This window comes from Dermacentor variabilis, chromosome 3, assembly GCF_050947875.1.
Source record: "Dermacentor variabilis isolate Ectoservices chromosome 3, ASM5094787v1, whole genome shotgun sequence".
NCBI lineage: Eukaryota > Metazoa > Arthropoda > Arachnida > Ixodida > Ixodidae > Dermacentor > Dermacentor variabilis.
Window position 1 is genome coordinate 45,903,168 of NC_134570.1, and position 72,089 is coordinate 45,975,256.

At 48.0% G+C, this 72,089-nt stretch overlaps 1 protein-coding gene across 1 annotated transcript; it reads left to right on the forward strand.

Moving 5' to 3' along the window:
• The first annotated feature begins 1,984 nt into the window (after nucleotides 1–1,984).
• Nucleotides 1,985–57,827, forward strand: LOC142575517 (sodium/mannose cotransporter SLC5A10-like). Its single transcript, XM_075684931.1, has 14 exons — nucleotides 1,985–2,825; nucleotides 33,467–33,538; nucleotides 34,273–34,377; nucleotides 35,745–35,804; nucleotides 36,407–36,511; nucleotides 37,177–37,282; nucleotides 37,518–37,598; nucleotides 42,492–42,715; nucleotides 46,644–46,779; nucleotides 48,328–48,435; nucleotides 48,870–49,189; nucleotides 50,097–50,318; nucleotides 52,754–52,970; nucleotides 54,197–57,827. Exons 1-14 carry the CDS (start codon nucleotides 2,715–2,717, stop codon nucleotides 54,421–54,423), a joined length of 2,094 nt encoding a protein of 697 aa, XP_075541046.1. The 5' UTR covers nucleotides 1,985–2,714; the 3' UTR covers nucleotides 54,424–57,827.
• Nucleotides 57,828–72,089: the final 14,262 nt, after the last annotated feature.

Sequence of the window (72,089 nt, forward strand, 5' to 3'; positions counted from 1 at the left end):
GGACCACACGAAATTTACAAGAATTAACTCTTAAAGAATGTCCCTGTAAGTAAGAACGAAAGAAATCATAATGAGGCATTGTATAGAGGCCTTGGCAAGGTTTCTCCCGAGTGTTTCGCTCTTAAACTTGGAAAATAGAGTGAATACGCTATAACTTACACTTGCTTTTAGTTGCACAGACTTAAGAAAGTAGGTGTAGTCGTCACGGGGTCGGCGTTATATTTGTGGTTGGCAATAAGTTAGATCAGATATACGCTGGCGCGTAGAGGGAATGGGCAGTTGAATGGTATAAGAAGTCAAGGTAGTTCAACGTCATCGTTAACGGCACCTTGCTTCGGAGACTAACACTAATCTAATAATGATCGTCCTGGACTACTGAGCTCTTGTCAGGGAAGGCGTAAAAAGTGCCCATGAAAGTTGAAGTGACGGTTGCTTTTCGCGCGATGACGACGTGTTTTACCGTGGCCTTGGTCTCTGGAGCAAGCGGCCGTTTAATAAAACGTTGGACAATCTTACGTGTAGCAGCTTGTATGTAATGCCAGAGGACGAAGAAGGTGGGTTCGCTGTCTTACTGCATGAGCTATATACTACGGTACAAGACCTGTAGGATGTTATGCAAATCATAGTAACAAGTTTGTATACCGCCATACACGAGTAGTTTATAAAGTTCCGTTTAGCGTTGCATCGCTATTATGTACGGCAGAATTGTCATTGAACGAAACAGTGATTAACTAAGGGGAAAAAAACGATTGTTGTCTGGTGGAACACCGTCTAACCTTTCGACGCGCCGCAGCTGCTGCAGGTGGACACTTCATGTTATGGTCTAGACGCGGAATAACTGTATCACGTGCTTAAATCGGCCTTCGATCATCTTCAGTAAAAGTGAACTGTCATGCCTAAATTTTTATCATACGAGAGTGTCAACGTATATCCATGATTGACAGGTTGGCCCGGCCTTCTCTTGAGCATATGCGCAGGTAGTTCTTGTTTATTCCTTCTAGTCCGCTATTGTCGCACCTTTCGGTATACTATTGGCGTTTGTGTTGTTCTCGTTCTTTTTTGTGCCCGTGTGTTTGTGCTCCTCCTGCCTTTCTTTACCACGGATACCGATTACCGTACCAACTTGCTTGGCTTTCCATCGTTCTCGTGTCTTTTTCGGAGCTATGCAGGGTAGCCAACGCACAGAACTTTGCAAAAGGCCCAGTGTTGTGGGGCGGCTCAGTGGCCTTGACCTTCTGCTACGGAGCAAGAGGTCGGAAGTTCGACTCCCTGCCGCTTGCGGCCGCATTGCCGACTGCGACCTTGGGCAGGCTACGAAGATACCCGTGTAAAAAAAAAAAAGAAAAAAAAACTTAGGGTGCATGTTATAGAATCCCGAAGTCTTCGACATTTTGTTCCGGAGCCATTTATTACGGTGCCTCTCGTAGCCCCCACACTTCTATGCTACGTAAAACCCAGCAATCGGGTCTGTTGTGACGCATCTTTACCAGAAAAACACCGCGAGCACGCGGCAACAGCTAAAGGACGCAGAACCGCCCTGAACTCCCGCGTAATTTAGCCCGCACTGTTCCTTCATCGAGAGTAGCCAGCAGCTAAACCATACGGGACCCATCCCGCAGTAATGACAGCTATGCCAGCGGAATGACTGAACAATGTGGATCGGACTCCGAGGCGCTCCGCCGCAAGGTAGCATCGAGCCTGTTGCAATTCGATCAGGAGAGAGCTGCACGGCTACCGCGGCAACCGAGAAGCCGCTCCCCAGTAAAAACCTCGACGGAAACGGCGGCAAGAGCGCGGCAAAAGCGGAACTGTTTTCTCTTCTGACGCACGCGGCGTCCGTATATCGCGCTGCGCGATCCGCACGCACGCGCGCCGGGAGCAGGAGGAAGGAGAGCACGCGAGGGGGAAGGCGCGTTGTTGGGCGCACCTGAGGCGCAACGGTGCAGCAAGCGACGTCGCTGCTCGTGTAAGGTACGCGCGGGGCAGCTAGTGGAGACGCCGGAGGCACATCGCATCACCACTTTGCTCTCTCTCTCCCTGTCCTTCCACCACGCGCGCGAGCGAGCGCTCCAGCTTCGTTATAAACGCGTCGCCGCCGCTCCGGACAGCCTAGAAACGTGAGGACGTTCGACGGAGATAGGCGCACCCGGCGGCATCGCGGGCGCCTTCGTTTGTTGTTTTTTCTTGTTTTGTCGCTTCACTCAAGCCTTTCGCGTGAACGACGCCGCGCTCCCGTTAAGTGACTGATCCGCGTACAGGGCAGCAGCCACGCTACAGTTCCCCCGCTGTTACGCACCGTCGCCTACCTCCCGACTAAAGTTGCCAAGTGGAAGTGAGCGAACCAGAACTGCGCGACAAAGCGTCGGCTGCGTTTATTGCTTCGTGCGGTCCGTCCCGTGCTGGCCGTTGTTTTCCGAAGACCCCCGTGCCTTCCGTGAATGCTCGAACGGAAGAGGCTGCCGTCCTTTCCTCCCTCGACGACGACGACCGAGAAAGATCGTTGCCCCTCGACGAACACAACATTGGCGCGCGAGACGGCGCGATCGATGCGGACAGAACGCCTCGTCGTTGTTTAGTGCGTGAGTGAGTGAGTGCGGTGTGATAGGGTGTTCTCGTTCTCTCGTTTTAAGAGCGGCGTCCTATTTTTTGGCGGGCGGTTAAATCTCGCTCTTTGGTTGTGCGTAAAAAAAAAAAAAGCGGGAAAAAAAGTCATCATGGAAGAAACAGCGGGTGACAAGACGTCCTTCCAAAGCGTCAACTTGGAATCGTGGGACATTGTGGTGATCGTCGCGTACTTCGTGGGAGTGATGGTCGTTGGCATCTGGGTGAGTGTGTGATCGTCTCCCTGCATCCTCGTGATTGACGCGCTAATTAAAAGCCGCGCGGAGTGCGAGTGCACGAATAATAATAATAATAAATAATCGCAGCGACCTTCGAACGCCGTCGGGCGAGTTCGCAGAGGTGCTTTGCGCACGCTAGGAAGGATGAAAACAAATATGCCGCGATGCCTCCGTGGAACGGGCGCTACACTTGTACAGCCGCCGTCATACCTAGCCCGAACAATGCATATACGCATCGATGGCGACTTAAATTTAACGAACCCGGGAAGTATGGCGTACACGTCGAATGTGTGTGAAAGAAAGGCGCGTTAAGCTATAGTATAAGTTCAAGGCCCATCGCCAGAGTTCTCCGGCACCATCCGTAGCAAACGCATGCGCACACGAACACACAAGAGGGTGTTTGCGTGAGGTGCGTTTCGATTAAGTATGACGGCGGCTGTATACGAAAAAAACGGACACTCGGATACCCGTAAACTCCTGTGTCATCCCGTTATTCATTTAGCGCGTGTGCTCGTTCTTTGCTCCCGCTCGACTGTTTTGCGCCGCTTTCATCTGTCCTGATATCACCGCACTACCTCGGTCAAAAAGTTTGACTAAATGTTTCGCTGATTCAATAAAAAAAAAAGGGGGGGGGTGAAGCGCGATATCTGTAGCGTGATGTTCTTCCGATTCACGAGTACAACAGTTTATGAAAATAATTTCCGGTCGTCAATGGGCGGGGTGCGGGTATACTTTCGCGTTTCTTGACGCGCCGCGAAGTTGCCGCGTTTCTTTTTTTTTTCCTCTTCCCTTTGGATTCGGCCAGAGTCGCATTGTACAGTTTGCGTGCGACGAAACGCTGTCAGACTTGTTAGTTTACGCGAACTATCCGGGAGTTCGCTATATCGGAAGAATTGACGAGGGAACGTAACGGTGGATTTCGCGACCTATGCACGTTATTGTTGCACTTGAATTTAACCGGTCGCGCTGAAGAGTTTACACGTAAAGAAACGGCGCCGCATTTGTTACTCTTGCGTGACCTGAGGCTTGACTGTGTCGAGAGCAGCGGCGGGTGAACGTAACGCTGGGTCGAGCAGGTGCACGACACGTATACGACCTCGTGTCTGGGTGTTCCAGTTGGTGTTATATGCTTTGAGAGCAGAGGATATTTAAAACCGGAAATAGGTTCTTTTTTTCTTTCTAGTTTCCTTACCCGCATGACTGAGAGTGCGGTGAAGACACGGGTTGCACACGTGGCAGGGGATAACTGGCCTTTAAACAGACAAAGTTTATGATTGTGCATAACTTCTGGAGGCGTGAAATCTGTTCACTCGCAGGTGTGCGTACTCTTAAACTGCGTTTTCGGCTTCCAAATATCTTAAGAATTATTTTTTCTTTTAAGGGGGGGCGTTCATTCTCGCCATGGAGCTGGTTCATTTTTTAAGCACTTCTTACCTTCATTTTACTGGCAGTGTTGTTTCTACAGTTTCCTATCAGCGTTGTTGCAGTTATGACGTGCCGGCAGCGCGATGAATATGGTGACTATCGTAAGTGTATGGCAAAAAAAAAAAAAAAAAAAACGTTTGAGCACGTGATGGCTGCTCGAACTGCTCTGCCCTTCCCCTGTATCGACACATTGGTCATTTGCCCCAAGCTTAGGAGTAACCCATGTCCCAATTTCTTATCTTCGTACTCCAGCCGATTGTCTTCTTTCTCGTCAACAGTGGATGCCTTCCCTTTGCCCGCATTCCGTTCTTCGATAGGCAGCCGCATATCTGCCTCACTCGTTACGTGTTACGTCCAGCCCATTTATTTTTCTTAAGCTTATCTTGAAGGTTACCTACTTGAATTTGACCTCTGAACGAAGCCGCTATCTCGTTGTCACTTATCGTGCGCGATAGTTACGATTGCGAAAAACGATATGACGCAGTTGGAAGAAGGGTCGTACGTAGAGGAGCTGGAACAATAACGTTTTCGAAGCGAAATGAATAATGTTCTGAAAAAATTTGGCTTTGCATTCGGAATTTAATATAAAAAATATGTTTTTCTCTACTTAGCGGGACCAGGATACAATGAATTAAAACAAAGAAAGATATCATAGATGCTTTCGTCGGAGGTAAATCAGGGGGAACTCAACTGGCCAGCTCCCGAACGAACACGATTAATCGTGGACGGTTAACGAAATTCGCATATATTGGGGGCGAAGTGCGGAAACACCTGTGTACTTAGATTTAGGTGCACGTTAAAGAACCCCAGGTGGTCGAAATTTCCGGAGTCCTCCCCTACGGCGTGCCTCATAATCAGAAAGTGGTTTTGGCACGTAAAACCCCATAATTCAATCAATTTTTTTTCTCAATTCGTATAGTTGTAATCGCTCGGGTGTTGATTGCACCAGACAGAAAAAAAAATCCGGTGCCTCGTTATCAGGCCGTAGTGATTGCATTTGTGTCCGGTGGGCGGCCAAATCGATTACGCGAAAATTTCAAAATTTTTAATCGAATTGCTCTGCACGAATGTGAAAAAAAAAGGACTAGAACTATCTTGATTCGTGTTTGAGATCACGAACGTTCTCCACAGCACGAGCCGAAAGAGCAGCTAGGCGTTCGCGTAGGTCGCCGGCACGCACGCAGGGCTGCCAAATCGTTCCCTCCGCCCGCCGCGAGCGACTGTCGAACTGGGCGAGGATGAAGGGAATCGTGCCTAATGACGCGCACTGACCGCGAAGCCGCGCCGTAGCCGAAGCGGTGCAATCTTTACAGCCTGCGCACTAAGTGCTCTCGCAGAGCGAGGTCGTACACGTGTCGCGAGCATTGCCCATCGGTTTCGCTTGGTTCGAATCGAGACAGGAAAAAGAAGAGCGCAGGAGGAAGAAGGCGGGCTGTGCCTTCGCCACCAATATTGCCGAGCAAAGGGTTGTGTGCGACGTGTCTCGGTGGACTCTTGCAGGCCTATGGGAGGCACTGCTACCATGCGCCCGTTCCGAGTACAGGAATTACGCGGTTGCCGATTGTAGATCGGTTCACATCGTCGCGAGCAATCGTGTAGCGTTTACAAGTGTATGGGATTCGCACTAGGTGATTGTAAACAGGGATTGTAGACACGTCAAGCTGTTGAAGGATAGCTTTTTAGCTACAGTCCCTCCATCTGTAAGTGTACAGGATGTCAAATAGACAATTTAATGTCATAGTCTAACGCTGGTTCTCAGGCTTCCAGCGCTTCCGCACCTCCTCCTTCCTTTCTTTTTTTTTAACTGCGTAAGACAGCGAGAACTTCACCATGGTGCCGCTTGTTTTGTGTTTTTCGTTTTATTTTATACAGGCAAAACAGGGGGGTGGGTGGAAATCACGATTGTCGTAATGGGTATCGGTTTATCACGATCATAAACACCCGCCGCGGTGGCATTCTGCTGCCGAGCACGAGGTCGCGGGTTCAATTACCATGCCAACCGCACTCCGATGGTGACGGAATGCAAGGACGCCCGCGTACCGTGCTTTGGAAGGACGTTAAATAACCTCGTGTGCCCCAAAAGAAGTTAATTCGGAGCACTCGTCTACGGCGTCCCACATCAGTAACTGGGCAGCTTCGGGACGTTCAACCCCCGAGTTTATTTCGGCTAGAGTAGATATAATTCAATTAGATTGGATAACATGGCGCTAAAGCGAATGTTGGGGCAATGCCTCCTTTAGTAAAGGAGGCATTGGTTGGGGGTAGCTTACCGTTAAACGTTTGTCATGCGCCGCGCGCTCTTGCGTTTCTTGGTTTTCATTTCATTTCAGTCATTTATTTTCTGAAAGTGCCCAAGAACAGCTTTACGCCTTAATATTGGTGCACTTGTGTTACGCAGAGAACATAAAACCGGTTTTAGGATGCGCGAGATGTCATTGTGTGTGAGAAAGAAGGGAAGTGCATTTTTTTTTTAATGATCGCTAACGAAGTTTCCGTCCTGCGCGAAGCGATCCAAGAGGGAAGCTCATACCGTTTGTGTTGAATAATACATTTTAGTTTATCCGTCCATAGAACACACGCGTACAACGTGTAGAAGCACGTTGAGGAAAGTATATCGCCAAGAAGTCCGGTGCAACCTTGTGTGTTCTTTGTAAGCTTATCTTGTGTTTCATCGCGTAGCTCTGTTGACTAGAATGATAATGTACTGCACCTGAGAGGCTGCAATAGGTAAAATGCGGTGTGAACCTCGCGAGACCAAATGAGTGCCTTAATTACTGAAAAAAAAGCGGCGAGCTTGGTTTGAGCCGGGTTGTTCTACTCTAGGCAACTATACTCGTAGTGAGAATGAGGGGGAGAGGGAAATAAAGTTGAAATTAAGGAAAGGACGGTGAAGGCGTTTAGGAAGGAAACGTTTTTTATGCGCGTGAATGATGAAGAACGCTGGAATCACTTTTTTACAGTCCGAAATGAAGCTCACTGTCAGAAAAGCCACAGTGGCCTTCATGGCGTGGGTGGCAGAAGACTCTGTGTCGGATTTACGTGTCCGTGTCGTCGTGTCAGGATCACGGGAAAACCTTTTATCGATATAACTTCGAGAACTAAATAGTCTTTATAACCGACAGTGTCGGAGAAAAAAGCGAAAGTGGCACCAAGTGGTTGAGCCGTTCTTGATGGAGAGTGTTAACTACAAGCGCTGAAAAGCAATGGCGCACTATGGTCTTTATTTGTTCTTCTTGGGGACTCCGATGCGCTGAAGACATGTGCTTTCCCACCACAAGAGAATACGTGCGAAAGTATAAACAGGATCTGTAAAGTACCCTTTCCAGGTGTTTACTTCCATTCCTTTGTCGTTCGTTCGCCCATCGACACTTTTGCTTCTATGGATATTTGACAGTCGTACGTATCTACTCGGCTACGGATGCACTTAGCTCTTGTTATCTATCAATGCCAGTGGTATTTGCATATGATCTCCATTATTGAGGTCTTGTCAGACTAGTAAAGCAACGCCGAAGCCTAATTACAACGTCGCCACTCGGTGAAGCCGTAGGGTTGTGTGACAGACACCTGTTATCTTTAGCGATATGACGGGCTTGCCATCGTGGAAGTGGAAGTATAATATCACGTGAACTATGCACACTTGCTTCCCCACTATACAAAACGTTTCTTTCGCTAACACTTTGTGCCCTGAATCTGAGAGGCGACACGCCGGCATCAGGGATTGGCAGGCATATCCCATGTTTTTCTGAGCATTGTGCCCAATGCCCGCAGTTTGACAGAATTGAGAACCGCGATTTGCTTTCTTAAGAAAGCGACGAACAGAAACAAACCCTACCGGGACGCTTATCTCACCACAATTGAAGCAAGTCTTTTTCACGGCAGACCGGGCGTCCACAGCTGCCAGTGTCACAGTCGTATCCGTGGGGCCGAGCCAGAACGCCGGTTTGATCATCATATTAGATGAGTTTTTTGAGAACTGCAGACTACTTACCTATTGTCATTACTTCGAAAACGTTAAAACGCTTCGAGCATCATGCAGCATACAGTATACTCCGTCGAAGTGCCATTAAGATATGTTGCTCTTAGACAAACTATGAATTAGTTTGTATATTTCCGCACTGAGGGCGACATGGTCCGCTGGACTGGTTCGGCTAACGAGCGTTCTACGACCCTGCGCAACAGCATGCCGTGCATAAAGAACGGGTTCCCTGCAACGACTCGATAACGGGGCCACGGCGATCAAAGTTTGCATGCGTCGGTGGTCGCCCTTTTCTCGGCGCCGCGATGTTCCCACGGGAAAGCATTTGAATTCAAGGCCACTGCATCACGACTTGGATGAAACACTAACGTACGCATTACTGCTTGGTTCAGTATGACAAAGACACGCGTAGACTGCTTCTCTTCTCCTCGCGTAAGAGCAGAGGCTCGTCATTCACCGCTCTTTCGTTAGTCTTGCCTACGAGTTACTACTTGTGCTTTGTTTTCCGATATTGAAGTTATACAAACCTTCTTTCAGCCATTCTGGAAAAAGATTCCAATGCGGCTGTCAACAACTGAGACGTTGCAAACTCCTGGAAGTTCGCCGCCTGGCAAAAAAGCCGCTATAACAGGGAGCTTTCGTCCACGTTCGTTTCTTTATATTAAAAAGTGCCTTCTGTAAGCAGTCTGTTAATCTGTATGATTTCAGTTCCGAACTGTTCAGCTCCTAAGCCTTTGGCCAGGCAAATGAGCATACCTTAAAAGATGTCTGTCTCCGTCGGATCCCTGCTTACGGCCAGACGATAATTCTAGCATTGGAATTCTGACGAGAGGAACAGAAGACAGACTGCATGACCACGGAGCCAGCACTGCACTCTGTCGACCGTTCTCGTAGGGCGACGCGCCATGCTGCAACCGCCAGACGCACTCGTCCCTTTCGTCTCCATTCTCTTCGTCCATTGCTGCCGCAATGACGTAAGTGATTGCGACGTTGCGACCACTCCGTCATATCTTGGGGCAGCGTGCGTTATTTTTTCTTTCTTACGCCTGCGACAGCCTTTCAAGGTAGCTTCCACCGCCTCGCGTCTCACTGCCTGTCGCACCTTGTTATCAGTGTGTGCATAAGCGCTATCGGGATCCTGCTCGTCATTCGGGCAGTAGCGCTCTTTTGTTTTTAACGAACTCTCCTTTATGACAGGGAGAACCTGCGCTTCCCAGCGCTCAAGTATTACGGGAAGTTCAAAAGATAATGTCGTACCTTGCTCTTCAGACCCAAGCCTCCTGCGCAAGCCCATCGGGACACTATCTGTCGATCTTTTCGTCGACCGCTTAGGCGTGGGTTGGCACGAAAAATATGTTTGACTCTACCATTGCAATGGGTGGACTTCTTGTGGTTACTCGAACTACAGCTTAATTGAGGCGTCTAACTACCGCACCAGGCAGGCCTCTGGGGAGCACATTATCCGCTGCCAAATTCTGCGACAGCATCTTGCTGTTCGCTGGAGGCTGTCGGAGTTTGCATTTATGTGCATGTGTACTAGAAGGTTACTGAGAGCTGGATACTAATTCCGGCTGTCTCGGCTCGCGATTTCGAGTATGGATTGTGAAGGTTGTTTACTACAATATATTACCTTAGGGTAATATAGATTAATAGGTGTATAAATGATACTAATTGCTATATTACCTTAACCTTTGATGATTTGGAGTGTCCAATCAGTTCAGGTCTGCTATTAGACATGCCCGTAAAAGAAAGCTTGCTTTAACAAGGAGTGCAAAAGAATGGGCAGTTCCTAGTAACCGCACCAATTATGGGAGCAAGCTTTATACAGTTTCCTATTATACGCACTATGTCCAGTATATCTACGCTGTCACATACACGCAGAGTGTTCAATGCTATCGTTACACCCCGACCAGCGCGGAGCGGCTGGTTTCACAACGGGAAAAACAGGACGCGTTCCCTAACTATGGCTATCTGAGATGATCGCCGCGTGAATAACGTTGCGCAGTACGGGTGCGCGAGGGCGCATGCGCGCACACCACTTTCCCTTACGCGTAACGCGCAAGAATTTAAAGTGCGGGAATGTCCTGGCATTCGATTAACCGCTACACACAGATTCTAAGATGCACGCTGGATCCGCATTTTTTTTTTTGCGCCTCAAATGAGCGTTTTCAGCACTAGTTCGAAACGAACTGGTTGTTCAAGTGTGTTAAACTCGCTAAATTAAAGTGAGTTTTACACAAGAAATTTCAAAATTTCTTTAAATTTCATTCTTTGGCAGCGCCGCTCCATGTGATCTTCTCGAGAAGAACTCGTGAAATGAATATTTCCTTTTGGCGGGGGCTCATTAGTCTTTAAGGAAGCGACGTTCTTACTCTGAAATGAAAAAAAAAAAAAGAAATAAAACCCGAAACCAATAAGTCGGCCTCATTGAGTTCTGAAGGAAGTCCTTTCATTTTTTGCATCGCGTTTCCCAAATAACGTCGAAAACGTGCTTCCCGCGTGTCACAGAAAACGTAAATATTGATGTGAGCCAATAGTTGAACTAACACAGCCACTTCGCTGACGGAATAACCTACGCAGCCAATCGTAACTAAAGCACCGTTCTCGATTAAAGGCACTGCGAAACTGCATCTTAATCTCTCCATATAGGATTGATTTATTAATAAAAGGAAAATAAGACATCCAGCCAAACGTAGCTAAGTGCTTTATTTACCACACGGAAATTAGACTGCACACTTCCTTATGATTTCTTTTCATGCCAATGGAGGGCTCGCACATGAAATTTCAGACCTCATGTTCGTCTTCGGGTGCGCTTGTGTAGATGGATAAGCCTGAAACAAGCAGATTAAGCGTAGCCTTTCGCCATACTGGTAGTACTCCCAACATCGCTGCTACGACTCCGAAGTGAGACATTATGCCAAGGTCTTCGCAGAATAACTTACCTTGCGTTTATATTGTATGACGTTGATGCCCGCGTTTGAACCATTTTGTATCTACAAAAAGAAATTAAAGTTCTCTGCAACTTTTGACAGCACGTTGAAGGAGGAGAGAAAACATGAGGTGAAAGGCAGAGAGCTTCCCCAGATTAAGTGTCCGGTTTGCTACCCTACACAGGGAGATGGGGTAAGGACAGAAAATATTAGAAAACAGGAGAAGACAAGAAAAAAAGAAGAATGCATCAGTTCGCACATTCTTCCGTAAGGGGACGGTTGTCAACCTTGTCGAGCGCGGTGCTGAGGACCTTTCTTTCTGAATTGAAACGACGACAGCTACACAGAAAGTGCGCCCTAGCGTGTGTTTGCACCCGCATACTTCACATTCTGGACTTGTGGCCATTCCAATGAGGTAGAAGTACGCATTAGTAAAGGCTACTCCAAGTCACAGATGACAAATGAGTTACCTCCAGTCGTGGCACGCGACGTGGAAGGCAGAGCTTCAGATGCGGATTCACGGAACAAAGGCGCTTCTTTTTAGAGTCTGCTGAATTTCACTGGGCCAACTTAAGCTCGCAAGCGGGGGCACGGAGCTTTCCCGCTGCGTCTGTTCTTGAAATCGGTATAGCGACGCAAACGCCACTGTTATGTGAGGACCGAGCGTCTGCGTCTGCTTGCTCGTTTCCAAGGATACCACCATGGCATGGAAACTATTGAAATACGATGTCATGTCCTTTTTGAACTGCCAGATGGTAAATTTCTCGTGTTTCCGCGATGAGTCGTTCGTGGAGTCCACTGCGTAATGCAGAGAGCTAACTCTGGAGGGCGACCTCGGAATCGCAGAAGTCGGACCATTTCTGGGGCGTTTCCTGATTGATCAATTCAATTTCTGCACGCAGAGCTGCAAGTTCTACGCCCGTCGTTGATGTCAAGTGCGATTTCCTGAATTTTATCCCTGTAGATTTTGCTGGGACAAATACTGCAGCTGCTGAACTAGAGTGCATGACCGACCCATGGGCGTAAACGTGTGAGCGGTCACTGTGGGCTTCCTGCAGTACCAATAGTGCTATTACAATAATGCTACTAGTAGCAGAATGCCTCATTCAGTGCTGCTGGCGGCATTCGCGCCTTCTTCTTCTTGATGCCTGGAATGGTAAAGCGCAGTCCAGGTGAATGCAGAGACCCCAGTGGCAAGGAAGGCCATGCTGCTGGGACGTAATTCGATACTAGCGATGCTCCGCGAGTAGTCTGGAGATGGCTAAAGCTCGTATGCGGCCCAGTTGTTGGCCAGTTAGCAAGATGGGGAAAGAGTATCCTTGCGACATACCGAATTTGTCGAATAGCAGAGGTGTAATACCAGGCAGCTTGGTGTCGTACATGGCAGTCGACGCTCTAAGAGACCATGCTGCCGGATATTATACATCTACTGTGTTGTTATCGCCACTGCTGCATTCTTTGCAGGCCTATATGCTTACGGCACGAAAACTGCCTGGCAACCGATTGCGTAAGGTTGGGTCACCATAAGCTTCGCATGAATTTTACTTATATTTATAGGAAAGCGTTTGGCCTTATTTTTTACTCCCAGCATCTTATATCGTGCTTTGAAGCCATGCAACGACTATGCGTTTGGAAATTTTCCAGCAGTGCGCGAGAACTTTTCCATCCGTTTGCGTTCTTGCTGTTGACGCACAGGCAGGCACATTTCTCCCAGATCTGACAGCGGACACATATCCACGCTTTTGTCGTCAAATAAGATGAATCCTATAACGCTTACGTCATGGTCATTCTACTTCCAGTTTATTGCGTTTGCTTCCTCCAACTTCAGCGTTTTATTTATTCCTTTTCTTCTTTTCTATTAGTTTTTTACGACACTGTTGCGAAGAATTTCCGCCACAGTTCTCGCTTATATGCATGATTGCTCTGCAACTTGGACGTCGTGCTTTTCCTACCCGTTCGTTTGCGCTGCACAGTGCAAGACATGCTCCTTGATATTGTTCAAGAGTTCAAGAGTTCTTTTATTTGCATAATAATAAGATTACAAATGGGGATTATACATACATACAGAGGGAGGTCCCATAGTCAACAGACTGTACAGGGGACCTCCCATTACAAATGAGTAGGATATATAAATATAAAGCAGCTATACTAAAACACAAAAGACACCATATTAAGTTAGTCACTAGCTTACACTGTAAGATATTTAACGACACAAAGCACTTATTAATAAAATGATAACGATCAAATTGTTATATTGAGTGCAAAAATTTACGAAGGTTTGATTCGCAGCTGACAAGGACGAGTTTGATTACACTTTATCGCCACGTTTTCTTGGGCTGCAAAGCAGCGAAACAAACAGAAATAAAGAACGTCTGTGATCAAGAGGACTCGTGCCTATATCTGCTACCTGCTCAGAGAGCAGACTCCGTTCCCGAGCAAGCCGCATATGATGTGAATATTTCGTCGCCGTATTGCAGAAGCGTTGCTTCAGAAATGGCTGCTTTCGTTTGCTCGCATCTCAAACGCACTTGGTATGCGATGGAAATCTTGGATGTGGTTTCGCACTCGGCTTTGGCTCTGCTGATTGCGCATTGCGCTGACGGAACACCAGCCTTATTAAGCGGTCGAGCGTATGCGCGACCAGCACTCCATATATTAAGAAAACAGAACATCATTGGTCGAAATGCGGTGAGATAAAATTTTTAATGATTGAAAAGGCCAAGTTGGCCACATGCTCGAAATGCTACTCTAGATGAGCATATTGAAAGAAGTTGAGAAAACTGTAACGGTAAAAGAAAAAAAAAAGAACATTGGCCCTACCATACAAGCTGAGGCGTATGCAGGCACTCACGCAGGCAGTCTACAAGATCCGTACGTGAGATAGCTTACACAAGGCTTGGTTGAGGCCTGTGGCGATAGCGCGGACGCAGTGCCATGATCCAAGAAAGTCCCGTAGTTGAAGGCCTTTCCCACTGTTAGCGCAAAGAATACGAATAAAAAAGAAAGGCAATGGAAAAAAAAAGAAACGGGATAGCGATCGTCCTGTCTCTCTCATGTAAGTGACTTTTCATCTTTCGTAGCAATGAAAACGTGGATGCTAATCGACAGTACCAACTGGCCCAACAAGCTTTCGAACTTCAGAATAGTGGCTAGCCGGGCTTGTTGGTGCGAACATATTCTTTAGTGTGCCTCTTTTCTGTGTCCCATGAGTGCTGTTTCCTAAAAAAAGAAGCGCTTCCAACCGAAAGCGCGTGTTCTGAGGATATTCAAACAATGTTTAAAGGTCCGTTGGAATGACGGGTGCTTCGTATATTAACCGGGAACTGAAAGTCCGCACACGCGACCATTGATGCGCATTTATTTTTTTTTCCCGCGAGAATTACAATAGGCTGGGCTGAAATCCCTGAGGCTGCACCATTCTTACACGTCCGATCTGCTTCGTCACGTGATTCACCGCGTGACGTCAGTACGAGCTTTTGCGCAGTCGTTCTCCGATGCCGCGCCCCTTGGTCCCTGCGGAAAGGGCGTGGCGTTCACTTCCGACGAGAGGTACTTGACGTCTGTCCGTTGTCTGCTCGCAGCTTCCGCGAAGCAGCAAGCTGTGCTTCGTAGAAGAGAGAGGGAAACAGATCATAAAGTAGGCACATTGAAGACTCAGGGTGTGATATTCTTTCCCGTTTTGATGTTTTTGGAAGGTCGCTGGGATCAGACAGCTGGAGACGGACTTAGAGAGAAAAAAAAAAAAGACGAGTCGATCATTGTAGTATACCGTTCGCTTTTGTACCGTGCTGAGAACATCAGGGTTTGGAGAAACAGGGAAGAGCTGCGGTTACTGGCAGCTGAGGCAGATTTTGGTGTAGCTACGAAATAAGTTTGAAGAAAAGGAACATTAGGGCCATGTTTGCTTAAAAGTTACATTCTCGTTGTGAGGATAGTTCGTCTCGTTTCCACGTGACATTGTTTTAGGGTTCAGCAACATATCAGCTTAGAAGCGGGCAGTTCAACGCGCTACGACAAGCTAGCAGCTGAAAGGGTGAAAGGATTACCAGGGAACTGGGCCAGATATGACGTGGAAGAAGAGTAATTCATATGTACATACACACGTTATTTCTAATGTCACAGGGAAAACGTAGGGAACAGCACACGTATAAGAAAAAAAAAATATATATTCGACAGTAAGCATTCAAAAGTGTCATTTTTCTCAATGTGTCAGTAAAGTGGTTTATTCTGGGAGAGCGAGATAGCAAACGTGAGACCGCGTTTCGTGCCTGTGTTTATTCTTGCTTTGTGCGAAAAACACAAAAACTGGCAGGTTCACTTGCTGATGTTACATGCGACTATGCCAATATTGCAATCAGTAGCGCGTCTTGCCGTAAGTTCGTTGATAAACTAGCGCGTCAACAACGATTCCTAGGGGGCACGGTACTGCATTTCTGCGTTCCTTGACCAAGGCGGAGCGTCTAGTGATGCCCATTGTCTCGGCAAAGCAGTCGACGTCAACATGACGTCATGGCTGGTGAGCGACGTTTCACTTTTATTCCCATGTTCCATCAAACGTCGCATTCGCAGAAGCGAACGGTGCAACAGCCTCTTCGGGGGCGTACGCCAGGCATATGCATGATTGAGCCGTGCAGCCGGGGTCTGTACACCGGCGACGCAAACGCTTATTTCCGAGCTGCGAGAGCCCGCGAAACTCTCCATGTAGCCCAAGGCCACCCTGCGCTGTAGAAGCAGGAAATATTTGCCAGAGCAGGAGTGGTCTGGTATCAGCGAGAGCTTACACCAAGTGGCATTGCAGAGGAAAAAAAAAAAAGAAAAGAACATTGCGATACCTGAAACTGACCGCCTGTCGTATAGTGTTTCCGACTGAGAGGTAATTGGTGATAGCAGAAAGGCCCAGGTGGGGCTGGGCCCGTATAGGACACTTGAGCTGTCTATCGACGATTTTTTTCCCCTTATCAGGTGTTGACGAATACGATGATAAGAGAGGGAATAAAGCCACTCCACAGGTTCCGGGAAGGTTGACCTCACTGCCGCTTCAATGGTAACGAATTCGAAAAACTGCCCGCCGCACCACGAGAATAGCTTGCGACCTTTGCGCTCAGTTGCCGAGGTCTCACCAGTCTATCACGCTGTTCCGGGCGCCAAGGCTGCGCTGGCCCATCGTGGTGCGCGCCAAACGGAACTTTTCGAAGACTACGGCTTCTGAGCTCGACGTCGCGGGCTCGGGTCCCGGCCGAGGCGACTGCATTTCCGCGGGAGCGAAATGCGAGAATGCTCGTGCGCGTCGACTCCGGTGCACGTTAGAGAACTTCTAGGTGGTCAAAATTAATCCGGAGTTCCCCACTACGGCGTGGCTCATAATCATATCGTCGTTTTCGCACGTAAAACTTGTGCGCAAGTGCTCTTTTTCGGATAGCTGTAGTTTCAGCGCTTGAAGGCAATTCTGAACGCTACGATGCCACTACACTTTAGAAAAACAATGCCGCACTCGTATAGTTTCTCTCTGCCAGCTTTGTCAGTGCGCAAAGTTTTCTACAAGCAATGCACCCCTACCCACGACGTTTCTAGAAATTCTGAATATAAACGGTTCGAAAGCTTCAATAATTCGCAACCTAAGCACGCATGCAGCCTACAGAAGAAGGGGAGAGGCAGGGCGGGGGGGTTCATAAGAGAGGTATTCTGCAATTAAGTACAGAATCCTGTGCTACGCATGTTTAATAATTTGTATACGTTGTAACCTTAAAGCTACACTAAGGAAAATCAGTAAATCAGTTTCTAATGATACAACATTTAAAAGAAAAGCTTATTTTCGTAAATTTCCCGGCAAGAGTTTTATTATTAGGAGACAAAATGAAGGACAAACTACCACTTTTCCAATTTCATGTACGGACCTCAGTGTCGGGACGTTAGTTTGACGTCAGAGATCTAAAAGTGTTCTTTTTTGGTTGTAATTGCGTCGTTCCGAAGCAGTGAATGTTCACGGAACTTGCTAATTTCAGTCTTTGGCTGTTTGGAGTTTCAGTGAAGTGTTTCTATACCCACAACAAATTCAATAGGCCGAAGCAGGCGTAGTCAAAATCCGTGACGTCACGCCACGCCGTTGCGGAAACTTCAAGGCGTCATCGCCAACTGTCTTTCGTCTTTGCGCCTATACTGGCTTACCAAGCATTTTCGCACGTGCCTAAATGTGTCTTCTTCTTTTGGTATTGTAGAAAAGCATAATTTACTAAGAGACACGAAGAGAGCGGTGTGGATCAGAGAGCAAACAAGGATAGCCGATATCTTAATTGACATTAAGAGAAGGAAATGGAGCTGGACAGGCCATGTACTGCGTAGGATAGATAACCAGTGGATCATAAGAGTTACAGAATGGGTGCCGAGAGAAGGGAAGCTCAGTCGAAAGAGAGAGAGAGAGAGCAAGGACAGGAAAGGCAGGGAGGTCAACCAGACGAGCACCCGGTGTGCTACTCAAAATTGGGGGGGGGGGGGGCGTAAAGAGGAGTAGAAAGAGAAAAAGAGGGAGAGAGTAGGACAGGCAGAAACTACGTGGGGCAATGAAAGGAGGAAATTCGCGGGCGCTAGTTGGAATCGGTTGACGCAGGACAGGAGTAATTGGAGATCGCAGGAAGAGGCCTTCGTCCTCAGCGCACATAAAAAAAAAAGGTTAATGATGGCGTTCATAATTTACTAATGCAGCTCAAATATTTCCTTTAGTGTCCCTCTAATAATGAAAGCCATCACAAGCATTTCTAAATTCTCGCATTTCAAGAAGTCACTCGATCAGGCCGCACAAATTAGACCGATGCCCTATCGCCAAGCCGACGCCTTCGTCTTGTCGACCATTCCAAATCGATTGCGGTGCGAGAAGACCAGCTCGTTTGCACCTTTTCTTTAACCGCCCGCTATACGGTGCGCGTGTTGACAGCACTCGTCGTCGTCGGCATTGACGCTGTTCTTTTGCGTGTTTCTGTATTCGCTGCCGTGCCCTCGCACAAGGCTCAAGAACAAGAAAGGTTGTGCACAGAGCTTGAAGGGCAATCGTTTCCTGCTTTCTTTTCTTTTCTTTCTTTTTTGGCGCGACGATTTTGCCACTTGGAGCCTTGCCTCTCCGAGTGAGACTTTCCTTCCGAACGCATACCTGCACCGCTTGGACGCGCGCCCTTCGAGGAGCGCCCGTGGCTGCGGCCGCGCTAGCAAGAAAACAAATATTCGGAGGTCGAACCCGTCGACTTGGACCTTGCCCGGCGAGAGCTTACGCCGCTGCTTTCGGCGGCCGCCGCTCAAGGCCACGTGCTTTTCTTTCGCGGGAGAAAGTTATTTTCGCCTGAAGGCGTGCGCCTCGTAGCAATTGTTTCGAGCTGTACTTGGCGATTGCTATGTGTCGCCGCTAGTTGCGTAAATGTAGATTTATTTTCGCGTTAATTTAGAGTCCCCAGGTGGCCAAAATTAATGCGAAGTCCTGCGCACTATGACGTGCGTCCTAATCAAATCGCGGTTCTGGCGTTTTAGGGGGAAGCTTTAACTCGGGTCCAACTGCGACGCGGCCTATCCAAGTACATGTAAAACGCAGAAACGTTTTTTATGATGTAACCCCTGAACCAATTTCAGTGAAACTTGCGGCATTTGAAAGAGAAAGTTAAATTATAGTGACCTTTTGAAATGGAATTTCGATCAAGGGCCTAAATTTTGTTGAAAAGATTTTCAGAAATTCGAAAGTTTGAAAAATATAGGAGCACGATGTTTACAAATTAGTGACTCTGCATCAAAACAAGATATCGTGGTTCTGCAAACGGCATCCATGAGATCATTGAAAGCGGACAAATTCGATAGGTCATTTTATATCTTACGGCGATTTGTTACGTTGTGCACGAGGGTTCTACAAAAGCTGTATTTCCATATTACAAAATTTTTGTGAGATTCATGAGTCCCATATCTACTTTGTTCGCTGCAGGTGTACTACTAGATGTAATTCACAGAATTGTGATGCCATTTTTCACTGCTGAGTTACACAGTTGTAGACTCGATACTGTCGTTTCCTGAAAATGCTCGATATCGCCACTTTTTACGAAAAATTGACGACCGAAATCAAAAATTAAAAACGAACAGTCACTAGATCTGCAATCTTCCTTTTAAATCTAACAAACCTCGCCAAATTTGGTGCAGTGGTTGCCAAGAAAAACTAATTCTCCTTTTACATGTATTTAGATAGGAGCACCCAAGCTACAACGTCGTCTTAAAACCCCCAGAAATGAACTTTAATTTTCGAAAGGAGGACAGCGCCATTGTTCACAGACCATTGAACGAGAGTAAAACCTCCCGTTCCCACCGAAACACTCTACCTTCCTGTATTACAATGCAATAGCGCCCCGCTCACAACCGCTTTGTGCTTCTTTGTTGTTCCGTTCAGCTGTCTCAGCTTGGCAATACCCATTAAGCGGCAAACAGCGGTGGCGCCTTCTGGTGTTGTCACGCAGCATAAAATCCGTTGGGACTCTCTCTGCTAGCCGGTTAACATACACACCAGACGGCTCGTGCTCTATCGTTTGTTCATTGCTCGGGGTTTTATTACGGTCGCGATATTACACAATAAGCGACGGCGACGTAAAGAAGTAAACAAGAGCTGCGTACGAAACGCCGCGCGAGATGCGTAAGGAGAAGCAGTGTCTCTTCCTCCTGCTCACGGGCAACGCTTCTATTTCTCCGCTAGACAGCGCGACCCAGACTTTACCTTCAGGCACGTACGGCTCTCAAGGTCTTCCCCGCCTTCCTTTGCCTCGTAGGCTTCGCCAGGACTACAACTCAAGTGTCGGGCTGTGCTAAGCAAAAAAAAAAAAAAAAAAAAAAAAAAAATTTACCGAAACGGGCCGGGGTGCTACCCGGGGGCAATGCCAATGCCAATGGCTCCGTGCACACCCGTGTCTCAGTGGCGGCACGCGAAGATTGGCTGTGATTACGGAGCATTACGCCCAAAGTCATTCGCCGCGCGCACTGACAACAGGCATCTCGGGTGTACATACACTCGACAGACGGCGCGTCGCCCGGCTAATGGCCGGCAATTTCCTCCTCTCTCTCTCTCTGTTCGGGCTCTCCAGCCACGAGCCTTCTTCCATCGCCTGGCTTACCAGCAATTCCGCCGAAATACGTTTCGTTCCCGGCGTACGGAATGAGGACCGCGAGGCGTCTCGCGTGTCCGACTCGCTGCGGCGGCGCGGCTGAACCCTTCGGGCACGTCTAGCAGCCCGGCCGGGCCTCGCAGCGTTCACTGTCCGCGGGAGAGGAGGGGGGCTGTCCCGCGTTGCTCGGGCGTTCGATGCAGAAGCTGAAACTCGCGCGTTGCCGTGAGTGAGGTCGAAGAGGGGCACCGAAAATGCGCAGTGAAGGCGGGGGAAGTTAGGAGGGGGGGGGGGGTGCTCACGTGCGTTCTGCCTTCGTCATATTTTCCGGCCAAAACTTACCTGCGTGTCACTTGTGAAGGGATGACGCCTCGTCCGGTTGCTGACGCCGTCGTTTCGGTATTTTCTATTGCAACTCCGAGTTGACGGGGAGGAAACAGTTACGTATAACCGCAAACGTGGCGTGGTAAAAGAAACGGAAACGTTTAGTTGTGCGCGTTGGCTTATAGGCAATAAGTTCTAAAGACCACTGGTTTAATTTCCAAATGAGGAGGGCCAACATTCTTTCCCTTGAACATCGCTGTACGACGCAGGACAAGATGTTGGAGTCAACAACAAGAAAGAAGCCCGCTGCTCGAACATAGGGTCAGAAAAAGTAGTTTTCTTGATAAAGGACGATTGGCATACGATGCAACAGCACATTAGCAATGTCGACGACGACAACTTTCGCGGTAGCAGGTCTGCAAACGGCTCAAGCCCTACTCGTCCGACTGCACCATGCAGTGCGGTGAAAACGAAAAAAATAAAATAAAAATAAAACGCACGCCCAAGTGCCCTGCCACGTTTCGTAATGGGTACGACGCATGTCATCAACTGAAGCGGTGCTTTCAGCCAGGAGTTATGACCGAAGAAACGCGCTAGTTGTAAGGTGTGCAGGAGGCGCACGCGAGTAAGTCAACAACGTCAAGAGCGACGGATCGTAATTCTTAATTTCCCTAAGGAGAACTCTCATACCAACACCGGATGACTTGCCGTAGTGGAAAGCAACGGAGCTTCGGTACCGACGTTGCTTTAGCTCTTCTACGATGTAGCGAAGTGGTACAAAAGCGCTCGCGACTTAATGCCGTCGAAACTATAGGAATTTCTCTCATTGCGGCTTAGTGACTCCGTTCTCCATAAAAGAGAAAGCAACGATGAAGATTCCCGGGACAAAAAATTCAGTGGCGGTTTTGCGGCAAATGCGCGAAGCTACTTAGCATTACGTCGGACATCTTTGAGGTCCCGGATCCATGATTGCAAACTGTTGTTCAGGCACTCACTCGATGCGTGTCCTGCCTTTTCGAAGAGTGAAGTATTACTGACCGTGGTCCGGAGCAAATATTATATATATATATATATATATATATATATGTATCTACCCGTGACCGGCTTCGCACACTTCACACACATACATTATTTTTTCCCCACTTTGGCACTCCTAATACTAACACATTAAAAGTGAACAATGTACCCCCTTCTAAACTTTTGAAACTGCAAGCAACAGGGACGGGAAATGGTTCTGTATAGTATTTAGCTTCAAGGTCTAAACCTTCTAATTGCGTAAAGTTGCACGTCGCTCACACAACACGGGCGTGCTCAGTACTCCGCCCACGGCGCTACATACCGATGATTCATGCATTACATAATCAGCACTGTTCGTTCATAATCAGTTAGTGTAATACTTCGGTGCAGTACAGCGCGGCTATTACGCCTGTGTTGTTAATCTGCCGGAGGGGAAGATGCGATTTGCCTTGCGTAAGACGCGAATCCACTGGAGCGCGACTACGTCTGACAAAATTTTATCACAGACAAATGTGCGATAATAAGTCTCCTCGCACTATACGAGCCAGCCAGCCGTTCCCGGGGAGCTGTCGCTCGATTTTGTCAGACCTCTATATTTTCACACCCAACTCGTCTTTTACGTTGCAAAGCCCCTTTATATGCAACTGCCTAATACAGTGAACTCTCACTTGAGTGAACTTCGAGTGACCGAAGGAAATGGTTAATTGAAGTGAAAGTTCGATAAGCTGAATATTCACTAGAAAATAAAGAGCGTGGCACACAACAGACAACGAGTCAAAAGTGTGAATTGAAGTTTATGGAGTTATGTACATCAATATATACGAAGTACGTAACAGTTACGTTGCTGCCTATCACATGTTGAAAAAAAAAAACAAGTCTAATTTCCCTGTGCACTGGTGATATTAAAGCGCAAGAAGTAACACAGCTGTCCAGAGAGTCTGTGTTGTTGCGCACTTGCTCTGGCCCAGTTTGTTGCTGATTCATGAAGTCTGGCAACTTTCCAAGGCATCACACAGCCTCGACTAGAGTTACAGTATTTGAATCCGACTCTGTCATTGCATCTTCCTCTTCGCACTCTTCTTCGGGACGAGCACTGGAAACAATTTCCAGATCTAGTAGTCCATCACAGTTAACGAGCTCACTGTCACTGCACATAGTCTTCAAAAGAAGTGTTGCTGTCAAGTTCAAACTGGTCACAGACGTCTGTCCGCATCCCGGCGTCGATCACCACATCGCGCTGTCCCTCTTGCTCGCTTTCACCGCACAGGGGGGAAAGGCCGAATTTATGCCAGCAGTTTCTAATTGTAGCCAGTTTTTGCTGTCCACCATGAGCCTCAAGTTCGTTCAACTGAAATATTTGCTATTATAAATTAAATTATGGGGCTTTACGTGCCAAAACCACGATCCGATTATGAGGCACGCCATAGTGGGGGACTCTGGAAATTTGGACAACCTGCGGTTCCTTAACGTGCACCTAAATCTGAGTACACAGGCGGGTGCTTTCGCATTTTGTCCCCGTCGAAATACGGCCGCCGTGGCCGGGATTCGATGCCGCGACCTCATGATTAGTGGCCCAACACCATAGCCGCTAAGCAACCACGGCGGTAAATATTTGCTATTCAGAAATTCGTTTGACTGAAAGATTTTTCGCACAGAATGCATAGGAAACCCGCCGGGGGACTTCCTAAAATAAAAGTTCGTTATTCTGAAACATTCGTTAAACCTACGTTCGTACAATTGAGTTTACTGTACATATAGATCTGAACGTGCAAGTTAAGATCTCGGGTTACCGTGTTGCGGCGTCTGTTTGCGCTCTGCGTGGCCGAGAATGCCCAGGCCTTTTGAAAACCCGTCGGCAAAAGAACAATTGCTCGGCGCGTTATTCACATCATCACGACGCGCACAGATTCCCACACACTCTTTTCCAAGGTCGCGAGATCATTAGGACTTCACGAGCACGGTGACCGCCTCAACGTCGAGTGAAAACAAAACGCCCCCATCTCCTGCTCGTCGCGACAAACAAAAGCGGCGCAGCCACAAATAAAAACGGTGACGAAAACGTAAGAGGATTAAAAGAGCGGAATGTAGCGAACGAGCAAGGAGGTGGGGGGGAGAGAGAGAGAGAAGGTGTGACAACTGCACCAGAGGGAGACTTAAGCGAGCAATGAGGGGGAGAGAAAGAGAGAGAGAGGATAACTGCACCAGAGGGAGACCCAAACGCGCAGAGGGAGAGAGACAAAGAGGGAGAAGGTGATAACTGCACCGGAGGGAGACCCGTAGCGAGTCGACTTCACCTGTTTTAGAGCTGTTGCCGGACGCCGGTCGAGAAAGAAAGAAAGAACGCGCGCGTAGCGTGAATCCGGTTCTGAGAGAAGGGTTGCGTGAATGCCGGCGTGTTACCCGTTCGTCTCTATCCGTCCGCACGTGGCGAGGTCCTTTAAATTGTTGTTTTGGCTGCACCGATGGCGGTTTGGCCCTGCGGGCCATGCGCATCGGTAGGCTGCATGCTAGGTGGCTGGCGTTGCGCGGTGGTCGCCCGCTTGCGTGCTCTTGCCTGCACGACTTGCAACGTGGATGACGTCGGCCTGCAGGGCTAACGACATTCCGCCGCTCGCTGCTCGCGTGCGCCGGCATTGATGCCGGCCCGTTTTTATACCGTGCCGTGCTTTCTTCCTTTTTTTTTTTTTTTTTGACGCGGCACGGACACGTGCGCTGCTTGTCGCTGAACCGTGATCGGAATGAATGAAACTCGTTGTTGGTGACGAAAACGGTGTCGATTTTTCGTGCGCTGTGAGGTAATGGAAGACTATTCGACTCTGCCCGGACGGGAAGAACGGAAAGGGATTATCAGGGAGTAGACAAAAATTGTTATTGTTGTTCATTCAGACTGACTTTGAAAGAAAAGGGGATCACTCCGTTCGACTTGCTTTTCATTTACTTGAACATCGCGAAGGAGCAGCGCAATATGACGAAGACAGAAGGCGGGAATACACAGGACAGCGCTGACAGTCCTCTTACGTTTTCTTCACCCGTTTTCATTTGTGGCCGGGCCACTTTTGTTTGTGGGTTCCTGCCTTCTGTCTTCGTCACATTGCGATGCCCCTTCAAGGTGTTCAATCAGTACTAACTCGCCCAAATGTCGATCCTTCTTTCACTTATTTGTAGTACGCACGTATTTGTCAATTCTTATTCGTCTGATACAATTATGAAATCTGCCCCGACTCTCGGCCAAACCCTTCGAGTCGTCAAGCGCTACTGCCTTTGGTTAAAGGCGTCATACTCAGTGAACAGATCAGATGAAAGGCTTCAAAGATGGCTCGAAGGCCGTTTGTGGAAGGTCGACCGCGACAGAGCAAAGAGGGTAATCAACAAGCGTCCGGTGCGTTCGTGCCTTGGATACGAACGTACATCCTAGCTTGCGCGCTATGGGTTCCTGCGCGTTCGTGGCAGGATTTGCACGTCTAGGCAGGTCTGTGTAGCATGTGTCGTAAGTTTTGCGAGTAGGGGTGGCGGCTCCAGCCGAGTCGATGTCGTTGTATTTAAAATTTGCACAGCGTTGCGGCTTATTTTTACATTTTTCAACGAGGAACGCCCCTGAGCCTTTCTCATAAAACTTGAATTATAGTTCTGCGCTGAACTGAATATGGCAATTTCTAGTACCTAAGCAATGCGTACATTATTTTGTTGCTAATTAACATTTGAGCAAGAAGCGAGTAATACTCGATAAATAGATAACGAGGCAGCGCAACCGTTCCAATAGTCGGACAGCTGATGCGCATCTATACGCTCGAAGATTTGATTGCGACATGTGCGGGAAACAGGCTTATTCAATCGAGCGCAGATGTCTAAAACATTGAAAAAAAGATATTCTAAAAACTCCATTTCATCCGCTTCAGCCTGCGAGTACTTTTTTTAAGGCCATGCATAACTCTGCAACGCCTGTTCGCTTTGTGAATAATAGAGAAGCTTGAAGTCTGCTTGTTTTCCAAGAGTTGGAGAGGCCAAGAAAACGAACAACCAAGCTCGAAACGAAAGCAGCTCCGAAACACGCTGACCTCGGCGACAACGTACGGTATTTGGTAGCTCGGAGCTGCCGTCTTATTACTTCCAAGAGCACAGACAGGCATACAAAAACCGAGGCAGAGGAAATTACGCGGATCGGACACCACATTATCTGCAGAATGTGCATCTGCTTTCATCCAGGGATGTCCAACAGTAAAGATAATATTCGCTAGCGGAACACGGCTTATAAACGCGCGTTTTCGCTATCGCAGAGCTGGTCTTTAGAAAAAGAAAAATATATAACTTCAATACAGGTACCTGCGATGCAGGGAGGTAGCAATGGGCAAAAAGCGTGCGGGGATATGAGTTCTAGCCGAAAGGTTAAAAATAAGAAAAGAACAGATTACCAAAATGGAAAGTGACACTTAATGCACGGAAAAGCGTTAGTAACGTCCATTTCCTAATAATGATTCACCACCGTTACCATTGTAATTGCTAGAGTCATCCTTGCGCTCTTAATCATTACGAATGAATTACCTGGTTTGACGCGTCCCCGAACACTCGCTGTGGGTTGCGTCATTACGAGGGACGCCGTAGTAAAGGGTTCCCGCAATCATTTCAGACCATATGTGGTTCTCCAACGGGCACCTAAGCGTTCAGTACTTGGCACTTCAAACGCGACACTCGGGACCGCATGGCGGCGAAATGCAGTAACAACGCATCGCAAAGGCTCTCGCTTTCGTACGGTACAGAAACGCACCGCCTCGGTGTCCCCAGTGCCCACCCACTGCCAGCGCGACAGATGGCAGGAGCCACGGGCACTAACCTTCGCGTTTCGATCTTCGAACGCTGTATACGTCTAAGCAAACGAGCGCCTTACTTTTTTAATTTTTTTTTCGCACGTCGGCTCGCTTCTAAATGCAGCCGGAAATCGAAGCCGCGACTTCGTGCTCGGCAGCACGACGTCATGTGGCCACCGAGTCAGCCCGGAGCGTCCACAAAAGCGTGCATAATTGCGCGCAATGAAAAGCGCGATAGCGCAACGGTCCCTTTGATACAACGAATGGGTGCAGGAAACGCGATCGTCGGTGTACGCGACACAATTAAGGCGGCGGAATTTCGACGACGCCGGCATGTTGCACGCTGCAACGCATAAGCACGCAGATCGCATCGGTCGCACCACGACCTCGTTCGTCCCTAACCCGAACCGCCGCCCCTTTTCTTTCTTTCTTTCTCTTTCGCACCATGCATGTCGGGCTTCCTTCCTCTTTCGCTAGTAAACAGCAGTTCGTACGCAAGAAAAAAACCCGTCTACCACGCGTTGTTCTTCCTTTCTCTACTTCTTTCTTCCCTCTCTCTGTCTTTCTATTTTTTTTATTTCGATCCGAGCTCCCGAAGTGTGAGTTGCACTGCCAGTTGAAAGGCATCGCTCGGGAAAGCGTGGTTGCAGGATTAGCGCGACCACGCGGAAAGTTGAGCTCGCAATAGCGCTGACAGCGACTTGATGTGGGCGTCCAGGTAAAACCATCTCGGGCGCGATTTGCGCGGGGGAAAACACAAGCGCAATCCTTTCCAACGGCACGCGGTGACGACCTTTCCATTTATACATCCAGGCGACATGTCAGCGGTATATTATGGAATGTAAGGCCGCCATTATTGCCGCTACAGCTTTGGCTATTGCGGTCACCCGTCGCCGTCTATATATTTGCATTGCTCGAGCTTGCGTCCGCGTTGCAGAATGGTCAGAAAATCGGCCGGCGGCCGAATGGGCCGAGCAGCGATGCTTTTCTCGCGTCTCCTCGCGTGCTATTAATAGCGGGTCGTGTTAGTTACCTATATGGCGCGAATTGATTCCGAGGGCACATCGAAACACTCAGATGAATTGACTTACTCCACTCCTTCGGTTGTCCTATACTCCTCGAGCTTGCGTCTATTCATGGCCCGTAGGCGTCTTCGGTTCTCAACTTATGCGGACACGTATTGCCGCGCTGGCACATGGTTTCGCTGCGTTCGCTCTATCTTGTCTCGTCGTCGTATTTGCTACCATTTACTGTGTAATTTCTCTATCGTTGTTCATCTTCGTTATATATAAACAAAATTTCCTGAAAAGAAAGGCGAGTAATTTGATTGGCGTGTGTCACAAAGAAAAAAAGAATACGGCTCTATACTATGTCACTGTGTTTAGAAACTACAACGTGCTTTCCCGAGTCATTCTGCCCAAGGTGAAGCGTTCGCCGTCCTGCGTTTGCAACAACAAGAGGCTCCCTTTCTTTCACCTCGAGACTTGGACGAGTACACAAAATTTCGCGGAATGCGTGATCCCAGAAACTGCTGAATATCTGCGCAGCCTGACAACGCAGCCTAGTATTCGCACTTACAGCGTCTACCAGCATATGCACAGGCTGCTCAAAAATTGAACGTTTTCTGAGATGCAGTCGACCGTAACCTGTTGTGGTCGACTGTGTGTACGTTTTATGCTGTTGGGCACGATGAGGTTTCCATTCACGCGACGTTAGCGGCGCACCGATGCTATTCGCATAGTCGCTTCATGGCCTCTTACCTTTCGACTTAGCAGCGGGCAGACCTCCCACTCTTGCGAGATATTCGCGGTATCTACTGTTCGTATCTCAACCTCTGAGGCGAAACGTCGGCAAAACGCACTGACAAGAGTGATAGCATGTCCATTCCTTCCGCATTCGACGATGCGTTCGTTTAGTAGCCCGCGGTCGAGGTGAAGGACAGTGTTGTGCTCTAAGGACAATGAGGAAGAAGAGAGAGCGCGCCAAGGAAAGAAATGGCTTCTGAGTGCCGGTACACGAAGACTAGCAAGTATGCAAAATCGAGAAAAACATCTAAGCATGGGGTACCTACGTGTTTACGACTTCGCTAGGAGATAAGTCTCGCCTGAGCGCTGCACCGGCCGTGTGCTGTTAAAGGCGTTTCAGCGTTGAGGAGGCTAGAGCTAATTAAGAGCCGAATGCGCAGTACGCACGGCCTGCGCGTAAGAACATCTTACGGTTGTCCTGCGGCCTATGAGCTGGCGAGTCGCAAACGGGTGACAGACAATAATGCGTCCCCCAATTACGCAATCTTGTTTGGCGTGGGTACAGCTTGGCGACCTCAGCGGTCCGTGACTAAATTGCGAGTTAGTGCGCTGGCCCATCACTTTGATGAGTGAATTAATCGAGAGGCAAGGCGTCAGCCTATCACGAGCCCTCGTTTCGCTCAAACAGCTTCGTTATTGCAGTTATTATTTGGTTGACGCTTTAGGCATATTGCAAATCAGTTTGTGATCAAGTGCAATAACAATGGTCAGTGCGAAAATATTGACTTTGGTGGCCGATCGAACTTGAACGCTTCATACTCTGTCAAAACTTAAATTATTCGTATCATCATCATTAGTTGTTTAGGCTAAATACGTCTATCGGAGCATACAAACTAATGTAATATGGTACAATCTGGCCGTGTCGGTGTTGACTCATATTGGTGAATATATATCGCAAAAAGTAAAAAGAAAGGAAAACGTAGCGAACTAAAGAACATGTCTATGCGTTCGTTTAGTACATCGTGGGTATTGTGCGCCATTCGCCAACATCTCAAGTTGCCTCTGCACCCCTCGTGAACAAAGTTTTCCTTTGAACCGGAAAGTTCATGCCCTTGCCACCCCCATAGTCCTTCGATCCCTCCCTTCCCTCTTTCCTGCTCTTCCACCATCTACAGCATTTCTTTTCGCATTCATTCTGTTACTCTGACGGAGCCCAGGATCTCTGTTGCACGCATATGAGCCGCGATCAAGTCCACTTTCTTTATTTTCATAACTGCGGCTAGAATATCACTTATTAGCGCTCAATCCGTGATCCATACTGCAAACAGCGTTCTTTAACTCAATCCTCTTTCCATTTCTACAGCTGCCTCTCTCTTATTCCCTTAGATGCGGGTGTGCTGTGAACACCATGGAAACGTACCGTCTTTCCACGCGTATCTCCCAATTGCGCGTATCATTTCTTTCTTTCCATAGCTCCTTGCGTGGCCCTTTCATTTTCAGCCTCCAGTCTTCTGGTACTTGCATAATGCCGTGATCATATATTTTTCTTTCAAGGATATCCGCGAGCCTGTCCGCTCATGACTCGCAGCTTGCCGATGGGTACGAACAGAAATGTTTATGCTCGCATCTCTATGAATTTGGCAAACCCTCATGTATGCTACCCTGACGCCATCCTTTAGCTCTTGCCACCTCCGCGCGCCCTTTCTGCGACCGAACGTAAACCTTTCACGTGTCGCGCGAACGGGAAAGTTTTTCTGCGCGAATGCGGACTGGCCGCGTACATCACCGTCGTCGGGTTATAATTACAACGGTGCAACGTCTGCTGGCCGCCTCTGCCGTTGTTATCCTTCGGCCTGCAAGGAAAATTACGCCCCGCGCGCGAGGGCGGCGATAACGCAAAGGACACCCATGCACTGAATGCGAACGACGTGGTGTGTCACGCATAGTCTGTCCCGCTATAGATAAACAAAGTGACGAGAGTTGGGCAAGAAACGTTAACCGTCGTGGCAGTGTTGCAACGCATTCGTGACTCAGTAAGACTTGTTTGCTGGACTGGTTGGTTCGTTATGATGGAGGAAAGATGCGACACGGCGAGGACAAACAAAGCGAAAGACACGCAGCCCGTGTCTGTTCATTCGTTCGCCACTTTCTGTGTTCTACTGCGTGTTTCCATCAGCCTTACGAAACGTTTCTGTAAATCCCAGCTTACTGTTCCAGCAAAACTCGACAAAAAAGAATTTTGGGCTCATGGAACGTTTCCATAACGTTTGAATTCAAATGACGAAAGAGAAAAGAAAAATAAGTTTATGCGCTCGACTTTTTTTAAAAGCTTGTGTGAAGGTACAATGGGACCCGCCATGGTTGCTTAGTGGCTATGGTGTAGAGCTGCTGAGCACCAGGTCGCAGGATCGAATCCCGGCCACGGCGGCCGCATTTCGATGGGGGCGAAATGCGAAAACACTTCTGTACTTAAATTTGGGTGCACGTTAAAGAACTGTCCAAATTTCCGGAGTCCCGCTCTATGTCGCGCCTCATAATCAGGAAGGGGTTTTTGGCTCGTAAAACCCCATAATCTCGAAAGTACAAGGGGGGGATGGGGCACGAATGCTGTAGTTACCCGATTCATTGCCCATCCCACATTGTGGCTACGGTCCATGTTTTGAAGGCGCAACAATGACATTGAATTTCTCGAACACGTCTTTTTACCATATAACAATGTCCAGCAAGTACGGATGCGTCCGTACTTGCTGGAAACCATTATATGTTCACCATGCACCAACTGGCGCAGCAAACTACTCTACTAATCTTTCTACCACGTCGCCGGTTCATTATTCAACGGACAAATTTTTTAAAGGTACCCTTCCAAAAACTTAGCTCGAATTTGACTCTTCAGGTAATTCTTTCTTTTGGGTCTGCCGCGCTATGATATAGCCGCAGGAACGGTATGAAGGCCTCTGCAACTTTCTGCGCGATACAGAAATAAGTGCATGCTAAAATTGCTCCTTTTACTTCTTATGCTCACATAATTTTTAGCGCAATATTTAGATATTTAATGATTCATATCTGTAACAATATACATTTTAATTCACATATACAAGACCTTTCATTCATTTCAGGTTATCTTTGTAAAGAAATTGATAACAGTATTTTCACCGCCCGATTCATGGCCGATTTCTTAGAGTGGGTTGCGCCAATTCAGTAAGGAACAAGAACAACAAGGTCAGCCGACTAATTATTGGTCATACCTAACTAGTGGGAACGTGTCAAATTTGAATCCCAGGAAGATAATATATTTGGCCACTCCCCTGGCGTGGGTATGCATGCACTATGCTGACGTTTGCAACTTCAGGTTATTTAATTTATTTTTTGCTCAAGTGATATGTTTTTTCGATCTTTTTTTGCCCCCTCCGACTCTCCGGTCCTACGCGTATTCCTCGTAGTGGATTGCGCCGTTAGACTTGGGTCCAGTCAATCTCAGCAACGTTCACGTGATACGTTAGGTGATGCGCAATCAGGCGTTGTGTAAATACACATGCCTTATACGTTCGCGGAACTGACAAGTGACCAGGGAGCTGACGTATAAGAGGCCCCGAAAAGACAGGTGATTGCTATTAAGTGGTTACCGTGGGCCGGGATCTTCTCCGCGGTAATAGGCAAGGCGCAGCACGGCCTTGCTGCCAAGCTATGTCGTCGCGGTGACGTTGTGACATAGGCTCGCCTCGCAGACTCATTAATTCCTAGCTTGACGCGTGACATGCCATCGAGAACAGCTTGTTTGACCGCGTAAAACAAAAGAAGAGTCAAACAAGCAACAACCCTCTCATACCGCAGAGTGTCAAGCCGCTAACAGGCTAATCGTTTGGTTCTCGCGGGAGACTCGTCTCTCTGACACTGTTCTGCTCTCGACCTTGGACGACTGCGCGGCAATTTGCGCTTGCAACCCAGCCAAACTAGACTGAAACGATAAGAAAGAAAATAGCTGGGGCGTGGCGTGTTTTTTTTCTTCAAGGGCTGACTGGACTGAAAGACTGGACGTATCCATTAAAATTCCTGTCCCACAAAGCGCTTTTGGCACCTTCCTCGCTGTATCCACTTTAGCGTAAGACTTGCTCAAGTCTAGGCACATCGCACTCTAATAAGGCAAGGGTTATGCTTGCAGCGCCCGGTCGCGTTGCGTGGCAAAGCTTTCGTAGTACATTGTTCCTTGACGTAATAGTTCTGCGGAAACCCGCACGATGGAGAGGAGTAATTAATGAAAGGAAAATGAGACATCCACCCAGACGTAGCTAAGTGCTACAAAGGAAACCCATACGGGTTCCTCGAAAGGAAAGCTTCGCAGTTGAGGAAAAATTCCTCCTGGTCCGGGACTCGAACCCGGGACCACCGCCTTTCCGGCGCAGCCTCTCTACTATCTGAGCTAACCACGCGGCCAGCAGATGGCAGGCGAAGTCGAATTTAACAACTCGAAACAAACAATTTATCGCAATTTATCAGTTGATAAATTCGACTTCGCCTGCCATCTGCTCGCCGCCTAGTTAGCTCAGGTGGTAGAACGGCTGCCCCGAAAAGGCGGGGAGGTCCCCAGGTTCGAGTCCCGGACCAGGACGAATTTTCCCTCAACTGCAAAGCTTTTCTTTCGAAGAACCCATATTGGTTTCCTTTGTAGCACTTAGCTACGTCTGGGTGGATGTCTCATTTTCCCTTTATTATTTACATTGTTCCTTCTTGCTGAATACTTCGTACAGGTTTTACCACTGCATACCGCTGCCGCAAAGCTTGGTCGGTAGCTGGTAACGTACTAAAAGGCCGAAACTATATGATGATAGGGGGTGTAGTGATGTATGTTATATGGTGACAGAAACTGATAAGAACTTCGTTGCCAACGCGACCGACTCGACGTTGTGTTATTTCGCTAATGCGCCGGTCGCAACACAACAAAACGAACCCTCAGAAGCGCTCCGCGACATCTGTGCTTTAAGAGCATAAAAGTACTTACTCGGCAACGGGGCTGTCCTGCATAGCTTGATCAGAGTTCCTTCGATTAAGCCTACCGGCGATACTGCGTTTGTACAGGCACAGCGACACCCATCGGTGAGCGGCGTGAATGTTGTTCGTGTCGCTCTCGCCACGAATTTCGTCAGACAGCTGCGTGTCCTCATCGCACCTCAATAACGTAACTCTCTTGCAGCTACAGCAGAGTCACATATGCATTAAGCCAGTGCGTGCTCTGTGTGTCCTCCTATTTGAAATGCAAACTCAGACTTTAATGCTTAGTCTCTCTTCTTGCGCAGTCCTCATGGAGAAGCAGCCGGGGTTCTATGAGCGGCTACTTCCTGGCCAGCAGGAGCATGCACTGGATACCGGTAAGTACTACTTTGGCGTAGCCAGGCTAACCCGCAGAATGCTTAACGTAGTGGATGCGACATACCAAGTGCCCGCCGCATGAGAACATAATCACCTCCGCTTCAAGTTGTCAGTGCAAAGGTGCGGAACAGGTTGTTCATGTCGGAACTGGCCCTGCCGCGTGTGAAAAAAAAAAGAAGAAAACAAATTTTGGCCGAATGATATAAACTTAATTTACGTTAACACAACTTTGCCCGTTTACTTTCTTTTTCTTTTATTGGAAACTGTCAGACCTGAGGTTGAAAAACTTGGTCATCTGCACGTGTCAGCAGTATGTCATAGTATTAAAATCGCAAACTGGACAGAGAGTCAGGAAGAGACGGAACATCAGCGACGCAAGTGGTCATGTCGTGCTTTCTCTTTTTCTATTTTCATTCCTGTTTCCTCGTCATGACGCCCGAGTTGAAATGACCACAGGAAACGAGCGTATTAAACGGGAACTTGCAGTCACAAATGAATGTAGCTTTGACTCAATGTGCACCGTGGGACACAGGGGGCTAATGACCATGAGATTGACGATCGCGTTTCATCAGATCGTTGCCTACTGCATACGGTACAAAAAAAAAAGTTCCCCGACAGCTTTAAACACACAACGCATGCCGATACACTTTCGCTGGCCTTTGAAATAGATGCACGAGGCCCCGCGTTTCAGGGCTTTGATGACCTTTATTTGTTTCTTGTTTTGTTACGACAGGTTGGTGCTTCGCTTTTCGCCAGCAACATCGGAAGCGGCCACTTTGTTGGGCTGGCCGGATCTGGCGCCGCTACGGGAATCGGCATCGCGGGTTTTGAGCTGAACGTACGTATGCGGATGTGCTGTAAACCTTCACCATTACGATGAACTTTGATGTAACGTGAACCGTTGGGTCTGTAAACCTTCGCATCTATCGTTTGTGCATATGCTATAGAGAAAAAAAAATCGGCAACTGAGAAAGCTGTTCATTTGCATACGGGGACGCGAGAGAGGCGATTGAATCAGCTCCGGTTATGTCTAAGCTAACTTCTTAAACTGGCGTCACGTGGTTTGCATATGCGAGTGCCTGACGTGTGGTCGAGACACACGGTTGCTTTGTTTTACAGGGTACTTCTCCTGCAGCATTTCCTTACTCGTCCCAGTAATCCCGCTCGCGTTGCGCTGCTAAGCACGAGGTCGCACGATCGAATCCCGGCCACGGCGGCCGCATTTCGTTGCAGGGGTGGCGAAATGCAACAAACACCCGCCCACTCAGATTTAGGTGCACATTAAAGAACCCCAGGGGGTCAAAAGTAATCCGGAGTCCCCCACTACGGCGTGCCTCATAATGAGATCGTGGTTTTTGCACGTAAAAAAAAAACCCTAATTCAATTTAGTTTGTAATTAATAATTCCACGCTTAATTACCACGTTATCCTTGCGAAAGTAATGCCAAATCCGCGTATGTTTCACAGAATTGCCATAACAATGACAGAGAAACCATGCGGTATTACAAGACAATGCGTGGAAACGCTTCGATAAGATGGAGCAAGATGGCTATATCCTGCAGCTTCCATTCATTTGTTGACGTGCCTGTCTTGGGGCACGTTTGTGCGTCAGTGTGTGTGTATGTGTGGTCTTGGCTTGATATGCAGGGTACTCGAAACGAGGACGAGACACATTTAAACCCAATTAGGAACAAAAAAATAACAAGACGTAGGAGTGGGCGCTAAGTTAGACTGGCTTTAACTGGTCACACCAAGGCGCAATCTATGCGATGTACAAAAACGCCGACGGGCAACCTTCAGTAACCCCGACATATCTTTGACTGCTGGCGTACTGTCAATAAAAGAAACCATGTTTGCTCTTTTTGTTTCCTTTCAGATAACAAATTCATTTGAAGCCGAGCGCCAACGAAAGGGCGCTTATGCAATTTGTCTTCATTAATGGTGTTACTCTAAAAAAAAAAGAAATGTTTTATATTGCATAAAGGAAAAAGTGGAGAAGGAAGGCAGGGAGGTTAACCAGTGTAGCGTAACCGGTTTGCTACCCTACAGATGGGAGCGGGATGGGGGGGATGAAAGATTAAAAAAAAACATTTTGAGGTAAATAACTGGCTCTTGAAAGCGCTCTCATGCTGACAAACAGAGTTACGGCTCTTCCTTTACTGAGTAATGGGGTACATATTTATGTAATCTATTTCTTTCCCCGCAGGCTGTCTTCATCCTCATGATCCTGGGATGGATCTTTGTACCTGTGTACGTTGCTTCAGGGGTAAGTTTTTTTGAAGTGTCACCCATATTCTAGGATCACTCTTACGGGAAAAAAGTTGACGTGCGGCAGTCATCTGGTGCCCCTAAAGTCATCTGAAGAAAAGGGACTATAACGCATTGTTTGGAGCGTAGCGGTGTGTATCGGCACACTAAAGACAGATTTAGGGAGAGCGTACGTTTCGTCAGCACCTACCCCTCCAATCAAGATAGGAACGAGAAATATAAAAAGGGAAAAGTAATAAAAGGTGCTAACGTCCATGACGCACGTTGGGGCAGCTGCGACAACTGATAGGGCGTGAGCACGGCCTCCGAGAGCGGGCGGTGTCTGTGTGTCAGTGGTGTGATCTCGGAGACAACCATCATGATTCTGGTCTCGGGGGGCTAAATTCTACGAAAACAACGTAAAGTGATGTAATCTGAAAGACATAAATCACACCTTTAAAAAAAATAAAACATAAGACCACGACGGGTCGCACAGTATGGTGACACTTTTGTATTCGGACGTACGTTCGAAACTGCAGAAAAATTAAAACGAGAAAGGGTTGCTGTAACTTCGGTACGTCGGTTGGAGCCTTACTTAACCGCGTTCGGCTTGTTCTGCAGGTGTACACGATGCCGGAGTACCTGCGAAAGAGGTTCGGCGGCCAGCGGATACGAGTGTACCTGTCCGTCCTCGCCCTTCTCTTGTCCATCTTCACGAAGATCTCGGTGAGTGGTCGTTATTCGTCTGTACCGTGTCCGGTGACTGATAGGAAGAAAAAAAATGCAAGGGACAGCCATGTACTGGCAGGTACATTGTGTTTAGGAAAGTCGGTGAGCAACAAAGTACTTTCTGGTGTTCTCGCGCGTTTGGTGCAGCCACGTTGAGGCCGCAGTATGCCTGTAGTTATGGAAGAATTTTGGCGCACGAAGCGTCCCAGTTGCTTTGTAGTAGATCTTTGTAGTACATTGTGGGGGCCAGTGAATAAATTAATGCGGCAACATGCCGTGGCTTGACAGCGCGATACGGAGAGTTGGTGGCTCATGAAGGCACAGGTGAAAGAAAGGGTCGGTCAGAGGGAAACTGCGCACTTAGCAGCGTTAGGTACCTAAATTTTCGTCTAGAGGTACTTGTGACACTGATTGATGATCGGTCTGGTCGCTCACTCTTTAACGTCAGTCTGATCAGTCACTCTGTACGTTAGGCATTCGGCGAAGCCAGTTAGGTGAGCCTGCATCTAATGGAGTCGTTTGGCTATAAATAATTTCGCTTGGCAAACCCCTTCTTTCTTCTACTCTGAAAATAACACTAAACGTGGCGAAGAAGATTTGCGAAGGAACGAAACCGTTCTACACGAAGTGGAACCTCTGTTTATGTTTATTTTTCTTTTCAGGCGGATCTCTTTGCCGGGGCCATCTTCATCAAACAAGCTCTGGACTGGAACCTATACGTGTCTGTCTGTGTACTCCTGGCCATCGCCTGCATATTCACCGTCGCCGGTAAGCGCCACGATTGCGTAACTCTTCGTCCTTGCGCTTTTATTTCACGCCCTTCACTGACTCTGTTGTTAGGGGAGCGGCGCTTCAATGCGACTCGGGGGTGGGGTATCGTGTGTTCAGCTTTGCTACCTTGAGCCTCCAGCCACAAAAGAAAAAGAAAAATGCCAGAGACGCTGACCACTTCTTTTTTCTGACCTTCTCCTTGTTTCTTTTTTTTTTTTTAAACATTTCGCAGGTGGTCTTAGCGCTGTGATTTGGACAGACTTTGTCCAGACGATCCTCATGGTTGTCGGAGCCTTTGCTCTCATGGTGCTGAGTAAGTACAACGTCCTTTTTTTTCCTTTTTTTTTCTCTTGCCGGTTCTCTGCTTTGTCTGCGCTCTTTCTTTTCTCTCTCTGCTTGGAGACGAGGTCACATGGGGAAATAGCGTCGTGCTTGATTGAGCACGCGAACAATGCTGACACACGAGCAAGCAAACATTGTGAAATCGGCGCGTCGGCAATTTCTGTTCTCGGAAAAAAAAAAGGTAGGAAAAAAAAAACGCGAGGGAAAGGCGTAATTTACGTAGACTCTGCGTAAATATTGGAAGAGTGAGTTATGAGCCACCTAGATTGCTGGCGGTCGCTATATGCGGGCGCGTCAGAACGAACGTAGACGCAAGAACGAAAATAAATAAATAAATAAAAAAACAAAGTTGCAGAAAGGAAAGCGTTAGCACGTGCGCAGTCATTCGAAGACGAAAACTGAAAAAGAAGTACTAGTAGAAACGACAATGCTGAGTGTTTTTGTTTTTTTTTACATTCCGAATTCACCGCATCCCGTTTCTCCGCACCCATATCACCAGTTCGTCAGAATCGCAGTAACTACAACGGTGTGTCTTCCTGAGAATCGGTCATCCCCGAAAGATATTTGTGGCAACACCGTGACTGCGAATGCGCGCGGGCAGCTCGACGAGATCGTTTGGTTAGTTGCGATAGTGGAATGCATCATCAGAGTTTGCTTGATTAAACCTTGAGACATGTCCAATATGTTGGAGAGCTTGACGTAGATGAATGCGAGAAGCATATACTTCTCGATGAAAAAGCGATGAAAGATGTTATAACTGAAACCTGTTGCACATTGGCGATGCCAAAGTGCATTATTTCTTGTCGTTTTTTTTTGTTGCTGCGTTGATTAGTTGTCGGAGGGCAATGCAACTAACCAAAAAAAGAAAGCTTGCCAATTCACGTTCGAATGCACGTGAAATGTAGAAATACTTGCGTTATAGAAGGGCTCCCAGATTGAACTGACTGAAATTTCTTGCACAAGAAAGGCACGAGCGCAGCTGTGTTGCCGAAATTTGCGTGTCGACTTGCGACCTCGCCTCCGAGACCTCCGGCGTGGAACAACCAAACCTCCTTTGGAACAACGCACTGGGATTTTTTTTTTGTTTTACAAAAATAACTAGGTGGAACTCTGGTGTCCGCGGGGGCTTCCAGTATTGACGGTTCGGCTAGGTTGGGAATGAAGGTTAGTACACGTATTTCCCGAAGCTTCGTCGTTAATGGTTCCGAACAAACTTTGCAGCTTTGGAAATGTATCGTTTCCAGCGAAACGTTGCGTTATACATGCAAGGATACGCAATGATCTTGCATGGGATCAGATCATTAATATTCTTTGCGCACTGCTTTGACACTGGCACCCTCCCTAGTTCGTGGAAAGATGCCAGGGTAATTTTTATCCCAAAGCCAAACAAACCCCTCAACACTTCTAATCTCAGGCCTATATCACTAACCTCTTGTCTAGGTAAAACACTCGAGCACGTCATCCTCAACCGACTCAGTAAATACATGGAGGACAACAATCTTTATCCATCAGAAATGGTAGGTTTTCGAAAATCTCTCTCATGCCAAGATATCATGCTTCGAATGAAGCATGACATCATTACAGCCAATAGGAGTCTAGATACGCAAGCAATTCTCAGTCTGGACCTCCACGGCGCCTTCCATAACGTTTCACATTCCGCCATCCTCCGAGAGCTTAATCTCATTGGGGTTGGCGGAAAGACATATGACTACATATGTACCTTCTTATCCAACCGTACCGCAACAATACACATAGGCACAGAGCAATCCCTTTCATACGCTTTAGGTAGCTACGGCACGCCCCAAGGCTCAGTGCTGTCCCCTTTTCTTTTTAATCTTTCTATGATGCCGATGGCGCAAGCATTGCGGTCTATTCCCGATCTCAAGTTTTCACTCTACGCCGATGACATCACTCTTTGGACGACTGGCGGCTCCGACGGAAAGATTCAAGACACTCTACAGGCCGCAGCAGACGCCGTCGTGGCTCATGCCGGGGCTATGAATCTCACATGCTCCCCTCAAAAATCCGAGCTGCTACTTCTGCCATTCCACCGGGGGAGCGGAAAACACATGTCTAGCATAGAGGTAATCCTAAACCACATCCCCGTTACTAGAGTGGACAGGCTCCGGGTGCTCGGTTTACACATTCAAAGCAACCGGCTCAACACATATACTCTACATACACTCCAGACCACAGTCGATCACACCCTGCGTCTTCTAGGGCGAGTCTCCAATAAACATGGCGGACTAAAGGAGGCCGAACTTCTCCGCTTGATTCAGGCCTTCGTTATCAGTAAGATTACATTCGCAACACCATATCTACATTTCCTTAAATCAGAATCAGATAAGATCGACACTCTTTTACGCAAAATATATAAATTCGCTCTCGGGGTCCCCATACGTACCTCCACTGAAAGGCTAATGCTTACTGGAACTTTCAACACACTTTCTGAACTCACAGAAGCCCACCTCACATCCCAATATAGCAGACTTTCCAATACCGCAACAGGTCGACACATTCTACAAACTCTTTCTATCACTCCGGCACCCATCATCAAGACTAAATACACCATTCCATATCACATACACGAGAACCTCTGCATCCCCCCACTTCCTAAAAACATGCACCCTGTGCATCACAAACAGCGCAGGAGGCAGCGAGCAAAGGCTCTCCAAAAACAATTCTCCACCTCTAAAGACGTGCTCTATGTTGATGCAGCCGAATATGGGAACAGAAATCATTACGCAATATCAGTCATTAACTCTCACGGGCAGGTCGCAGCGGCCGCCTCCATTCCTGGCTCTTCCTCGGAGGAGGCGGAGGAAGCGGCCATAGCCCTGGCCCTCACAATTCCAAATTCATCAATTATCGTTAGCGACTCCAAAGCAGCCATATATAACTTCGGAGCGGGTAGGGTCTCTAAGCCAGCTTTTTCTCTCCTCTTGGCTCATCCTTTCAATCAAACTGTGGCATTAATCTGGACTCCCGCGCATGCGGGCCTTGCCGGAAACGAGGCGGCTCATGCCAGTGCCCGAGGATTTACAGTCCGGGCTCGGGCATCAGATGCGTCGGACCTCGCCACGGAGGAGGCGCCGTTTACAGCGCGGGATCGACTTATTACTTACCACGAAATCTGCACACACTACCGATTAGACCGCTTAACCTTTCCGCCACTCATGGGCAATTCCCCGCGTAGGTGTGAAGTTCTGTGGCGACAGCTGCAGACTCGCACCTTTCCGTCCCCTTACCTCCTCCACCGCATTCATCCCGCCATTTACCTTTCTCCCTCTTGTAAATTCTGTGTATCTCCCAGAGCAGACTTAAACCATATCATGTGGGGGTGCCCTAAGCAGCCCCTTCCCCCTTTCCTCAAGCAATTAATATCTAGTGAGGAGCAGTGGGAGGCTGCCTTGCGCAGCTCCAGGCCCGATCTTCAGGAGGCCATCCTGGAGTGGGCTGATAGGATAAAGGAGGCCTACTTCAAGTAGTTCCTCCCCCCACCCTCTATTCCATTGCCCCCTTCCTTTTAAAGAGGGATAAAAAAAGTTTTTCATCATCATCATCATTGCGCACAAACAAAAAAAGAATTTGTTTGAAATTGAGGCCAAATAGATTCAGATGAAGCGTATTAAGTAACGCAAGAAAATCGTCTGATGTCCCAAGCACGAAGATGAGACAAATACATATTTATGTATTTATTTTATTTTTTGAAATTCTCGAAAGGGGGGGCCCATTGAAGGGTTACTGCATGAGGGGTGGGCTAACCCTAACCTAATTTAGCCAAACGTAGCGAGACCATCATTCCTAATGTGCAAGAGCGATCGCAGCACCAGGGTTCCCATTAGCAATCTTAGTAACTCTAAAGTCCAGCGCGGGTTGCTCCATATTAACTTTGTGAGGCTACAAGATGGTGCCGGGAATCTTGGAGGCATGCGACTTGCGCCAGCGCTTAGATATCGTATTGGAGCTTGACGTCTCACGGCTGAGATGAAAAGGCTCCCGAACGAGACGGGCCGTCGCGGTCGTGAAATTAGTGACCGATTTCAGAATATACAGGATCGGGAGCGAGTCAGAGCACCACCCAAGAAATGCGAGAAGAGGCAAACCGGGATGTCTGTGATGCTGTGTTTGCTGCATGTTGGGCATGTACAGGCTCCGCACAACTACTTTCTGCTGTTCCTTTCTACCACGCACTTTCGAAGAGTGGAACCAAGTTCGTACACTGACCAAAAATGTTTTGTTTAATTTTCTTTTGTCTTTGTGCAGCTTGTCCGGCGGCATAATTTTACATTTTAATAAAGGCACTGAGGTCTTCGCCATGCAGAAGTTTCAATAGTGGCTTATTGCGAACTTGGCGTTCATGAACAAATGTTCAAGTATGCTTTAACTGACTGATTTTGTTTCTGTTTATACGTTCGATATCCGTACTTATATGCTTCTTTGTGATCCGCGTATGCTGTATGTATGTCCGTTCTTCTATGATTTCGTATTTCTGTTTGTCTTCTGGGCCTTAACTCCTGTATTTCTACTATGTGTTTAATGTATTGATCGATCGTCAGTTTCCCAAGTTATATTATTAATTCCACGACCGACTACGTGACATTATTTCTCTTTATTTCTTACTGACCGCTCTCCTTCGTTATGTTCTTGCTTTGAGGCTGTAATGGATGAAATGATCAGTCAATCAGTGTATGCTAAATAATTGAATAAATGAAAAAGAAGATGACAGAAAGAACAGAATAATGGATTTTTTGGGCAAGTGGAAGGTCGCCACAGGATTCGCATGCGAATATTGAATTAGAATACTAGAATCAAATATTCTTTTAGAAACGGTAACACGATCTCCAATGTCTGCGCGGCGCAGGTTTCATCAAGGTGGGCGGGTACGAGAAGCTGATGCGAGACTTCGCCTTCGCCGAGCCGACCAACAACAGCTTCGTGCAGTTCGACGCGGATAACACGTCCTGCTCGAAGGTGCCCGACAACTACAACCACCTGCTGCGCACAGCCTCTGATCCGCAGCTGCCGTGGACGGGAATGGTGTTCGGTCTGACCATCTCGGGCATCTGGTACTGGTGCTCGGACCAGGTGAGCGACCGGAGACGAGCTCTCGAATCACATTCGATGATGGTTAAAAACAAAGTTGTGCAGAAGTTAGAGTTCAAGTTTAAAGATTGATTAACATGTGCATTTCATATGTTAGCACTGGTAGAAGGGAATGTACAGTCGTTTCACTCAATCGCTGCCAGCATGCGGGGCAGGAACTTGGAGGTTAACGAAGTAGCTTGAGAAGTTGAGGACCACGTAACGGGAGATGGAACAAAAGGGATGATGGGCGTGACGTTAAGAGACGGCAAGACAGTGGTGGCGGATTAGATAGGAAACAGAGGCCGCTGTATATTCCAGGTGACGTTATGTAGACGGCAGGACATGTTGCGTAGGTGGTCTATTAACCGGTGGTCTATTAGAGTTACGCAGCGCGTACAAGGGAATGGTAGCGATATCCAGGACTGCTGGGAATGAGGTGGTGGTATGAAATTAGTAAATTTGCAGACATAAGACCCTGTCAGCTGACGCACGGCAGCAGCAACCGGAGATCGCTGTGAGGGGCGTTGGCGCTGCAGTAGACATAAAAAGGCTGTGTTGCAACCTCGAATACGTTAGGAGGTCCCAAAGTGCATATTACTGTCTTGGGGACCTCCTGTCGATAATGGTGCATGTCAGTACCATACATGTAGGAGGCAATGGATGCACAAACATACGAACACAAGGAAAACTAAACCGAATACAAGCAAGCGAGAAAAATGAAGGTGCAGTAAGGGAATGACTAGTTATAGCACGGAAACAAAGCAGGAACCGAGAAGTTGATACAGATAAATTTCAAGTAGAACATAATAGGATAATTTCACACACTGCAAAAAGGTGTGATAAAATGCTCACAAAGTATGTGTGCCTAATTGTTTTTACCGTAATTGCAAAAAAGCGATTGCAAAGGTTTATCTTTGCGTTAAACTCCCTCGTAAAGTAAAAGAGAAAGTGAAGGATAGCCGGTGATTACTAGCAGCAGCAGGTTGACTTTTCATTTCATTATATATATATATATATATATATATATATATATATATATATATATATATATATATATATATATATATATATATATATATATATATATATATACACAAAGGATGTTCTACATCCGTCGCCAAGGTCTGCGGATTGGGGCGCTGGCTAACGCTCCCAGGGTTCTGCTATAGGTAACATAAATACCCAAGAAAGTGGATGGGGAAACGGCGCCGCGAGCATCGCACGCGAAATGCGAACGTTTCGAGATCGTTCCCCACCTGCGGCAAGTTGTCTTTTCATCCGCTTTCATTTCCATGAATTTATCGTTTCTTTATTTCATTTATTAAGCACAAGTAATTCCCCTATGTTGTCCTTGGTTTGTCAGTGTTTGTTGGCTTCTTATGATATGACTAATATATATATATGTATATATATATGTATATATATATATATATATATATATATATATATATATATATATATATATATATATATATATATATATTTGTAGCGGTTGACGGTAAGTATTTCTTTTATAGGTACGATAGTCATGACAATAAAAGGGTTATGCCCGACGAAGCAGTACTGCATTCAGCAAATGTACACTTCCTGCGAAATAATACGAGTGAAAGAACATTATGACTTGGATAGGAAACTAGGAAACCTGCGGAGGCTACACGGAGTAATATCCTGGGGGCACTGCCGTAACGAATAACTTCAACCACAATTGACAGCTGCGGAAATGGTTGTCTTTTAATAAACGTAATATGTTTTTTGAGACACTTGGTAAACGGCGTTAGCGCCTTCTGGGGTGCTATCCCTGGACGTTGTAAATGTCCGCCATGTTGTGGACTTCAATATCTTGTGCAGCTCTGATTGGCCACGGGGGCTGCTACGACCTCTCAGTCTGAGTGGCATAAAAATGACGCCATTGCAGAATTTGACAAGATTGCGGAGTTTCACGATGTCCAAAATACAACGCCCAGGCACAGCATATTCGGTGTTACTGGTGCATTCAATAAATTTCATCGACTCACGGTCTTTCACGGGCGCATTGTCAGAAGGCTACTCGCTTACTTTGACAATTATATTCGATGGTTTTTACGTCATTCTTTGACGTTTAGGTGGTCTTGTTGGAAATTCACTAGTAAATTTCTACAAAATTCACGACACAGAGGTTAAAAAGGAAACAGACGACATCAAGCCGCTAGTGCATTCTGTTTCTTTGCTCCTCCGTGTGTCGTCTGCGATGCAGATATAAGGAATTTTCGCCACTGCCACGTGTTTATTTTCGTAGTTTGCTTTGAGTAATCGTGGGGTTACGTAACACTACTTTTACTCGTTGTGAAAACAACATCGCTGTTCACATTGCAGGATGCACAACGGTCGCTGTCGAAGTTCTGTTTTCTGTTTCTTTGGTCCAAGATAGGTTTCCCGACAAAATTTTCCTCTGTATAGTCAATCTATTAACTATATTATGGCAAGAGCTTGGCTAGCATGAAAATTATTCGCGGATCTGCTCGTTGGAGAGAAAACAACACTCGCGGCGCGATTCTCGAGAAAGGAAGAAAGGGAGGAAGAAAGAAAAGCTAAAACTAAAAACCACAAACAGCGTTTATTTCCACAGAAGCCTGGCAGTCGAATAAACCAGTGCTGTTGCGCCATCTCGCAGCGGTCGACAGAAGCACGTTGTGATAAGGAAGGTAGAAAGAACAAAAGTTCCCAAGGCTTGCGCTCTCTTGGTTTGTGTCGCAAGATGGGGGGACGAGAGCGCTTTGCGCGTCGTTTTTCACGGGCGATGTGCACTTTTCGTGTGTTTTCGAGGCAATCTAAAAGCAGCTGAGTTGTTTGTGACGCATGTAAATTGCGGAACACTATAAATAGACGCACTAGCCATCTGCTGAAGCGTTTTGTACGATGTCCTTCTCGCATATATATATATATATATATATATATATATATATATATATATATATATATATATATATATATAGTCATATCATAAGAAGCCAACAAACACTGACACCAAGGACAACATAGGGGAACTTACTTGTGCTTAATAAATGACATAAAGAAACGATAAATTAATGGAAATTAAAGTGGATGAAAAAACAACTTGCCGCAGGTGGGAACCGAACCCACAACCTTCGAATATATATATTCAGCGTGACACAGACAAGAAAGAAAGACTCTATTCTTTGCCAGGTTAAAGCTTGCGAAAAAAGGAATTTTGCTAAGCAAAATGTGCAATGTGCTGATACCTTGTGGAGTTCACCGACTTGAGTGACTACTACAAACGTCACGAGAAAGTGTGCTTTCTTTTCTTTTGTAGTCTTCGCGTCACGATGAAACTGCATTAGGCGACCTTTGACGATTATATTTATTAAGCACGTTAGTATTTGTGACAGTGGTTTCTTCTTGACCATTCAACACACCGCGGAATGCGTCCTTAAAGGCATCTTTTCGTTCTCTTTTACATCATCAGTAGATCACTTATTGGAACGCTCAGGAGAAAAAGACATCAGTCGCAATGATGCACACCACTATACTTTCATTCTTCGACGACAACTGAAATGCGCTAAGAATTTACAGGTTTAATTAGCACTCTGTGATTTCAGTTCGCCGATTTAGGTGTTTAACACGTAGATTTGTATAAATTTGAGCTTACCTTTAACTACAATGTTGACGTGACTTAATTACTTCATTTATCTACAATACTGCTAACAGTGAGGCCACTGCAGGGATTAGAGGCAAGTGAACTGTAGACAAATGCAAGGTTTTCAAATGAGAGCGGATTATTTTCAAGGTAGAAATTTGTTGAAAAGCTGCCCACTTTGGTCAAAAATCACTGAAGCAATTTCTGGAGGCGCTGCTGGCATATCGCGTGAATTGTCGACACGGAAACCCATCCGCCTGCAATTTCTAACGTGTGACACCTCGCTCTTTGCAGGTTATCGTCCAGAGGGCCCTTTCTGCGAAGAACATGGTTCACGCCAAGGCTGGTTGCATCCTTGCTGGCTACCTCAAACTTCTCCCCCTGTACCTCCTTGTCCTGCCCGGCATGGCCGCCCGTGTCCTGTACCCAGGTTAGTAGCCATTATACTTTCTTCAATGTGAAGTTGAGCCTCAATTTAACGAAGCAGACGGGACCCGGAAATTATTTCGTTAAACCGAGAACATCGTTAAATATAACGCACTGGAGCCATTTGTGCGAATGTTTCACATCTTTATTCGATTGAAATGAACATGATATGTTTGCCTGTGTACACACGTTGCCGGCGCCCGTTGAATGGTCTAGTGGGTCTTCACCGGAGTGTCGAAATTTCTGAACAGGTCAGTGTAGTCCGTAATCTGGACGGAAAGCAGGTGCAACCATATTTTACCCATACGCCCCCCCCCCTCCCTTAAAGAAAAAAAAAGAAAAACGTCAAACCGGCCGAGACGTTGAGTTCGCTTCGTTGCTTCAACGTTTTCAACGCAATGAGCTACATCAACATGTGTTTGAGCAACTAAAACACTTCGTTAAACCGAAAATTTCGTAAATTAGAGATTTAGGTAAAATGCAGATTCTACGCGGGCTAGCAGTGGTATTGGTTGAAGGGGGAGGGGGATGTGCACTGGAATGAAACATCAGTTTTGTTCAACTCAGTGAGTCGTCCTTGTTTTTGGGCTGAAATCGGTAAAATACCAAGAGCAAACCTTTGAATATTTATCATAAACCATCTGTGGGCATTAATTAGAAACACTGAAACAGTTTAGATTGATGAAGTATCCCCAAGGTACTCTACCTTCGCTGATTTCACGGTAACCGGTTGATTATCAAAAGAGAAAGGGAGTCAGTTTCACTTTTTTTTAAAATTTCGCATCGAAACTCTATGACCAGTACGTCAGTGTGACGTCATTGATGGCAAAGTATTTTTTCCGCACTTCGGCCGTTATTGTTCAAGTAAAAGTTCATAAAACATTCGAAGTTCAGTCTCTCGCTTTATTAGAAGACAAGGTAATTTATTTTTACCGCTAAACGCCTAACTACACCCGAAGAGACACCACCAAACTTCATGATGTGATGGCTCCCTGGTGCGGGAATTTCAAGGCGGTGTCATCCCCGGTATTTTGCTCTTGTGTCTCTTCTGGCTTTGCCAAGGAGTCTTCTAGCTGTACGAGTGGCTTTTTAATATTGTGGGCAGGTTAATTTACTAACAAAGCTCAAATTATTTTAATCTTGTAGTGTGCCTTTAATGTCCCGAGACAACAAACTTGCTGCCAGAAAGGCTACAGTTGGGTGCTCCATATTAATTTCGCCCAGTAGATTTTTTTTAACGTGCAACTAAAGCAGGGAAGTGGGTCCCTGTTGTAAAGAACGGCATTTTATTTAAGATCTGTGCGACAAAAAAATAATATCTTGAACGTAGCAATACGACAGTTCCGTTGGTTTCGCTGTTCTCCGTGAACATTGACGTTTCAAGAGCTCTTTGCACGGTCGCGTCGTAAAACGTGCGAGAGAAAGCTGCAGTCTTATTGCAGGACGAACTGATAAACTCGATGACGACACGGTAATGTTGTCGTAAATCGCACGTAACGAGAAACTGAAGATCGCCGCTTCGCGCTTCTTTTTGTTTTCTCGTCGCGAACAGACCTCGTCGGCTGCTCGAACCCTGATCGTTGCCGCGAAGTCTGTGGCAGCGAAAATGGCTGCACCAACATCGCCTACCCGCTGCTCGTCGTCAAGCTCATGCCCGTCGGTAAGTGAACGTCGAGTAGGAGCACGTGAATCGAGAAGGAACGGAAATATGATCGTGTTCTTAATTAAGCCGTTCATTTAGGTTCTCAAACGGTAGCGCAGTTTTCTCGATTGAAGTTGTTTTCTTAAATCCTGTAATGCGCTCCTTGCTGTAGGTATAATTCTTGCCTGCTACTTTAGGCGGTTATATTATTATTAGGCAATGACGTAACTTTTCTCCCGACGTTTTCGTGCTTTAGCTAAGCCCGCAAAAGAATGTCTCGCGTAGGACCAGCCACTAGCTTCTCAAGCCATCGGTGCAAACAGCGCTTACGTGTACTTGCTGCTCTTTCAAGAAAATCAAGCCACAAAGAAAAAATAAAAAAATAAAAAAAAAGCACTCTGAGAACGGCGTGTTTCAAATTCCCCCTCGCTCCTGGTCCTCGGCATTCGCAGGTGCTCGCGGCATGATGCTGTCCGTGATGCTGGCCGCCCTCATGTCGTCGCTGACGTCCATATTCAACAGCTCGTCGACCATCTTCACCATCGACATCTGGAAGAAGTTCCGCAAGCACGCCTCCGACGTGGAGCTCCTCATCGTGGGCCGCTCCTTCGTCGTCGTGCTCGTGGGGCTGAGCATCGTCTGGATCCCCATCATCGAGCACTTCCCCAGCAGCCAGCTCTTCCACTACATCCAGAGCGTCACCAGCTACCTGGCCCCGCCCGTGTGCGCCGTCTACGTCATGGCCATCTCCTGGAAGCGAGTCAACGAACCCGTGAGTCCATCCTCTGCGTGCCTCTGTATACTCTTCCCTTCGAATGCAATCATTTTCTTTCCCTGACGTGATTGCTCACGTGGCTAGACATGTTATATTCTGCACGAGCCTCGGCAACCTCACTACGCCTATATAGCATTGCCCATAACACGTTCCATAAATCGATGTGTACACGCTTTGTTTCTTGCTTGCTTTTTATTTTTCTGGATTCGATCTCCGGCTGACGCGAGTACATTTTGCTATCCGTTACCCCTTTGCTCCAACCGGAGCCTTTAGTTAGGCTCTCTTAATGAACGAATGAACAAATAAAATATACGAAAAATATTAATAAATAAGGAGTCGATAAACAGCTTCGCTAAGTGAGTTTGGCCATAGGCGTGAGAAACTATACTTGCGCGTGTTTCGTGGAAACGGGTGTTAATTGTTAGCGAAGAAAGTGAAGGCCAAACGTTCTCTTTTTCCTAACGGCGCTATTAACGGTGTTATTTACGCCAGCGTTATTACGTCGTGGATCTCAAAGCACTCCTTGGTGCGTTAGGCCTTTATTGCTGAGAAACATATTATAAAAAAAGAACGTTTCCATGTTATGTGGGTTGGTACACCATATTGCTGAATTGCAGCGCAAATATACACAAGGACAGACGACAGACGAGAAGCGCTCGTCTGTCATCCCGTCTCTTCTGTCCCTGCGTAGGATGTATGGTTCAAGTTCACCAATTTGAATAAGGAAATCGCAATTGGCTCGGAGCTAAACATTGCTCTTAAATGTTAGAAACCGGGTTTACTATGTTCGCCTATATTTTAATTCCTTTACGCCGGTCGTCACATGGTGACGGTTGTCACGTCACCGTGGTCGTCAGGCCACTGGGGTTGAAACTCACGGGAGCCTCGAATTCGTCTGTCGCAGGGCGCCTTCTGGGGACTGATGATCGGCTTGGCTGTCGGCATTGCTCGCTTCGCCTGGGAGTTCTCGTACTCGGTACCCACCTGCGGGAGCGGGGAAGTTGACCCCAGGCCCTCCATCATCTCGCAAGTGCACTACTTGCACTTCGGATCGATACTGTTCCTCATTTCGCTTGTCTCCACGGCCGTCATCAGCCTGCTCACGCCGCCCATCGACGAAAGACATGTGAGTACATTAAACGTTACAGTTTGTCTCGTGCGTTCTGACCATGGTAGCTTAGAGCAAAGTGGTGGACACACACACGTACACCCACGTACACACACGCACTCACTCATACGCACACAAAAACAAAACAAAACAAGGAAGACAAGGGCGGGCGTTGCTATTAAGTTTATTCCCAGGTCACCCAAAGGTACATGTACTAAATTATCGCATCACTGAGACGCAATCATGGCATAAAAGTCGTTCACGCAGGTCAAGGAGCGGCTTTCCTAAATTGGAACGTGGATGATCGAATGCAGGCTTATGAAATATTCTATGATGCGGGTTGAGGCATTCTTCTTGTTTAAAAAGAAAAAGAAAAGGCTCCAAGGCCAGTGGATACGTATACAGCTCTTGCTCCTGACTAGAGATCTTTGTCTCCCAAAGTCGTTGTTCGCAATCGCGTGCTGTAAAGTGCGTGTCCAAATTTGTGTACTTATCCCCTGTCTTCCTTTGCTTTTCGGGCGTGCTCCCTACAAGGAAGGCAGGCAACACTGTGGAATCCACGCAAGTAGTCCGGTCACAGAAGTCTCACTCCGCGCGTCTCGCAGCGCAGTTTTCTTTAAAATTGTATCTTCGACTTATTCTTACGGAATAAACACTTCATATATTACAACTACGCAGCTTGTGGACGCAAGGATTACGTAAAAGTTGTGTAACATTTGTGCACCGCCGTGCTTTTAGCAACCGGCACACTTGCTTTTCTGGCCGCTAGCGCAAGCGGTAGTGTGCTGTGCCCGCTGGTCCCAGAAACGTCACTTCCGCTTGTTCCGTGCCAGAGAAGTTTAAATGTGCGACGCCTTCTATGTAACAAACATGTCATAATTGGAGAGAAAAATGGCGCCAAACTCAACGTTACGTCGATATACATGACAACTACGCATATATGTTTGTTTCGTATGCGACGCACTATTTTCGAACGCGAATGCGAGCAGTACGAGAAGTCTTTCCTGCCCTTGTTGTGTTGCCTGCTATGCATGGCTTGCAGCACAGAAACGGTACTTACGAGTCCACATTTCGATTTGAGCATGGCGCAGAAGACGAGGAGACGAAATGAAGAGGACGGCGCACCGTTGCACTCGCAACGAAAGTTTATTTGAAGTTTTAAACACAAACCGGATTCCGTGCGCTTACCGCAACCAAGCTTACGTATGGGGGAAGCCGGCGAGTTTGTTTGTAGACCTAAGCAGCATTGCTGTGATGTTGGGAAAATAAATTGATTGACAACTGCTATCGGCTGATCACGCTGACACCTCCTTTGGCCACACTACTGACCGGACAACACACGCGTCACCGGTACTGAGCGCTACCGGATAGCACGTCTTCATCAAGGATTATTGCACATTCCAACGACGGCGCATTCGCTCAATCGCCATTGACTGCATACTTCCGACTGCTTTCACGCGCTGTTTGCGCCACCTATTTTAGATTTATATTGCATGCAAGCTGAACGTGTAACCATTGCGGACAACGCTCCCGTTGTTAGCAACGTTTGCAAGACAAAAGGGCAAGGTTAGCAAGAAACAAAGCGGCAACGTCAGCAAGAAACAAAATGGCAACGTTCACAAGAAACACAACAAACGAAGCAAACAATAAAGTAATGCCGCGGCATTCTCCGGATACCACTATTCATCTAGCAGGTAGATGCCGTTTTAGGGGCCGCAGAATTATCAATAATGGTACGTTGTTATGTTGTTACTGTGTTACCAGTGACACGGGCCAACCACTGACTTGAGCACCTCTGTGCACATAACGTGCGATTGAATAAAATGGGCCCCGTCACTTCAGCTACTTCGCTATTGTGACGGGCCCCGTCAGCGCAGCGAGAATGGAAGAAGGAAAAAATAGAAAGGAGGGAGCATACCGCAACGTGATCGAAGCCAAACCTGGCGGTCCAACACGCGATCGCACGTCAAATTTCGCGGTTGGTTTTAGTGTTCCCGTTCTGCGGGCAGAGCCACGGCAGGGTAGCTGAACAAGCGCGCACGGAATAAAAACTACTGGCATAGCTACTGGGAACCAAATGTCTCGGAAAACCTCGATTCTTGCTCCGCGATCTCGACGCAAGAACTCACGTGTTGGGCCACCATTGTAGCTTCACTGAGCGTTCGCTTGCCAAGGCCCGCTGCGTGACGTAATGGTCCCTCCTATATTTTTCCTTCCCCCAGGGTAGCGAGCGTCTACCCTATAGTGCCTAGCTGTGTCGGTGGGGTTACTAAAAAATGCTGTCGCATTTGGCATCGCATTTAGGATGTATTTTATTGCAGTGATGATGGGCTGGCTTTGGAGGTGCACCATATTGACAGATGGCAAGGGAATGCGCTGGCACTTAAACATCATAAAGCACAACTTTGATCTCTTTCCTGTTGTAAGTTGCTCGTATTCTGTCGTCCGTGCAGCTCTATCGGTTGACCTACTCGACGAGGTTCAGCACCGAGGTGAGGGAAGAACTGGACAGGCCACAGAAGAAGGTGCCGCCCACGGTCAGCGCAGTCACGGGAGGTGCTGACAACTTGGCCTACAACAAGAGCGCGGACAATCTGGCGTCCAACGATGTGCCCATGACTATTCGTGGCCACACGTCGCCGCACGAAGTGATGCAAGCCCCACGGAAAGGTACCGTATTTCTCGATAGACGTTCGTAGATATAGCGAAGTTTTGCACGTAGCAGATAGGCAAATGGTCAGTTAAAGCTCCATCATGCCGACACCGACATTTTAGTCCTTTCGAGCTTTGCATTTCATATTTCTTTAACGTCTCTTTTTGGGAGATTTTCCAATTCACACCTGTCTTATCCTCTGCGAGTTCGTCTCTTCGCGCCAGTGTGCGCGAATAGTCAAGCGATTAGCTACATGAAAAACTAAAAGATGTATTGCAATCAAACTTTGCAGGAACCAAGTAGACTTTGTACAGACACCGATGGGTGTCTTAAATGTTAACTAGATTTATCGGGAAAGCTGTACATTACTAGGTTGTATTTAAGTTGCGCAGTAGAGCGGTTCCGCATATAGCACACGTATGTGCGCGATATTATAGTCGACGATCCGCTGCAGTAGCTCAGTGGCAGGTTCCGGGTTCGGTTCCTGTACGGAACTGGCGAGCCACGTGACTGACCCCGAAATGATTTTCGAATACCAATGTGGGTTACGCGCAGGCACGGCTGACGCTGCACTAGATGAGTGGCTTCTAGGAAGTTGCGCAGATTTGTCAAGGTTTAACGAAGGTTCAATCTCAATGGAGGGCGCGGCTGAGTGCTTGCGTAAGTCTATAGTCGGTGGCTTCCCCCAGGTCCTCTATCCTGAGCTCGAGCGTTATTTAATAATTCTTACCAACGTGGCCAAATCTCCCCGCTTGTTACACTTGTACACTTGCGTAAAGTTCACTGCTAAGGCACTGTGGGAACCACATTGCTTAAGCGACGCGGGCATCGCAAGACAGGCAGGAACGGCGCGCTTTTGTTTATTTTCAACGATGAGTCCAGATAAGCGAATTCGCTTTTAAGCGACACAGATGACAGCTGACGCAACAAGTTCGCTTCCACGATTTTGCGCCTGCCATAATTTATCTCCTTTCATCAAATTGTATCTGCCTCTGTCTGTTCTCCTGCGTCCGGGTCTCGTGAGCGCTGTGGTGTCGCAGAATCAATCAATCAATCAATCAATCAATCAATCAATCAATCAATCAATCAATCAATCAATCAATCAATCAATCAATCAATCAATCAATCAATCAATCGCTTGTTTTTGCATTTTCACACAGGTCAAACTAGCGACCAGACCAACTATAGCGCGGAAGTCTGTTAACCGTTAAGCGTTTCGTTCTTGGCTCTTTCGCACTCGCAGAACTGCGTGGGTTCAAGAAGGCGCTGTTCTGCATCTGCGGCGTCACATCCACGCACGAGGAAGAACAGGCGATGGCGGCCAACCAGCCGCCGCCCGTGAGTCCAGAGCAGGAGGCACAGGATGCGGTCAAGGCCCTGGACGAGCACCGCGTGTGGGGCGCCGCCTGCACGGTCAACGCCGTCGTAATCATCGCCGTGTGTGCGTTCGTCTGGGGCTTCTACGCCTGAGCAGCAACACTTCAGTGGCCAGTTACCGAGCGAGGAATTTACCGTGCGACGCCGCTCTCAGTCTACTCGACGTGGGACTTGTGTTTCGGGACGCCATCGTTAAGACACTGGAAGTGACGATGGTCGCTGGGGTGCGCGTCGGGACAGCAGCGCCACAGCAATTTGGGACAGCGCCTCGCCTGACGATCGCCTCGATGGCGAGACATTTGTTCCACGCACCGTCGGGCGTTGTCGGATCATTAGTGTTTCAGCGTAGAGGAGACGTACTATAGCCCCACCTGCGAAATACCGGAACTCCTCTCCGGGAACAGCAGTGCTGGTGGCGACATCTTGTGTGGCTGGATTTAACCACACGCGTGTAACCCTGATTGCACTGGAAATGACTATTCGGCCTGCCGGATTTTGCAAACGTGTCGGTAGTGACCTAATCGTTACGAAGCTATTTAAGTATCTTCTGTTTCGAGATGTTGCGCGACACCATGACGTTTCCAACACGACGAGCTTGATCATTGCGTCACGAGACGTAACCAGCCGTGCTGTTCGTGAACGCTTCTGTTATTCCGATGGACGTGTGCTTTAGTACGTCTCGGCTACGCAAAAAAAAAAAAGGCTGTTTCTTAACTGGTAGCTACCGGTACTCGCCCGGGTGACGGACACTCGCTAAGTTACCTCCCTGCGTCAGAAGACGTGACACTGTGCGGAACGCGTCAACTCAAATTTGTGGAGTCTGTGATAGCAAGCCGCATACGTTGCAGAGAGACTGCTGATCCCTGGTTCAGCGTGTGTGTCTGTGTGTGTGTTTGTGTATTGCCTGTGCGGCAACGCTGTACCTTTTCTTTTGTATAGCTTCTCTCTTACAACGCAGGACACTTACCAGTTTTAGAGTTGAAAGCGTAGGCCAGATGAGTCCGTGGCTTTTTATATACTCGCCTCACGAACGCTAGAATTCACTCCTTCGAATTCAGTGCACACTCTCGAAAGCGCTAGAAGCTGAGAGCCTTCCGGCGCTGTCAGAATGACACAAAAGTTTCCGCACACAAAGTGGGGTCGCGTTGCCACAGGAACCTTGGGTGTGATTGACTCATGACATTGATAACTTGTACTATTTTGCGCATCATCAGATAGCGAAAAAGAAAGAAAGAAAGACAGACAGAGCCAACATCAAGAAGAAAGTAAAGATGGCAAATGCGAGCGCTGCTTTTACTTGGCCGGTACTCATTCAAGTGAAGTTAAATCTGTTTATTCGCTTTCCCTACGTCACTCTTGTTTACGGTGCGCGTTTCGGCTCTATATCTGTATGGTTGAGTTAACAGTTCGAGGATTCTCAGCTGCGTGCAGTACTTGTGGGAACGGGCGGCTGTCCACCGCGGTGCTCAAATGTTCCTGAAATTAACAGAGGGGGGTGTGTGAACCAAAGAACAGCGGCAGTGTTTAAATTTTTTTATGCGTACACAGTGCATGGTGCATAGGGGAAAAATACAGGTTGGAAGGTGTACGGGTCTCAGTTGGGCCTGGTGGCCTTATTTTACTGCAATCAACTCTGTATATGTTGCCCGAGGAGCAATGTTCCTTTAATAAGTGACTTAGATAAATGCAACTAGAAGCGCCCACCGTCTTCCACCACCGCAGTACACTCGTTTTTTTTTAAATCTACATGCACAGTTCATGCGCATCCAGCACGAACTTGGCGGTAAAGTCTGAAGATGAGAGAACAAAATAAGATGTCAACACTGAGCTGCACGCTACTGGTGACATTGTTTGCGTAGTGCGCATACTTTCTAGTGAGTGGCTGTCCTCTCTTGCCATGCTCTGAGGTCAAGTCTTGACAATCGACAGGTCCGGTTTCTTCCAACGTAATTACACAATCACTGTTAAAGATGCCGGTATCTTCAAATATCAGCGAGTCTTTCACTTTGTTTCGCCGTCTAGAAGTAAAAAAAAGAAAAGAGCAAGGGCAGCAATGTCAGTGTTGGCTGAACTGCGTTGCTCCGTGACTGCATAACCATGGAATACTGCAGGAACTCGGTTTCAATCGAGTTATCGTAGGTACGGGTGGTGAAGTTGTTCATTCTCTTGTGGTCGGGCCACTCAGGCTTGAATACAAATGTTCGTTTGTGTGTGTGTGTTTGCGTGTGTGTGTACATATCGGCGTGCCACGTGCGAGCTTCAAAGATAATCGATTTCATACACTTGGCACCTTGATGGGGTTCAACTTTGTAAATATGTTTCTAGCAAGGGCGTTTCAGCTTATACTAAGCGTAGAATTTTGAACCCCTCATGAGCGAGAAGAGCGCGCGAGGTTTATTTTACACGAAGCCATGCCTATCAATTTTAGAGATGCGTAGATGACCCACTTCCACAAGGAGCGCGACGTATCGTTGCTGCGTTTACTGCATGCCATTACCAATATTTATTCAGTACTGTACGAAGACAAACAACCCTGAGCTATTTGAAGTGATTTGACGTTTTCATCTCGGATGCATTAGCAGTGTTGCAGGATTTCATTGTGTGCCCTGCTGATACTTCTAGCAAAATTTAAGACCTGACCGGTATTACACCTAGGAAACTATTTACACGTGTCTAAGATGCCAAGCAGCGAGGCTATGGAGCAGTGCTCTTCTGGGTTGCACGTCAACAAAAAGCATGCTAGTCTTTTCTGTGGTAAATTATGTCTGATGCGTTGTCTTTATGTTTCGACGAACGTCACGTCACAATATAGTATACGTGGATAAAAAACTATTGCCCCTAGAAACTTTTCTTTAAACGTAACGCCAAACCAATTTGTCTTTGTACGGGGTGTATTACCGGTCTATGCGGGCAACATACTTCAGCGTCTTTTTTAATATTAACTGTAGCATTCTACCAATTCTGCCTAGTATTGAGAAAAAGTACACGATGCGTGCGAATTAAAACCAAGTTTCTTTTTTTATGGTTTCGAAACATGGTTACGGTACTTAACGGCATCTAACAATCGTTACTTACGGGGTGCCAGTAAGTAATGTGCTCGCTGCCACAGCAATGATCCACAAACCATATTTCTTTAAAGAGCGTGCTTATTGCTTAGATCATTGGACTGGAGATTATTGCGTGCTTCTTGTAAGGGCCATGAAGCCACATAAACGTGATGAGCTGGTATTCAGTGATTTTGTTCTCTTTCCATGTTCATTTGTTGAGAGCAGTAGCAGAAAAATGTGTGTTGTTTGCGTACGTGATAAACGTACATTTTAACGTATGTGCAATGGTTCTACTTTGTTGATCGGTGATTTATGCGATTTTTATCACACGACTCAAGACGCCGTGCATCTGTTTTAAGCTGTGCGTTTGGATCAAGCCACTGCGTTTTTTTTTTACGTGTTTGTCGTGCGTTTGTACAAAATAAACAGAATAAAAGCAATTGCGCATCACCTGCAACTCGTGTGCTTTGTAACTTCTCATGAGAGTCAAATGACGCCACTGTCTCGTGATATGCGACTAATGCAAGAAAAAAAGAAAACTCGTTTAAGGTGGTAAACTAAAAAGCAGCACCTGCAGAGAGGCACTTGAGTAGCTCTGCGCAAATACTAACGTTATAGAATTCTGCAGCGCGTGATATATGAAAGTTCTCATCGGTGTCTTACCTTACTTACCACCCCCACAAGGAGACGAATGTGAAGTGCGCCCTGTGTGGGGCCGCGGGGCCCGAATCGCGTAGGCGCCCTAACAAACTGATCGCTGCCAAGCACGGGAACACGATTGGCCAGTCTCGGTCGCGAGAGCGGCCGGGAAAGAACACTAAAAAGACACCGGGGTGCTGGTTCGAGCCGACGGAGGAGGAGGACCTCTGACGAAGCCGATCGAGATCCAGATCGCCACACGGAAGCAGAGCGAAGAGCAATACCCCATCGAGGGACTCCTCCAGTTGCAGGGCTTCGCAGAGGTCGAAGTCGCCGCTGCCTAAAAAAAACAGCAGGTGAGCTGGGCGAGGCTCGTTTCGCTCACTGCTCCAAAACAGAATACCGGTGAAAATGATAAACCCGTTAAGGAAACGGAAAAGGGAGACGTGCGACTAGAGAACAGCTCTTAGAAAAAGAACGGAAACAAAAATCACTGAAAAAAAAATTGTGACAGTCAGACGCGCATCTATATAACAAAATGCAACAGCTGCACACGCTGCGTCAGACGAAAAGAAACAGCCAAAGCGAAGGCGGCGGCAAATATAACCTCGGACTCCGCGCCGCCTCCGACAACACCAATCTCGAGGAACGTGCAGACGACAGCGCAAATCCAAACAGTGACCAGGGAAAAACATGAAAATATTTATGCATGAATTGATGAGGACAGTCAATCAAAAGCTTATGGAATCGCAACAGCTAAGCAAAAACGACACGAAGAAACATAAGGCAATAGTGGCGGAACAACTTAGGGCAGTCACGACGTCTCTTCCGACCAGAAAACGCGCAAATTTGATTAGAAGCGGGTATGGGAAAAGCTAAAATAAGCCACCGCGTTGCAGAATCCGACGGTTCTGACACGGAAGCGTCACGGGCATAAAATAAGAGTGGGCAACATGGCTAATCACACTGAGAAACCACAGCGAATATCAAATTCGGAACGACTGGAGATCTGGCAATGTAACATGCCGCTCCTTTACCTGGAAAGCGGCAGCTCTCCGACAGTTTGTCAAAAACTCTGCAATCGCCTCCGGGCGTACGTGATATGTCTACAGGATGTCGGGGTCAAGCCGGTAAAAATGCAGGGATATCACACCTTGGGCGTTCTCCAACATTCTCAGGTCGCCACGCTGGTGAGCAAGTCGATAAACGCAGAATTATTAACGCTTCCACAACTTGAGGGATATACTAATTCCATAGTTATGTGATGCCAAAGATGATAATGTGATGCCAAAGAAGCGAAGTGAGACACAGACAATAATCACAAACGTGTACACTCCCCCTAAAATCAAAGGGGCGACCTACCCAAAATTCTCTCGGCAACAAAATAATCAACGGGCACCAGGGATAAGGCGATGATAGTGGGCGACATTAACCCCCCCCCCCCCCCCACACACACACATTATGTGGGGATAAGCGATTACCTCGCCCAAAGGGTTCCTACTTGAGCGCACCGCCATCGCCTTGGACTTACGGGCAATCCATCAAATCGGCAAACAGACGCACACGGGTAGCAGTATCAGCAAAGACAAGGCGCCCGACCGCCCATTTAAAATTAACGTCAGAGACGCACAATGGGTTTCCCTGGAAGAAAACGAGGGCAGCGATTACGGCGTCATCAGAATAGCGCTTTCGGCGCCCAACATAAGGCGAGCAATAGGAACCACTACACCAACCGACTGGCCTCGTTTTAGACAACTCCAAAGGGAGCTGTAGGAGTCGGATACAGCCCCACCGACATGCGGGAATGGACTCAATTTCTTCAAGAAGTGCACGGGGACACCACCGAAGCCATTGAACGCACAGCGGAGGCACCGGTCATAGACTCTCAGCTGGTCAGTTAATGGGAAGAGAGGCGGAAACTGGTCAAGAGACGGAAAAGACAGCGTCTGAACGAACACCTGAGACAACGCGTCGCTGTCTTGGCAGAGCAAGCCCAAGGCCATGCCAACGAGCTAGCTAACAGCGAGTGGGCGATGTTCTGCGGAACGCTGTCAGGGACTCTGGAAAACGACCAGTACGTAGCGAATACTGCGGAGCATGCTAGACCCGATTAGCACACGTACTGAGAAGAAGAAGTACTGAGTACAAGAAGCTCCAAATTATGGTGTACAACGTCGAGGGTACGGACCAAGAACTACTCGACGCCCTTCGGAACAAATACATGGGATACTCACCCGCGACGGCATCGCACTACACGACGACATCATACGCGAGAGAAGCCAACCCTATATCAGACTAAGACATAACGTAAGCGGATGTATACGAGGCGGCACAAGTCGCTGTTAAGGACTCCGCACCGGGACCAGACTCGATCACAAATTCAATGATTCGAAACATGAATTTGGCGGCCCTAGCGAAAATAACACAAATTTTCAATATCGAGTACTATGTCAAGGGAGACTTGCACCAGGAATGGAAATGGCTAAAATAATCATGATCCCAAAACCAAAAAAGAATCCCTCGATCGATACACTTCGGCCGGCATCGCTCACGTCCTGCCTGGGTAAGCTCTATGAGAGGGTGATCTACAGCAGACTGCAGCGACACCTGGAAGAGCGGAGCTGGTTCCCGGACTCCATAACAAGATCTCGCACGGGTTTATCCTGTCAAGACGCGTTCCTCTTACTTAGAGACGAAATTCTAGCTAATACACTGCACGGCGATGAGAGACTACTCTAGCACTATACCTCAAAGGAGCCTTCGACAACGTCTCTCATGCCGCAGTACTCAACGAACTCGAACTCGCGGGCTGTGGCGAGCGCACCTACAATTGCATAAGGCCGTTTCTTTCCAACCGCGAGGTACGCATCAGTATTGACCAAATCACGCCGGAAGTATTTAAGATGCGCAGCAAAGGTGACGACGAATATTATAGCCTCAAGGAGCTATAATATTTACTCTGCTCTTCAACATAGCAATGCGTCTCCTCGCCCGCGATCTGGATGGGATACCCGACCTAGGTTACACGCTCTACCCGGCAAAATCCAGAGAGTTGATTAACATTGTGGTTGAGGGCCAGACGGCGCGAGAGGTACCCACGATGCGAATCCTGGGTTTGTGGCTTCAGAGCGACGGGAGAGCAGCACAGACGTTCAAAAGCCTCAAATTCACAACTCGCAACATGGCCAAAATGATACGTCGATTGACGTATCGAAAGGTGGGCACGCGAGAAGACGATACTCTGAGGCTCGTACAGGCATTAGCAATTAGTCGAATCACGTTTGGCTTACCTTACCAAATCCCGAACAGGGAAGAGGAAAGGCTGGCCAACACGATAATTCGAACAGCTTTCAAGGCGGCTCTGGGCCTGCCTAAACGCACCTCCACGGAGCGCATGCTAACTTTGGGAGCACATAATACTTTCGATGAACTCGGGCAGGCCGCTCCGATTCGACAGAGGGAACGCCTCAGCTTCACAAAACCTTGTAGGGCAATATTGGCTCCGACTCAATATCCCACCACACCCCATCTACCTTCCCGAACGGGCCGTACCTCTGCCTCCTTCCGTGAGATCCAAAATTACAGTAGCTCCAATCCGGAAGAACACGGATCCCGCGTACAACAAGGAAAGGCGCAAAGCACGCGCACAACATATTCAATTGATGTACTCTAATAAACCCAGGTGCCATGCGTACTGCACAGACACAGCTGCTTATACAGAGGCGACTGGGTAGCGCTATCCACAGGAGGTACGTCCTGGCAGTCGTGACCGCGATCTGCCAGCAGCAGACAACCGCGTCGCCACGGCGGGATTCCGCACCTCAGCCGAAATATTATCAGCGGCGATCGCCCTCGCTCACGCAGGGCGTTCGCAAAGGGACTCGGTCGTGGTCACGGACTCCCGGGAGAGATGTCGCATGTTTTTTAAGGGGCACGTTACTGCGGCTAGCCTCGCGAAAATCCCCAAGTTGTTCAACCACCGTCATCGCCTACTCAGGTGTACGGGACACGCCGGGGTACAAGGGAACGAACAAAATAAGGCATTAGCTCGAGCGTCTACTAACCGAGCAATGACGTCCTCTTCTAACCCCAGCCCTTCACGCTATCTCTCACAAGATCCCATGAATATAAATGCCAAAGATACCCTTGCTCATCAGCGCGAAGTCCGCAGGAAATACCCGCCGCCTCATCCACAACTTAGCGGGGAAGAGGCCACCGATTGGCGCAAAAAACAGACCAGGGTATTCCCTCATCTAAAAATGTGACCAAAATCAATCCGGAGTTGCCCATTATGGCGTGCCTCATAATGAAATCGCGGTTTTGGCACGTAAAACTCCTAAATTCAATTAAAGCTGAAAGTTTTAAGTTCCCTCGAAACAAAATTTAATAACCGTAAACAAATATTGGATGCAGCCATCGATCATGGAGATAAGCTGACGATATTGTGCGTGTTGCAAGAAGAAACGAAAATGAGAGCCTGTTCACATGGATTTCTGATGTTTGTCGAAAACGATATAAAATCAGCAGAGCTCCAGCAGTAGTTCCGGCTCTGAAAGCTCACAGCGATAGCAGAGGATGTCGTGCTTCAAGAACAAGTTGTTGATGATAGTGATGATCGTTCCTTAAACAGTTGCACCAACGCACTATTAACAAAATAAGGGTAGTATTATGATAACAAAAATGTTATCATAAAAAGAAAAAAAAAAAGAAACTGATCATTGTTGTTACGTCAAAACACCATCCTCGCTGTACACACAACGTGGTTGCACGATGCAGTTGCTGTCGTCTCCGGAATAGATGGACAAAGGCAACATCTCTCACAAGCGGTGTGGCACACGAAATCCTGCACAAACTGTCACACGCCAAAGTTGCCCGACGAAGCTGTGATTAGTACACGTACGTTTGAGGTGCACATTTTCAGAGTGGCATGAGCTGGGTCCTAGCCCTTTCAGTCACGAATTATGATCGACTTGATAAGTGTGTGAACTTTGCATAATTCTATGCCAAGACAGTGGATACTTCATCGAAAGTAAGTCAAAGTGGTACAATGACTGGTTGTACATGTTGTAGTGAGTAATTAAAATTAGAGAGTAATAAAATATACACTGATTGTAGAGTCAGTCATGCCACGTTTCTCCATCAAAAAGTTTGAATCACCCGCTTGAACTGTATGCACGAAATATTTATTGGCTGCAAGCATTACCATAAAGGAAAAAATATATATATATTTCAAAATGTCTACTGAAACGCCCCACGTTGAGCGTGCGGTCAAACACGGTAGTGTGTTCACCAAAGCGGTCATCACTTGCCATCACTGCATAAAAATGACAAAAATAAGTCGCGTACACAGATGTGTGCACCGTGACTAAAGGCGCTAGTAGCGGTAGTGGTCGAAATACTATGAATGTGTTCGTGGCGCAAATGCGTGAAGAAGGAAGTCTTCCAACTCGACTATTCTTGCTTTTCCCTCCATGTACTTGCTCTACGGTCATCTTTTTAGTAATGGAAATAACGAACTCAAACTGCTACAATTGTATTGGGAAAAGTTAGGTTCTTCTTGACTTATACAACGACAGCGAGGCCGAGAATGTGAAAGTGGCCTGATGACCCCGTAACGAAAAGGACGGACACAACCAACAGATTGGATTGGACAAGCTTTTATAAAGCTCCTGCAGGACGCACGTCAGCGCGCAGAGGGCGTCTCCCACGCAGGGACCGACAGGAAGTACCTGGCGGCCGCTGCGCGAGCCTGCTGGACGGCCCATTGCTGGTCTTGAAGCCCGCTCCTACAAGACAACCAACAGAGTTTCGAGCTTTTAACGGTCGTCGCAGCACATTTGCCACACTGGTTGTTATGGTTGTCCCCGAACAACAAACACCGAGCTTTGCTTGTGTTGCAGTGTACCAGAATATAAGGGTAGTGGGCCCAGCGGCGCCGATGTCAACTTGAAAACGGAGCTATACATTGAAATCAACGGTGCGGCGTCTGGTGTGCAACAGGTAAAGCGCACATTGCTGCACATGCAAGGAACAGACGCGTCGTACGGTCCAGATCAATGTGGCGTTGGCGACCGCGTTCGCACCCTTTCCGCTTGTGCTTCGACGCTGCGGATGGCTGTGGTGCTCGCTGTGCAAGTTCTCGGCGTCTCTTCTTTGCATGTGTAGCAATAGGCGCGTTCCCTGAGGCACAGCAGGCATCGCAGTGTCGATCTGAATGTATAGCTGCATTTCTAAGTTGATATCGGCGGCTTCATCCCTCCCCATTGCCGCTATTGCGCAGTGAGCACACTACTACCTTTTATATTCTAGTACACTGTACTTAAGTCAAAGAAAGTTCTCTCTTTGGAAATGAAACATGTCCCCAACCTCTGAAATTAAGAAAATAGTGGAATAGCAATGTGACCATGTGACTTTACTCGTAATAAGCTTTGCCGCGAGTTATAAAGGCAAAAGAGTGGCAGATGGGTCAGTCTCCAGGGGCGCACAGACGTAGTGCGAGTCACGGGATACGCATGCAAGTCATGTGTTGACATCACATTGTCACGTAGTCGTGGAGGTGCCCATGCAGAAACATAGCGAGGTGAAGATTTGTGCCTGCCAGCGAAGCGAACAATAACTTGGTCGCGGCGGTGAGGGCAAGCGCAATCGGCGTCCAGCGATCGAATGACACATTACTCGCCGGTTCATTATTCATACATCCGTCGGCTAACTTTCTCGCCACAGCACTGGCGATCAAGTAGTTTCTGGAACGTGCTACAATCGTCTCGGGGCATGCCTACAAAGTGATATAGCGGGCCAGCTATTAACTTTAACGGCGAGAACGTTCAGGACACGGGCATTATCTCCTAGCGCCTCGTGGCACAAAAAAAGTAGAAAAGAAAGAAAGAAAAGCGATTACAAAGGGTACTGCCATAGCACACGATTAACCTATGACATAAACGCACATGTAAATATATTAGACTCGCTATTGACCAAACGAAGCTCAAGCAGGGCAAGGGCCTTTACAAGGAATGTCCAACAAATCCTACATATACGTCCAGCGAACGCCTGCTGCCACCGGAAAACTTCAATATCTTGTGAGCCTATGTCATTCTCGTGGGTTCTCCAGCTGTTCTTTATTTCTTCTTGGCATTCTTTCTATGCAGATAGTTCTTACTGCTGAACACTCCTCGATAATCTTGTACATCGAAAAAACGACAGCGCTACGGATCATGATACGCAAGGAGGCAGTCATTGTAAATGACGTGTCACCACATCTGGAGAGCCCAAAAAAGTAAGGTAGTGATAACCGCCTGGGCACAAGAAAAGTACAGCGTTCAAGGTCCAACAGTATGGACGCAAGAAAAAAAAAACAGGAAGAAGCAAAGCTGGAGTGAAGAATTTAATAAAGGATATTGGAAACCTTTGATGTTACGGATATTTTTGGGGGTCCTTCTGCCAAAAAAGTTCGGGAGCACCTTATTCAACTTAGTTTTTAAAGCAACACCTAGGGCTTTGCCGTGCGCGATGGCCGAAGCGAAGAAGACGAGGGAGCGGCGATTCGCGCGCTCGGGCAGGCGTGCGCACGAGATTCGAACACCGAGCGCTGCGATCGAGTGAGCCCGCCCCGCATAGCAACAAGCAGCAGCAGCAGAGTCAGCAGCAGCAGCCATGTTCGAAGGGTCGCAGGCGTCCTTGATGCGGGCCGAGGGCGGTGGCCAGCCGCAGAACAGGAACAAGCCGCTGCTCTCCATACAGAGCATGTACATATGCGTCGGCGTCGGCATCATAGTCGGCATCGGCCTTGTCATCGTCATCGGCTTCATCCTCGTTCAGCGGCGGCTCGTCTACTGACTTGTCGCCGTCCGTCCACCACCGAGGCAGCGCCGTCACCGAGGCCTGCACCACCGAGGACGAGGAGTCAGACTCGAGGTTTGCCTCACAGAGGTGCTGCGTCTTCATCAGTTCGCCAGCTGCCTCGTGGGTCTCGAAGAGGTACGCTCACTGCTTCGCGGAGGATGGAGCCTACTCTTGGCTCTGGCGTCTCCCTGCGTCTTCACCTACCGAAAAGGCGAGCCGTCCTTGGTCTGAAGATGATCGCGAGGTATCTCACCAGTGTCGTATCTCACTACCTTGCGGTGAACTCTAGGACTGCGCCATCACCTGGCCTCCGCTAGGCCAAGAACTGCTTTCTGAACGAATGCGCGTCCTTGGTCCGGAATCGCCGTGAGGAGTTGACATCATCGCGCGTCGCACGCTGCAGGGTCAAGAAATGTCTTCGCTTGCGCCGATCTTCGACCCCACTGCTGAAAAAAAAAGGCTATGTCGCTGAATGAAGGCTTACCTAGATAAAGATGTGTCTTTCACCCGGTATCAGCCCGAGACCATCCGGTGGCCTTCATCAGTCGCCTTCAAGCTGGACTCGTGAAGTTCGGCTTCCCGCGGTGAGCACGGATCCAACGCCAGGACAATTCCAACGCAGCTGGTCGACAACGAGACGCTTGCCTGTCGGTGAACCCCGTCACTTTTGTGCAGACTCGATCCCTTTGTGAAACGGCGTGCGAGCACTCTGCAAGGAGTCTCCGAGGTATTGTTCTCGATACCGTGGTCCCCGCTCCCTTCTCGAGTCTACTGGTCGACAGCCTTTGTGTATTCCCCGTTGCCAGCTGATATTTCGCCTGTTCGGTCGTGCGTGCCTCGGTGACGACAATGACTTCGAATCCATGTTTTCATTCTTTTGTTTTACAATGAGTGTGCAATTAAACATTTTGCCACTTGCAGCACAGCTTTGTTTTGTCGAGCGCTTTCTTCTCGCCATTTATGAACATAAGCACCTGCCTTGAGCGAGGTTAACGGTTCTTCAATTGAGCAGCGTGAAATGACTTAATACAAAAGGACACAGGAAGATAATACCAGGAAGACTAACACAGCGCATGGTCGTATTTCTTCCTTGGCTTTGTATTACCTGTTATCGCGCTGTTCTCGTAAGGAATGGAACGGCAACGCGTTCAGCAAACAATCCTTCTGACGATAGCGGTGCAGTGCAAATAAGGTCAAGGAATGGACAGACGCTTGTCCCCCTCACATCATCTGATTGGCAGTCCTACGTATGTGAAGAATGAGGTCAGGGCAATCTGTCATGTCCAGCCGTCAGTCAGCTTGGGATTTCCAGGAAAAAACTTGCGAGCACTGGCTGGTTCAGGCGGGACGAGGCACTGCCACCTTTAAAAGAGCGAGCAATCGCCACCTGCTACTTTGGCCGAATGTTTAGGCGGTATTTCAGCGAAACTGTATAGGGCTAGGTTTCCATGCATTTTTGTTCTCCATGAACAAAAACTATCATCATCAATGGCTCATACCCCCGTAAGCATTCATGCTCCCATGAGCAAGCAAAAAAAAATGCAATGGCTCATAGCCCCGTAAGGCAGAGGCTACAACCACTCAGCAAAGTGAAGCGAACAGTCCTTAAATTATTTCTTATCATGCACGCAACATACAGAACAGCATGTCGAAACTGTCATCATCAATGGCTCATACCCCCGTAAGCAAGCGAAAAATTTAATGACGATCGGCGAGGCCGTGACCGCGGGAGCACCGCCGGCCGCTGCAACGCTAGTGAGACGCAACCTCACCGTGGCGCAATGCGAACTCAAGAACGTTAGAATACCGCACGTACTGATCGAGCTTATTCTGACGGAAGGGCGCGGCCTGTTTGTATTGAACGTGTACAGTAGACCCAAAGGCAAACACCGCTTTAGCACGTTACTGCAAAAGGCGAGCGAGGCAGCCGGCGACGAGCCCTTAATAATCGCGGGTGATTTCAACGCGCCTCACACGGCGTGGGGGTACAAGAAACGCCGAAGGGTAAGCGCCTGTGGCAAGACGCGCAGAATGAGGGGCTGGAGCTCGTTACGGACCCTCTCGCGCTCACACGCAAGGGCAACAGCGTATGCGCGGACACTTCACCCGACGTCACGTTTACGAAGAACGTCTCCGGCGAGCGGTGGCATAACACGCAGGAGGTCTTGGGTAGCGATCACTCGGTGATCGAGATCCAGGTCGAGGCGGGACCGCACTACCATCACCACGGTCACCAGGACGGCCCCAAGGGCCACCACTATCGGCTGTTGGAATGGGACGCGCTTCGCAAAGACCGGAAGGAGCATAATCGCGGCAGCGAGGCAAAAGACGACATGGAGAGATGGACCGCTACGCTCAGGAGGGACGTTGAAGCGGCAACGCGGGAAGTACCGCCGGAAGCACACCTAGATGTGATAGATAGTAAACTCCTACACATGTGGGAAGCCAAGCTCAGCCTGCAAGGCAAGTGGAAGCGTCAACGACACAATAGAACGCTACGCAGACGCACAGCACGGCTAAACAGGGACATAGAAGACCGCGCATTGCAGGTATGCAAAACGCAATGGGAGGAGACGTGCAACGGTATGGAGAACCAGCTAGGAATGGCCAAGACATGGCACCTCCTCCGGCATCTCTTGGATCCTGAGGAGACCAAATGAGCGCACGCGCATAAGATCAACAGGCTAGTACACGACTACGAAGACACGTCCGCGGACTTTCTAGAAGCCGTGCGAACGCGTTACGTCAAGGCACCTATCCCCGTCGCGCATCCGGCGTACGCGGGAGACAGTAACGCGCAGCTAGGTAAGGACTTCAGCATAGCAGAGGTGAGGGCAGTACTGCACAAGCTCAACAGGAAATGGGCGTCGCGCCCGGACGGGATAACCAATAGAACGCTCCCTAACTTGGACGACGAGTCGATAGAACGGCTGACGGATTTCATTAACGTGTGCTGGAATGCGGGCGCGATACCGAGCTCGTGGAAAATGGCGCGCATAACTATGATCCTCAAACCGGGCAAACGGGTACAGATCGACAATCTTCGACCAATATTCCTGACGTCCTGCGTCGGCAAGGTCATGGAACACGCGGTTCTCACTCGCCTTACCAACTACCTCGAGGACCGAGACACTACACACGATGCTGGGGTTCCTTCGTGGCTTTACTACGCAGGACATCATGATTCAACTCAAACACTATATCGTAGACAATCCCACGCGATCCACAAAAGCAATACTCGGTCTTGACTTCAAAAAGGCGTCCGACAAAGTAAAACTCACCGCGATACTTGAAAGCACAAGAACATTGGGCCTGTGTGAGTGAACGTGCGACTACGTACGGGCCTTCCTTACTGGTCGCCGCGCCCGCATAGCGATCGGCGGAATGGAATTGCAAGACCTAGACATAGGTTACACGGGCACGCCGCAGGGCTCCGTCATCTCGCCCATGCTCTTTAACGTCGTGCTTCTCGGATTACCCCAAAAACTAGCACAGATAGAATGCCTCCACCACAGTTTGTATGCCGATGGCATCACGCTCTGTGTTGCTGAGGGAAAAGAGGAAACGTAGAGCAAACGTTGCAGGCGGCAGTCGACGTGGTGCAGGAGTGTCTGCGTGACACGGCTCTCGAATTCTCCGCGGCCAAATCGGAGCTCCTGCTCTACAGACCCACGCGCAGGAGTCGCAAACCCAAGAACGCCGATTCGGTAGCCGAGCTCGCAGACAGAGAAAGAGTAGTCACACCTGACGGCACCGTCATCCCGCATGTTCACAACATTAGGGTACTGACATACAAGTTCTGCGGAAACCCGCAAGGTGAAGAGAAGTAATGAATAAAGGGGAAATCAGACAACCACCCGTTTGTAGCCGTTTGTTAGGGTACTGGGCTTGCACCTGTCGGCCAATGGCCACAACGGCGAAACCGTACGCAGGCTAAAGCGTGTGGTCAATGAAACGATTTGGTTGCTGACACGTATCACAAACAGACATAGTGGAATGAAAGAAAGCAATACGATCCGCCTCGTAAAGGCGTTCGTAAACAGTCACATAATGTACGTCCCCTCCTACCTCAAGTGGCAGGTGACCAAACGAACGAAGCTAGACCGCCTCATCCGCAAGGCGTACAAAGGTGCCATCGGATTGCCGATCAATACCAGCACGGACAAATTTCTCGAACTGGGTTTAAACAATACCCTAGACGAGATAATAGAAGCACACAAGGTCGCGCAGTACGAGCATTTGGCAAAAAAACAGAACCGGATGACACATCCTCGAGACGCTCCATGGGCATCAGCTACCACACGCAGCAGGGCGAAAATTGCAGGACGCTTAAGCTTCGCCTTCAGGAATGGAACGCGACAGCGTTAACGCACCCTGTTCGCACCACCCACTCATTCACTCGGCATGCTCTTGAGACAAAGACATAGTTTCACCCCTTTCAGAGACATCACGCAACACTACAGATTGAACAGATGTAAATACCCACCACCGCACGCCAAACTAAACAAGAAACAGGTGGTTGCCTGGAGGCAATTGCAAACAGACACATATCCGAACCCGGTGATCCTTCACCTCTGCCACCGGAGGAGGTGATTTATTCGTCCGATGATTGTAAAGTGTGCGGAGCCAGAGCGACGCTGCAGCACATGCTGTGGGCATGCAGAGTAGCTGGAGACCCCGACGAATTGGGTAGACATGGCAGTCTCGAACCGAGGGGCGCGTTGGGAGGCGGCCCTGCTCAGCCGCGGCCTCGCTGATCAACTGTGGGCCGTCCGGCACGCCGAGGAAGCCGCCCGAGTCCAAGGACTCGAGGCCGTCACCTAGGCTGGGGTGCTCATGGCCCCGCACCACCCAAATAGCCGGCCATTTAGAATAGAGTTTTCACTCACTCATTCATATTCCCGTAAGGTTCATGGCTACTCACTTTGCGCGAATCAGCTGCGATGACACTACCCCTGTTGTCGTTGTCGATAATTTCAATGTGGATGTGTCGGTACCGAAAAGGGAGAGGTTTACCCGTTCTATGTTGCAGACATATCCCTTGCAATGCCACACCGTTCCGACCGAACCGACCACCCAGCGGCATACATGCATCGGTTTGACATTATCAAAGAATGTGATTGCAGTTGCGAGGGATATAATGACCACCGATCAAGACAATAAAGGAGTGTGCGTACCTTTTGTCACGATGATCACCCATCAAGACAATGAGTTCGTACCTTTGAGCAAAATAATTTGTCCCCTCCGTGTCGTGTGCTAAAAAGCTTCGCCGGTCAACCACCTTCACAGAGTGGAACGACTCATGATTTTCTTTTTGATGAAATTGTAGATGATTCACTTGATTGGTGCTTGCTGTCACTGCTTTTCTAATAAGGAACAGTTCGTGCTTTATGACGTCACGCAGACCGTTTGTGGGCTCCAGCAGCACCCTGAGGCAGAAAGTGACACACATCAATTCATGAATGTCAACGCTGCCGAAAGCTCCTGCGCTTGTTCGGTGCCCCGAGCCGTAGTGGGACCACCTAGGAAGCTACGCGTAATCCGAGAGTGGTGGCGTAGGTGCGTGTACTACATATTAAAGCGGACGAAAGTACCTCTGTGGGCATAGCGAAAATGACAAGTTCTTGAGAAGACGGCAGTGCTCCCTTTGATAACGCGTTCGTTGTCGCAGAAGATGCGTCTAGAGCTGTTAGAATCGCTGCAGTTTTTTGGAAAGCATTACTTTCTTGGCCCCAGTCTACGCATGCTCTTTCTGGTCATGACGTTTCAGCTCCGCAACAGCTGTGAAATTTAGTTGGCAAACACCGACATGCGCGTCATTCTTTAAATTACGCTCGTACCTCCGGAAATCGAGATACAACTCTACGCGCTAAAACTCAGCTATACCTCGCAAATTGGGGCATAGCTGAGGCGCGGTAACATGTAAGTTAAACTTGTAAGTTAACATGTAAGTTAAACTAAAAGACGGGCGTCGCCGCCCCTCTTTCGTGGCGACGTAATTTGTGGGTATACCAAAGCTCCTTTCACAGCAAGAGTGAGCAGTTCGCTATTACAATAGCGTTATTTACCAACTCAGCTCAACTTACCGTACCGCTTTACCGCTGAGCTGCCGGCCTCTCGCTATTGCTACTTCAAAGGTAAACGGTTGCTACCGAATACCTTTTGGGCAGGTACACACAGTATGTCAGTCCCGAACAATAGAAGATACGAGAGCAGCAAGCATATACGAGAAGA

Excerpts from the sequence above, each read along its gene's own strand:
- LOC142575517 (XM_075684931.1), top strand. The coding sequence starts at position 2,715 with ATGGAAGAAACAGCGGGTGACAAGACGTCCTTCCAAAGCGTCAACTTG. Across the intron at positions 33,539-34,272 it reads GGAGCATGCACTGGATACCG|GTTGGTGCTTCGCTTTTCGC; the intron begins GTAAGTACTACT and ends TTGTTACGACAG. Across the intron at positions 52,971-54,196 it reads GATGCAAGCCCCACGGAAAG|AACTGCGTGGGTTCAAGAAG; the intron begins GTACCGTATTTC and ends TCGCACTCGCAG.